At 34.6% G+C, this 60,098-nt stretch overlaps 1 protein-coding gene across 7 annotated transcripts; it reads right to left on the bottom strand.

The window, feature by feature from the left end:
* Nucleotides 1-6,612: 6,612 nt before the first annotated feature.
* Nucleotides 6,613-50,700, bottom strand: LOC127259743 (uncharacterized). Of its 7 annotated transcripts, none has more exons than XM_051287315.1 (24): nucleotides 50,589-50,700; nucleotides 49,599-49,686; nucleotides 48,214-48,332; nucleotides 48,041-48,084; nucleotides 47,889-47,952; nucleotides 44,082-44,196; nucleotides 43,926-43,993; nucleotides 43,721-43,818; nucleotides 37,593-37,764; nucleotides 36,974-37,193; nucleotides 36,476-36,602; nucleotides 35,009-35,112; nucleotides 34,768-34,863; nucleotides 34,255-34,386; nucleotides 34,028-34,161; nucleotides 33,447-33,533; nucleotides 33,303-33,361; nucleotides 19,734-19,809; nucleotides 19,571-19,642; nucleotides 18,849-18,888; nucleotides 8,733-9,013; nucleotides 7,657-7,834; nucleotides 7,359-7,570; nucleotides 6,613-7,120 (listed from the first exon to the last, which is right to left on the bottom strand). In XM_051287315.1, the coding sequence occupies exons 3-24, from the start codon at nucleotides 48,268-48,270 to the stop codon at nucleotides 6,821-6,823; spliced, it is 2,736 nt and encodes a 911-aa protein (XP_051143272.1). In that variant the 5' UTR covers nucleotides 48,271-48,332; nucleotides 49,599-49,686; nucleotides 50,589-50,700; the 3' UTR covers nucleotides 6,613-6,820. The 7 variants fall into 7 exon arrangements, with proteins under 7 accessions (XP_051143272.1, XP_051143274.1, XP_051143275.1 ...); XM_051287317.1 differs by having other exon boundaries at nucleotides 34,768-34,860; XM_051287318.1 differs by having other exon boundaries at nucleotides 43,929-43,993.
* Between the last annotated feature and the right edge of the window lie 9,398 nt (nucleotides 50,701-60,098).

The following is a 60,098-nucleotide window of genomic DNA, read 5'->3' as shown; positions in this document are numbered from 1 at the left end:
TGATGTCATTGCTTACATCATAAGCATTGACTTCATTGCTTACATCACATGTGATGATGTCATTACTTTTTGAGAATATACTACCATTAATTATAATTTTAGAAATATATTCTTTTGGGATTGTGTTGTCATTATTGTGATATTGGTAATATGCTTTTAGAAAAATGTAGCAATTATGTATATTTGAATATGTTCTCTATGAGAATGTGTTGTCAATTTAATTGTACTAAGTGCTTTGTCTCCCTCCCTTTGGCCTATATGTAGGCTCTTGTATCCATTTTCATATCAACTTTTGTCATAATATATATCTATTCTTTCGAAAACTTATGTTTTTCATTGTGTTTACTTTTAAAGTGTGAGTGAGTGATTCATTGCACATTGTTTTCAACTCGGGTCTTTGGAATTATCCATTGGTTCGTGACTTCTAAATTCTTGTAGAGGAATTAAGCCTATCATTTGTTCTTTTTTCATAGTTAGGATTTTGGGTCCAAAATTAAATTATTGAGGTTCATTAATCTACTAAGTTGGATATCAAATTAATGCTTTATCTTATCTATTTTCTTTCCCGAATTTTTTGCATTGATTAAGGTTATTCTTCTTCAACTTGAAAAAAATATACGAATCCACGCGGATTACGTTATTGTGTTCTTTTGTAATTTTTTAAAGATTTTTACTATTCATTTTCTTTTTTTTCTTCAAAACTATAAAATCAAATAATTACTTTTTATTTTTTTATTATACTAAAATCAATTTTACACTGAAAATATCATATCGATATATATTTATATTCATAAGATTTTTACTATTCATTTTTTTTATTCCTTCAAAAACATCAAATCAAACAAGTACTTTTTATTTTTTATATTATACTAAAAACCAGTTTTACACTCAAAGTATCGCATCAATATATATTTATATTCATCAAATAACTATTCAAATTCAAACTTTTACGTTAAAAAAAAAAATCGAATTGAAAAATCAATTTCACAAACAAATACAGCCCATGTGCCCTAAATAATAATACTATATACTCCATCCGTCCCATATCTATCTATCTATTTTCTTTTTGTATGGGATTTTAAAAATATTAGTATTATATTGAGATGTAGTAAAAATAAAGTTAAAAAGACTAAATTAACCTTATTAGTATTATATGATATAAATATAATGGCATTTGTGTAATATATTGTAAATTGGAATGACATTTGTAATGTTATGTAGATAGTACAATTACTAAAAAAGGAAATGGATACTTTGTTATGGGACGGACCAAAATGAAAAAAATCGATAGATTGTTAAAGGACGGAAAGAGTATAATAAAATATAATTTTGGGGACCCATTGGCCCGCTTAACAAATGAGCCCTTGGTGGAGTTCTCTTGTCTTTGCCCAAGGCAATTATGTTCGTACTTACAATATTATGAAAATATATCATATGACTGGAAAAAGACTAGCAAATACTTTCATAAAATAAAAATTTTCTATCAAAACATTGCAAGACAGATCACATACTATATTTGAATGTAATATATATGTTATTTCTTGTTCACATGTACAGTATTTACACGTGATACATTGATAAAGTATACTTAATCCGTCCTACAATAATATACATATGTTGTTATTTTAGTAAGTCTAATCACACTGTACATTATAAATACCGTCAAACTGAGACTTATTTATATCAATATTATTACATTAAATTAAAACATAAGCAAAAAAGCAAATATGTACCTATTTGCGGGATGGAAAAAGAATATTATTTAACCTTTGCATGTATTATATTTTTGAAGTATTAATTTTAAGCTTGAATATGGTTCAATCTTGCGCAAAAAAGAAAATTGGTAATGGCGTCGAAAATAGTGATAAAATAATTTGTTTGCATCGAGTTTTATAATTTGCATATAATAACCATGTGTTGGGTACGAGGAAAGACGTGGGCTGGAACACATACATATAAGAGGCCAACTCCTCCGAGTCTAATGTCAACGGAAATAGGAAACCACAAGGGGTTTGCACTTTGAAAACACGTGGTATTGTTCCGTGGTTATAACTCTTGTGTGTGTCACAGATACTTGCCGATGGCTGTCTAAGATCAAACATAAAACAAACAACACACAAGATTTATTAACCCAGTTAGTGTAACTACCTACATCTGGGGGATTCCAATGCATGAGACGTCTACTAAACCTATCACCATGTATACAAGGGACTTAATGACTCAACAAACACAGACCAAAGCTATCCTCTCCTACAGTCTTCTTTACATTGCAATGTACAAGAAACTAGGGATTAAACCGCAGTTCTAATCCTAGCAGACTACTAGTCTAACTGAGAGTAAGCGGGTACAAGTTGATCTTGTTCTCCTATTGGAAATCAATTTTCTCCTTCTTCAGATGAGCTTCAAATCTCCATGAGAGCTCAGATTCTTTTTTAAATCAAAGAGTAGTGAAAACGAAAAGATGGAGAGAAAATACACTATTTCTCTCACTAGATTTTTCACTCTATTTTCCACTCTCCTCACAAGACTGTTTCACAGTCTATTTATACAAACAAACACACTGTCTTAATGCAGTGTTTGACTAACCAACGTTGGGGTATTAAATACGCCACCATAAACCTGCAACATTGTTTTGTCTTGTTCTAAACATTCTCCTATGTTTGACACTGACAAAACTTGTGCAAAAAGGGAACAAACAGAAAATACAAAAAGTCTTCATCAACAATCTACTGCATTCCATAATTGGGTCGTCTTCGAGCTTCGATACCCTGAAAAGTTAGTAACATATGCCAAAAAACGACAAGGTACTTTTGTAACAATCTCTCCCTTTTTGGTATATGGTACAAGTCTAAACACAAGCATGAAAAATATTATACTCACGCACTATTCAGTCCATCAATCCAGTTATTACAGACCAACATAATAACAAGGCTACAAGCAGCCTTCAAAATGTAATCAGTTTGCGGTTAAAACCGCACAGCAATCCATCACAGTACTTGGCATAATAAAAGATAGTAAATATAGAAAAATCATAACAATATAAATGAAATACCTCCCCCTCTTTTCCAACACCTCTTTCTGGCTGTTGTTTGTCCTCTCCCCCTGACTTACATCATTTTCCAAAAAGGCAGCTATGGGGTCTCAAAAGCTCTTGGAATATATTGTTGAAGACCACATTTGCATCTTTGAGTTTCTTGAGCAAGATTATATCTCACTAAATTCTGATTTATTTTGGGTCTCCATTCCATCTCGAATTTGATACGATGTTTGAGCTCTTCTGAGGGCCAACGAATCTTCTTTCTAGCCATAAGATCCTTACTTAGTTTAAAATATTTTTCTGCTACGTGACCACGAAATCCGCAATACTTTTAGTCATGCAGGTGTTTTGACTCTTGTTTGATCTTCACTGCTTTCTAATTATTTTGTGGTTGTTTCATCTTTCTGGATGTTTCAACTTTCTCAGTCAATTTTGGCTTCTAAATCTCTTCTGGAACCTTCAAATCAGTAAGTAGTCCTCCTCTTACAAATGTAGTAGACTTAATCTCCATTGAATCAAAATATCCCAAGCCTTTGTGATCTCCAAACGGTTTTCCAATTGAGAGAACTTCATCTAGCTTCTCCTTGCCTTTTTTAAATCGATCGTTTTCAATGATCAATCGAGCATTCTCTGCTTTCAATCGCTTGACTTCAACTGCTAAATCTTGAGTTTCTTCTAGCATTTCCTCATTTTCAAATGTCATGCTTACATGTCGAACTTCCAATTTTTTGATCATGTCCATCATCTTTTTGTTCTTCCGGATTGACTGTTTCAGATCAACAACAACAGCTTCATAAGCTTCAATAAGCTCGTCGATATCCATTTCAGTTGTTTCTTCAAGGTTACCATCAATCCCTTTGACATTTGACTTGTTGGATTCACCATTCTTCACAACAAATGCTACAACATCATCATCATCATTCTCATTCTGATCATCTCCATCAACACCATCATCATCACTCTAAGTTACTTGGTGAGCTCGTTTTTCACGTTTCTTCACTGATGGGCATTCAGGTTTCATGTGACCAACACCACCACAACACACCACCACAACCATAGCAAGTTGGTTCCTATGTAACACTGGGTCTAGATGTAACATTGAATCTCTTTCTATGACCTCTTTCAAACGAACTTCTCGGTTTGTTGAAGGTTGAAGGTTTCTGCTCAGAATAATTTCTGTGTTGTCCCGCTGTTTTAACTCCAGACTGATTTCTGTTTATTGACTTGCCGAACTGTTTTGCTGCTCGTTTTTCTCTGATCATCCTCGATAACTTCTTAGATAGAAGGGCCATATCTTCATCAGATTCTATCAACTTTTGGTCTTCAGCAGATAGAGCAATGCTTTTGTTAGTGTCTTCTTCAAGATGATTCATTTCATACGTCAAGAAAATTCCATTCAAGCTTTCCAAAGTCATCGTCTTCACTTTATCCAACTCTTCAAGGGCTGCAAACTTCGGATTGAACTTCTTCGTAACAGATCGAAGCATTTTCCTCACCAGCTTTTGTTCATCATACTCTAGTCCAAGAGAGTATGCTTGATTCACTACACCTTTGAATCGACTGTAGAAATTTCCTACGAATTCATCTTCATTCATCTTCAAGGACTCAAACATACTTTCAACTCTTTGAAGTTTGGTTGCTCGAACATTTTCAGTTCATTCAAAAGCATTTTTCAATGCATCCCATGCATCTTCACCAAGCATCATTAGAAAAGCGACCATTCGCGTTTTCCAATAGCGGTAATCATTTCTATCAAACAATGGTGGACAGCTTGTGGAACCTTCTTCTCTATTCATTTTCAACCACAAACAGATCTACTCAGGGTATTGAGCATGCTGCTCTGATATCAGATGTTGGGTACGAGGAAAGACGTGGGCTGAAACACGTACACGTAAGAGGCCAACTCCCCCGAGTCTAATGGCAGCGGAAATAGGAAACCACAAGGGGTTTGCACTTCCGAAACACGTATTATTCCGTGGTTATAACTCTTATGTGTGTCACAGATACTTGCCTATGGCTGGCTAAGATAAAAAATAAAACAAACAATATACAAGATTTATTAACCCAGTTTGGTGTAACTACCTACATTTGGGGGATTCCAATCCAGGAGATGTCCACTAAACCTATCACCGTGTATACAAGGGACTTAATGACTCAACAAACACGGACCCAAAGCTATCCTCTCCTACCGTCTTCTTTACATCGCAATATACAAGAAACTAGGGATTAAACCGCAGTTCTAATCCTAACATACTACCAGCCTAATCGAGAGTAAGCGGGTACAAGTTGATCTTGTTCTCCTGTTGGAAAATATACGTTTTCTCTCACTAGATTTTTTACTATGTTTTCAACTCTCCTCACAAGACTGTTTCACAGTCTGTTTATACAAACAAACACACTATCTCAATGCAGTGTTTGCTAACCAACATTGAGGTATTAAATGCGTTACGATAAACCTGCAACATTGTTTTGTCTTGTCCTGAACATTCTCCTATGTTGACAGTTCATATACAAACAAAACCTGTGCAAAAGGGGCATAAACAGACAATACAAAAAGTTTTCATCAACAGTCTGCTGCATTCCATATTTGGGTCATCCTCGAGTTTCGATACCTTGAAAAGTTAGTAACATATGTCAAAACAAGAAAGAGTACTTTTGTAACACCATATATCTTATGCAACTATTTTCACATACTATATTTACACCTTACATATATGTTATTTGTTTGTTTTACATACAATATTTACATAATGCGTGCTACATATTTCAAATTTAAGAACTTGAAAATATTTTTAGTTAAGATTAAAAATAGTATTTGGTATGGCATGAGGAATTAATTACAAAAAAATAATAATAATTTATGCATATACTAATTACGTATGGAAATGTTTTTAACCAATTTATAGTTAAAACAAATATCGAATATATTGTTGGTTAAATTGCACAAAATCTACCTGTAGTTTCATGAAATTGCGTAAAATTCATATACTTCTAAAACTGTGTCATACTCTCCCGTGGTTTCATAAACTCTGCGTCTAACCCCCTCGGCGGTTCTTATTTAACGGCATTTGACCTAAATGCGCCCAAAGTACGTATAAATTTTAGAATCTCAATTTCTAAACCCGTATTTATTTTTCTTATATTAAATATACTTAAAAATAATTCTTTCTAAAGTTTTAAGAATTTATTTTTACTGTTTTTTTAAGGCTAAATATAAAAAAATATATATTTGTAATTTAGAAATTAAGATTCTAAAATTTATTCGCAGTTTGGGTACATTTAGATCAAATATCCTTAAATAAAGACCGCCGAGGGGTTAGACGCAAAGTTTATGAAACCATGAAAAAGTTTAACGCAATTTTAAAAGCATTAGGGATTTTGCGCAATTTTGTGAAATCACATGTAAATTTTGTACAATTTAACCTATATTGTTACTTTTATGAAAATTAATAGATTAAATATTTAAAATCAGAAAGAAAAAAAACCCCTTCGAAAACACAGGGAACAAACAACACCCGATAAACACTAGCATGCACACTGGATCCCACAATCCAAGTGAAAACATGGAAGGAATTTAAAAAATGTTCATCATATGTTGTAATTATTTAAAATTCACACACTATCAAATGTGTCTACAAATGATGCAGCTTAAAATGCAATACGCAAATTTAACCAATCCCTTAGGCATATAAACCTCATCAAAGAAATGAAAGGAGCATGAACTATATGATTCCAGCAAATTACAAGAACACTAACCTCTATTCCTATATTGCTTGAGGAAATCTAATCAGATGAGGCTACACTAAGTGACACACGAAGGTCATTAGAGGTTCCACAAACATACATTCTACAAGTTTCAATTTCTTGCTCGTAAACTGTGGGAGAACCTGATGATACATAATAGCTTCCACTCACTTCGTCCAGCTTGGAAAATATTAACTCCCGAGACGCGGGTTCGTGTCCATTGAGGAGATTTCCCATTCTCAAATCTTTTCTCCATGACTCAGCGGTAGTAGCGGGGGTAAACATATCAGCAACAGTGCTTCGGTCTTGAGGCTGTACTTCAAACTTTCTGTCAAATTCCTAGAATGGGAGGAAAAAAAATATAAAAACACTGGAGATGTTAAACTAGAAGTTTTTGATGATTTTTTCTTTTTTCTTTTTAAATCCATACAACACAAGCTGCTTATTAAAAATTGCAAACAAACACATTATTTTGTATTCTGAATTCTATTTACCAAAAATAGTTTCAAATGTTATATCAGGGATGACTATAACACATTTACTACTCAAATTAAAATAGGTACAGTTGAGAGTTCACCTTTTCAGCATCACTCTGTGCCCAATCATTTTTCATTTTCAGGAAATTGTAGTCATAGTAATTATCAAAAATTGCTTCAGCAAGGTGGGATGCTTCTAAGAACTTTCGATGAAGTGATGCAGCTAATATCAGCAATTTTTCAGTGTGTTCAAAAGTAGAACAAATCTGATGGAGGTTTCCAATGACATCAGGATCTTGAGTAGCATTATATGCTGCAATAGAATAAGAATGAGATATTCTTGTGGCACTTCCTGAAATCAATAAACTGCAAAATCAAGAGGTACAGAAAATACATTACATTGCATGAATCTTAGAACAGAGGCAATGTTGATGTACAATTGCTCCATTTTTTCTGTCATCTGTTTAAAGCCACCAAAGGAAGTCTGATTAAGAGTGTCCACTGCTGCGCTGAAAGCCGTACAAACCATTTGTTCCAGCAGTTGATGTGGTCTTAGTGTCTCCAAATAATGAAGTGCCTGATTCAAGATTGTGTAAATGATCATATTATTAAGAACTGACAAAAACAGAAACAATAGAAGAGATAATTACCAAATGTAACAAACTGCAATCTTTTCTAATACATCTGGTCCAATGAACATGCATGAGGTAATATAAAGAAAAGTACTTAATAATCTATTTTTTAGTATAGTGGTTGCTCCAATTGTTGCTTGTATACGGTCACCGCTTGACCATCTTATGCCTCTCTAGGTATGTCCGGTGTAGATGTAAATACACATTTATATGGTATTAATATTATCTTTCCGATAAAAAAAAAAAAAAAAAAGTACTCAATATTTTGCAACACAAAATTTAATTAGAATTCTTCATATACCCACAGCAAAATTTAGTTATTTGATTGGGCAAAACATATCAATTAGATATCCAATTTTGCTCGAAAAGTGCATTGCAAGGCTATTAAAAAATAGCAACATTATTATGTTTATTTTAGCACTTTCCTTTATTTTAATAAAGTAAAATGCGAAATCAGCTTGATGAAGTTAAACTCAAATCAGTTCAGAAAATACTGTTCCTAGCAGATAGCCAACCAAAATAGCTGAAGATGAAATATTAGATTGCCGAAGATTGAACTGCAAACACCACACCCAATGGAAACATCAAATCATGGAATACACAATTTTTTGGAAATGGAACAGCAAACCACAGAAGTGATAACTAGATATTGGAGCTGTAACTAACAGAAATATAAATTTTCTCACATTAGTAGAACCTGATTCCTTAACTCCAATGTTTATTTTTAGAAGTCCAGTGCTCAAACTATTGTGAGACTTTTCTTTTACAACATTATAAAAGTTGATAAATGGTGTAACTGACAAAAGACATAAAAGCAATTCTGCAAGAAGCTATTTTGTATACCTTTTCTCCTTCTCTTATTGGGTCAAATAGTGGCTTTTGTTTAGAAGCAGGCAGAGGGAAAGCCTCATTCCAGATCTTTCTCCATGAGTTCCCATGATCAGACATCCTTTCTGAAAGTCTTCCACAGGGTGGCCATTCAACTTCTGATGTATTCTTTATTAAATTAGTATGAGAGCTTTCACTCAAATCACTATTCTCATTTTCCCAATCTTTTGGTGAATACCAACGGATAAAATCTTCAAAAACAGCTTCTGGATTAGCTGCCTTGAATGCAGACATGTCTGTATAGAGGTTGACATAAAAACACTACCCATTAAAAAAGGTATTTCATTGATTTGAAAGGACCTGCTCTGCTAAAGTATTCAGAGAACAATTATATGGGAAAAGAATAACCACATACAACAGTATTATGTTATTTTTGAACTGTGAAGCAATAATTCATCCACAATAAAATAGTATCTCATGCATTTAGTATATTTTTATTAAAAAAAAAAAAAAAAAAAAAAAAAAGAAGAAGAACCAAATAGATGGATGGGGCTAAATAAACACTTCTCCAAAAATATTAAGTTGATAAAAAAAAAAAATTCTCATTTTATATCTAGTTATAAACTAATTTTTATAACACTCCCCTTTCATGTGAATGCAGAATTCTTCTCGTAAACCCCTACAAGTGGAACATTCTTTATAACATACGGTTATTCAAACATCCTCTATAATACCATGTTAAATAACCACGTCATTATAACATTTCAAATCTGCATATATATCCATACTACCTATATTATAATTCAGTTTATGAAAGCCACAGCCTAAATCATAGACAACATATCAGAGTTCTCATGCTTTTGACATCTTGTTTGAAGAGCTTAATGAAAGAATATTTATGGTTTTACACATTATATTATCTCCAACTTTTATCTAGAATAAATATGCAATTTTAGTTAGAAAATGATTTTCCTTTTAGGTTTACATTTATATTCTTAAGTAAGCATTGATAGGGTTTTTTTTTTAGTGCCATGAAACAATCATTTTTTTTCTCACATGCAATATAAAATGGTAATAACTTAGGTTTTCACCAACATTCTAGTTGATCTTGATCCAAGTATTGAAGATGCTGAATTTGATTAGCATGGTTTGATCCGTAAACAAACAAACCCTTAAAGTAGATGTTAAATATATTGTATATATGTCAATTTTGAATTTAGAATAGTGTAAGGACGTTTTTGTTATTTTAGATAGTTGTTTATATTTTTAGGGTTTATTCTTATAATCCCATTTTCTCAATTGAATGAAATCGAAACGAGCTCTCTCTTTGAGGCATTTTATGCTAAGATTCAAATTAAGTTTGGTGTGTCTATTAAAATACTTCGGACACATAATGCCACCAAACACCAAATAATTTTCTAGTCCTATGACTAAGTTTCTATCGTCTCGGAGTATTTACACCAATCCTCTTGTGCTTACACTCCACATCAAAATGGACTTGCTATCTCAAGAATTTCCATCTCACTAAAAGTTGCTCGTACACTGCTTTGAGCTGATGTTGTTCTTACGTCTTGCTATCTTATAAATTGTATGCCATATTCCATTCTATAAAATAAAATTCCTTGTCCGATAACATTTCCTCAGAATCAGTTATATCATTTACACATCCATGTCTTTGGGTACACTGCATTTGTTTATGATCACTCTTGGGTCATAATAACTTAGCTCATCGTGCATTAAATGTGTTTTTCTTGGTTATTCTAGGATTCAAAATGGTTATAAATGTTATTCACCTGATACTCGTTGGCATTACTTTTCTGCAGATGTTACCTTCTTCGAGTCAACCCCTTATTACTCCCCTTCGTCTACGCTACCATGAGTTAGCCATGTGTTGTCTATTCCTTTCTCATCTCCCCTTCTTTCGCATTCATCTCTTTAGGTTTATAGTCGTTGTCCTCGACTTATAATATCTCCTTCCGATGCTCCTCCTAATCATGCTTCTGCAGCTCCGTCACCCTGTCCTAACTTTTGAAATTTGCCATCTCCTTCTTCTCCTGTTGGTTCCACACTCCAGATCCTGCTCCATTACGCCGAGGCACCCGTTTTTCTTGCAATCCACATCCCCTTTATAATTTTCTTAGCTTTCATCATTTATCTCCCGCTTACTATCCTTTGTGTCAAATTTATCCTTTGTGTCAATAACTAAATCCGTTCGTGAGGCTCTTACCTGCTAATGGTACGTAGTACTTAGTACCTTTGCCTTGGGGCAAGCCTGTGGCTTACGGTTGGGTTTATGCAGTTAAAGTTGGCCTAAATAATCAGGTAGCTCGTCTCAAGGCCCTTCTAATGGCTAAAGGCTTCACGCAGGTCTTTGGTGAAGATAACACTGAAACATTCTCTCTTGCCGCCAAAATGTCCTCAGTTCGTCTCTTCCTTGCTTGGGCTGCTATGCACTCTTGGTCTTTTCATCAACCAGTTATTAAAATTGTCTTTCTTCATGGAGACCTTATAAAAGGAAATTTATATAGGGCAACCTTTCGATTTGTTGTTCGGAGGAGTCAGGTCTTGTTTGCAAACTACATAGCTCTTTATATGGATTGAAGCAATCTCCATGTGCTTGGTTTGGTTGTTTTGGTATTGTTATTGAAGAATATCGCACTTTTCATTGACGTAAAACTGGATATTACAAAGTACAACACAAAACCCTATATAATACAACTACCAAAGTACCTATAATGCCCTTATACTATTATAAATACAAAAATACCCCTAGACATAATATATTTAACAGTTATACAGGACTTTGACATGATTCAGAGTGCATTAGACTATTCTTTTTTTTTATAAGCACACAACAAGTGGTAAGTGTTTATATTTCTTATGTATGTTGATGATATTGTTCTTACTGGAAATGATCAAAAAGGAGTCGGCCAGCTGAAACAGTACCTATTTCAACATTTTCAAACTAAAAATATGGGGTCATTGAAGTATTTTTTTGGTATTGAAATGACTCAATCATGTGATGATATTGCTCTTTCACAACAGAGGTATGCATTGGATATTCTTGAAAAAACTGATTTGCCGGATTGTAAGCCAATAGACTCTCATGTGGATCCAAATTTGAAGTTTCTTTCAAGACAGGGGAGCCACTAGTTGATACAGGAAGATATCGCGGAATGGTTGGTAAGCTTAACTATCTTACATTTATTCGGCCTGATATCTTATTTGTTATGAGTCAATTCCTTCCATCCCTATGTGATGCTCATTGGGGATGCAGCAATTCGATTTTTAAGGTGCATTAAAGGGTCTCCTCGTCAAGGATTATTGTATACTAATTAATGTCATACAAAAGTAATTGGCTACTCGGATGCTGATTGCGCAAGATCCTCGATTGATTGACGTTCTACTTCAGGGTATTGCATATTGTAAGAGGTAATCTTATCTCATGGAAAAGAAAGAAACAAAATGTTATTGCTCAATCAAGTGCAGAAGCAGAATGTACATGTGAACTTATTTGGGTAAAACAACTTCTTCATGAACTCGAAAGTGCATATAATCCAGTATTTCATGAGAGGTCTAAACATATAGAGATTGATTGTTATTTTATTCGGGAGAAGGAACAATCTGGATCTATTGCCACCCACTATGTTGCTTCGAATGACTAACTTGCAGATATTCTTACTAAATCTCTTAACCTTTTACGTGAAAAACTTGGATCATACAAGTGTTAGATATATTTTATAAAGGTCAATTTTGTATTTAAAATAGTGTAGGAAACTTTTTCTTATTTAAGATAGTTGTTTATATTTTTAGGGTTTATTCTTGTAATCTCATTTTCTCAACGGAATGAAATCAAATCAAGCTCTCTCTTTCTAAAATATGCAAAATGCTCAAATGAATCATGAACATGGTGATTCTATTCCACAGTAACATGGTGATTCTATTCCACGAGAACAAGATCTGCTCCAAATTTCTACGAAGTGTTGTTGGAGAGATCATTGCTTATCAAAATTCAGTAAATTGTGTGTTTTAAATGAATATTTCATATACAAGTATTCAACATGTTGCATTACTACCTTCAACATATATAAATGTATTCTGAACATAAATAATTTATTAAACAACAATCTATTGTCATTCTAGAAACAACATATCTGATAAATATAGACAACATATTCAATAACATAAACAATATATGAACAATAATTTAAATAAAACTTCTATGATTGAGCAACAATGTAGCTAAATCATTTGATCATATGCTTACTAGTCTACTACACAAACATCATCTAACTATCCACCTTCAACATATATAGCTGAATAAAACATTATACGAGTATGGTAACAACTGACAATACTAAGCATATTATATGTCTAGCAATATCTCATATGTGAGTATTCAATAAATTTTATGAATATAGTCAACAAATCAAAATACATATGAACAAAAATTATCCGTACGTGTAAGTCAGCATTTCATATATATGTATTCAGCATATTGCATGATTACAATAAACATATTGAACTAAAGAACCCAGCATATAAAGATCAACAAGGTGCTGATAATGACATCATATACATAGTTCCATGCTCTTATTCCATATTTCCAAAACCTCCAACAACGGTTTCTATAATAAAGTTTATATAATTTATATAATATATAAATATAACAAATCTTCAAAATTATTTTTGTTAAGACGAGGATCCGGGGTTCCAACTTAAAACCAATTTATTGTAAGTGGAGCCCTTCACCCCTTACAAGGTGGGGGAGTCCCAAAATCATATCCAATGTGGATACTAACACTCCCCCCTCGAGATGATAATCTTGAAAATTCAAATAGGATTAATACCCATTACAGGCACCATTGCTCTGATATCATGTTAAGATCCGGGGTTAAACTTAAAACCAATTGGTTTTAAGTTGGAAACCCGGATCCCTTCTTAACAATTTTATTAATAAATATAGGTTGTCTTTTGTTGTTTTGTGTGTTTGCGTATTGGGTTTTGATGTTCATGAGGTAAAATAATTGTTAGATGTGATGTTTTGTATAAAAATTTAGAGTTTGATCTAATGTATTAGGAGGAAAATTATGAGATTGCATCGTAAAGAAAAAAAATAGAAAAACACTCGAAGAGAACAAATCCATACTATTTAAAGTTTAAACATATTAATTGAAATGTTACAAATAATATATAAAGAATATTTAATTATATTAAGGCATAAATAGATTGAAACTTTCATATGTTTAAACTTTGTGCATTATTAATGAAGAATATCGCTGTATTTTTTTATTTTTTATTATTTACATCAAAAGGAAGAATAGTTTTACAATATACAAAACCATAATATATTAAAATTATACAAAATACCTAAACTGCCCTTATACTATTATAAATACAAAAATAACCCTATATATAATATATCTAACACTCCCCTTCAAACTAGAGAATACAAATCGTATGATCCAAGTTTGTCACATAAAAATTTAATTCAAGGGCCTCTAAGAGATTTGGTAAGAATGTCTGCAAGTTGCTCATTCGAAGCAACATGGTAAATGGTGATGCATCCATATAATACCTTCTCCCAAATAAAATAACAATCAATCTCTGTATATTTAGTCCTCTCATGAAACACCGAATTAGACGTAATATGCAAGGCAGCTTGATTGTCACAAAAAGTTTCATTTCTGAAACTTCCACTATCTTGAGCTCGTGAAGAAACTGTTTTACCCAAATATGTTCACATGTCGCTAATGCCATGGCTCGATATTCTGCCTCTGAACTTGAGTGAACAACATTGTTTTTTACTTTTCCATGAGATAAGGTTACCTCTCACAAATATGCAATATCCCGAAGTAGAGCGTCTATCAACTGGGGATCCTGTCCAATTAGCATTTGAGTAGCCGATTACTTCAGTGTGACATTGATTGGTGTACAATAATCCTCTACCAGGAGACCCTTTGATGTACTTCAAGATTCGAATGGCAGGATCTAAGTGACTATCGCATAGAGACTGAAGAAATTGACTCACAACACTTACAACAAAAAAGATATCAGGTCGAGTAAGTGTGAGATAGTTAAGCTTACCAACCATTCTACGATATCTTTCTGCGTCAGCTAATGGCTCCCCCTGTCCCGGAAGAAGCTTCAAATTTGGATCCATGGGAGAGTCTACTGGCTTGCAGTCAGACAAACCAATTTCTTCAAGAATATCCAATGCGTACTTACGTTGTGAAAGAACAATACCATCACGTGATTGAGCAATCTCAATACCAAGAAAGTACATCAATGGTCCCATATCCTTAGTTTGAAAATGCTTAAATAGATGTTGCTTTAACTGAGTGGCCTCTTCTTGATCATTTCCGGTGATAACAATATCATCAACGTACACAAGAAAAAGGTATAAACACTTACCACTTGATGTGTGCTTATAAAAGACAGAATGGTCTAATGCGCTTCGGATCATGCCAAACTCCTGTATAACACTGCTAAATCGACCAAACCAAGCACGCGGAAATTGTTTCAATCCATAAAGTGAATGGCATAGTTTGCAAACAAAAGCAGAGTCCCTCTAGTAACAAATCCAGGTGGTTGCTCCATATAAATTTCCTCTTGAAGTTCGCCATATAGAAATGCATTCTTAATATCAAGCTGAGGCCAGGAATGCATAGCAGCCAAAGCAATAAAAAGACGGATCAAAGACATTTTGGCAACAGGTGAGAAGGTTTCAGTATAATCCTCACCAAAGACCTGTGTAAAGCCCTTAGCCACCAAACGGGCCTTGAGACGAGCAACTTGACCATCTACATCAACCTTAACTGCATAAACCCAACGACAAGCCACGGAAGACTTACCTAAAGGCAAAGGTATCAAGTCCCAAGTACCATTAGCATGCAAAGCAGTCATTTCATCTACCATTGCCTGTCGCCAACCTGGGTGAGAAAGAGCTTCACGAAGGGATTTAGGAAGGGAGATGGAAGATAAGTTTGACACAAAGGTATAGTATGTGGGAGACAAATGATGAAAACTAAGAAAATTGTAAATGGGATGAGGATTACGAGAAGAACGAGTACCTCGTCGTAACGGTGCAAGATCCGGTAGGATAGGAGCCACAGGAGAAGAAGACAATGGCAAGTCTTGAGAGCCAGGACACTCGATAGACGCTGGAGGAAGGGAGCACTTGCGAGCGAGGACGATGACTATAAACCTGAAGAGGTGGATGCGAAAGAAGAGGAGAAGTGAAAGGAATAGGTGACACGTGGCTGACAGACGGGATCAAAGATGATGGAGAGAAATAAGATGTGGACTCAAAAAAGGTAACATCAGCTGAAAAGTAATACCTACGAGTATCAGGAGAGAAACACTTATAACCCTTTTGAACCCTAGAATAGCCAAGGAAAAACACACTTCAGCGCACGTGAAGCTAACTTATCCCAACCCAAAGAGTGATCATACACAAATGCAGTACACCCAAAGACACGAAGGGGTAAATGATATAAAGGATCTTGAGGGAACAATATCTGGTGGGGAATTTTATTCTGGAGAACCGAGGACGGTATGCGGTTGATAAGATAGCAGACAGTAAGAACAACATCAGCCCAAAACCGGAAAAGAACATGATGATGCACAAGCAAAGTACGAGCAGTCTCAATTAGGTGGCGATTTTTGCGTTCAGCCAACCCATTTTGCCGAGGAGTATAGGCACAAGAGGACTGATGTAAAATACCATCAGATGACATAAACTGAGTCATAGGAGTAGAGAAGTATTCAGTAGCATTATCCGTCCGAAGTATTTTAAGGAAAACACCAAATTGATTTTGAATTTTAGCATAAAATGTTTCAAAGACAGAAAATAGTTCGGAACGAGCTTTCATCAAATAAAGCCAAGTACATCTTGAGAAATCATCAACAAAGGTAACAAAGTACTGAAACCCAAATACAGAAGTAGTTCGACACGGACCTCATATATCAGAGTGGACTAAAGCAAAAGGCATATCAACCCTATTATTAACCTGCCGGGGAAACAAAATGCGAGTTTGTTTTCCTAGCTGACACGACTCACAGGACAATGAAGATAAACTAGAAAGACTTGGAACAAGCCGACGCAACTTAGAGAGACTCGGATGACCCAGCCGTTGGTGTAGAAGTTAAGGAGAACTGGCAGTGGAACATGCAATTGGGAGTGAAGGTGGTGGAGGGTGGTCAAGGTGGTACAGTCCATGGAGCTCAACCTGCGCAACAACAGCCCGAGGTGGCCGGCCATGCAATTTAAAATATTTATCACGAGTATGGCCCCACCTGTTGCAATAAGTGCAGCGTGGACGAGAGGTCCCACGAAAGCTCCCATGAGAACTAGGATCACCTTGCATATGTGAAGGAGGTGAAGCTAGTAGAGCAGACTTGTCTCCAGAATCAATAATCGGATGTGCCACAGAGGAGACACGTAATAAGCGAGAATAAACATCATCAAGAGTCGGAACTGTTGAGCTGGAAAGGAGTTGATCACAAATCGGACTCAAATCTGGACTAAGACCAACTAGTGCACACACCATATAGAATGTATCACGATGAGCAAGCTCCTTCGCAGCCGTTTTCCCTTGAGGTAAAATTGAATTGAGTTCAGTTTTGATGGATGAAAGTTTACCGAGATACTATGGAATTGTCAATCCGGGTTGACGAAGATTGACCAAATTAGATACCACGCTGTAGAGGCACTAAATATCATTGGTATATAAAGTCTTCGCATGGCTCCAGAGATCATAACAGTTTGTAAAATTAGTAAAAATTGGATGAAGGCTTGGATCAATAGATTGCCAAAGCAAACTGCATAATAAAGCATCAATCTTAACCCATGCAACTTTCTCAGTGTTAGCAATCCAAGCGGACGAAATAACAAGGTGATTTGCCAAACCTTGACTCATACACCGCATTTGGACAGCTTTAGACCAAGAGCCATAGTTAGAACCCCCAACCAATCGTTCTGTAGCAATAGCCGGGGTTGGAGAAAGAACACCCATAAAAGAAGCAGACATGGTTGGGCAATATTTGAATTGAAGAGAAATCTAAGCCACAACTTAATAATAATCCAACCTAGGAGGAGAAATCAGAATAGCCTTGACAGACAGCAGACTGAAGGAAAGAAGAGAGGACAGCGCAGCGGGCGGTCGGCGGTCAGCGCGGCAGGGTAGGGTGGATTACGGGATCACGGTGACTCTGATACCATGAAGAATATTGCTGTATTTTTATTATTACGTCAAAAAAAAGAATAATTTTATAATATATAAAACCCTAATATATTAAAACTATACAAAATACCTAAACGGCCCTCGTACTATTATAAATACTATACATAATATATCTAACAATTAAATATAAAAAAAATAAATATTAGTATGTACTTGCATATCCTTTATGTTCATTTACAATACTAAAGAACACTTCTCATTTTCTCCATTCATAATATTTTTTTTCACCCACTAGTTGAAAGAGTTTTCTACTTCTAATTTTCGTTTCAAATTCTATTTTTACTAAATTTGGTTTTTATTTTTGAAATCAATCTAAATGATAATGGTCTAATGTAATGCTTTCCTATTATATTCATTCAGGGTAGCTGGCTCATAGTGCCTTTATGGAGACGAAGATGAAGCCACACAAGATTACTCAAAGTCAAGTTCCTTGATATAAATCCGCCATGCTAGCCAAACGTTTGCTCCATTTAGCAGTAAATCTTTCAAGCAAAGGAAAGTACAAAAGAATATACAACATATATTAACTTATATTCTAGAGTCTAGGCAATTCGATAATTCTAGTAAAATTATGATTATTTCCATATCTACATTATATTTTTAAATTATTGATTTAGTTCAAGAGGAAAGCATAGCTTATTTCTCACAGGAACCTTGACTTAGAATGCAGTTATTTTTCATATATAAGAATCGTGCATGATCATTTCACTTGAAATGGTAGGATTTGGCCATTGAATCATACTGAAAGCAGGAAAGAAGGTAAAAGGTAATCATAGCTAGGTCAGACTTCTTGATGATACAAAGGATGCTATATACAGCATTATGACTTACAGACCTTAAATTTCTTATATACAAAAGCTCCAGCCCAAAGAAATGAAGTTAATACCTGAAGCCAAAATATCCTTTTCAAGCTGACCTGAGTACATCTGTGATATAATCCAAAAACTACTCATTAACAAATAATGCATGAAGTTCTTTTCATGTATTAAATTTTTCACATTCTACTATGAAATAGATAATCACACTGATAGGTTGGAAGTGGCTAGACTCAGAATCCATGACTCAACATTTATGTTCCTTAACTTAAAAAATGGCAAACACACAAAAACGTTTCCTTAGGTTGTATGTGTACAGAAGGGTTTTGATTTCATGAACACACAATTAGGAATTCGAGATGACTAAGAAATTTACTGAATCTTCGAATTTCTCAAAATACTTCCAAAATTAACTAAAACATTGAATCACAATCTATTACAATTCACGCTTCCCTAACAAAATTCACGAAACAATTATTATGACTCAATATCCTAGGCAAAACCTTTCAATCCAACCAAAATTTTAGGTAAACAAATTGCAAACCTAAATAATTGTAATAAAAGACGTTCTTAACCGAGACGCTAAGAATAAAAAGTGCTCCAGTACATGACTTTTCCCTATCACATTCATTTTTAACAGGAAACAATTTTCAGCATGCAAAGCATTTTCTGTTAACGAGATGACCAAAAGATGTTAGAAATTAACAAAATCTTCTGCAGGGTATTTTAAGGAAATAATTATTTTTATTTATTTATTTAATATATAATACAAGTTACAACAGTTTAATCTTACAAATGAATCACCCAAGGCTTGAGCAGCTTGAAGACGTTCTTCATGCATGTCTTCTGTCATAGGAGGGGGGCCCTACAATAAGATTATGAGATAAGGTACAATTAATTCACCAAGGTGTTGTTCCCACATACATATTTTAGAAAGGACAAATATAGATATTCACCTGGATTACTGGAGCATACATTATCTTGCATGATTTTAAAAGCATCATAGATGTTGAAGCCAAGGACAGTTCTTCCCTATGACATTTAAAAAGGCCAAACAGATAAAATAAATGCAAGCACATTGTAGGCTTAACAAGATTAAAGACAGGTAATTACGGAAAATAAAGTGCACAAGCATCTAGCACTTTTTATCATGCATGACAGAGCTTTGCAAAAGGTACAAAGACACACATGATAGCATGGAAAAGGTTGCATGTTTTGTGGAGTAATTTTGACATATTTTTGTTCTTTTGGACATTTGATTGTGCATAGAGTATATCAATAGATTATTTCTCCAAGCAAGGTGAGGTGATAAAGGAAGCATAGAGTTATCTGCCTAGTTGTAATACCTGTTGTGTTTCCAGATTCTATGCCAAATTGTATCTCTCTTTCCATTAATAAAAAATGATACCACTCACCAAATAAACAAACAAACAAATAAATAAGGTATAGAATACAAGAGTAGTGAATGTATATACATGGAAACATAGTTGTGTGTAATTAACAGAAACAATGATAGGGTAATGGCTGGAGTTCTTAATACTTGTGTCTCCAATATAAAGAATTAGAAATAGAGTGAGAAAGTCATATATATGGACCAGAATGAAACGAAATATCCCTGATGTGAACATGTTGTGACGAAGTTCAAAGTAGACTAACATGTAAGCCAAGGCATTTGTCAGAAACATTATAGTTTCATGTTGTAACATAAGTAGCACATCTTAACGAACTTTTGCAGATATTTGACAGAGGGATCAGATAAAATTATTGGGCCCTACTTAGATTAGAGAGCTCTTTATCCCTAGAATCTTAGGGCGTGTTTTTTTTGGTGTTTTAAAGTTTTGGTTTTTATTATTCTTTAGGTAATATAGATGTTGGATATGATGTTCTGTATCAAATTGGGTGTGTTATTATTGGGAAAAGTGAGATGCACAGTAAAAAAATTATTTAGAAAAACTCAAAAAGAACATAACCTTACAATCTTTAGATCTAATAGATTCATTCTGTGCTAATGATGCAGAGTGCTTCAGCATTTGGTTTTAAAATGTACGTAGCTTTGATTTGCACTCCTACTAATAAAATCTCTTTACTTTCGGAATATATATAGTAAAATTTTAAACAAATATTTAAAAGATCCGTCTAATTCAATACACCTCGTCAGGCCATATACCTTGTAACTATGAACGTCAGATTTGAATTTAGTACGTTTGATCTTACTTCCAACATATTGTGACGAAGTAGGAACTGGACAGAGTGTCTAGCCAAAACAATTCGGCTGGACAAGCCTGAACTGGCTGAGCCTGATGGACACTACGTGATTGTCTACACCTGGTGCAAGAACAAGGATTAGGGTATTTTGGTTCAGTCATCATGTTTGATTAGACTTCTGTTTTCCTTTTCCGCTTATATATATATATATATAGAACAAAATATTAGTAAGTTAAAATAAAAAATCCCGAGGGGATACACAGGGAACAAGGATATGAACTAAAAGTGAACACAACAGTCTGACTCCACACTTAGCAAGCAAATCTGCTAGATTATTTCCACTTCTTGGGATGTTGTGGAAAACAATATCAGGATGCTCTGAGATGAGATTTCTTGAGTTTTTTATTAACTTCAGATTTCTGCTGCTATTAGGTTTTACTTATTGAGAGTTTTTAGATATTTAGATTAATATTTAATAAATTTAAATTTAAATTTTAGTCTATCGAGTATGTACTTGATATAATATTTTTCTCCTATACTTGATATAATAGAATAATCCGTATTTCTTCAGGTACATTCAACCTAAAATGTATCCGGAGGTCTCCAATTTTGATATTTTTTTTATGATTTCATGGCGTCAACGGAAGTCTTCCGATTTTGAAATTCGTCTACAATTAGTCGTCCGTCAAGTTTATTTCTCAATTTCGTGTCCGAATTCGGCCTTTGATCGTTTGTCATGGTTCACTACAAAGCGTTGTATTCAACTGCGTTGAAAGTCCCGTTGTTTTTCATGTTCCGGTGATAGATCCGTGTCTCTCGCCTTCGGTGAGAGTTCCGTATTTCTGACTTCGACGAGAGTCTCATTGTTTTCCGGACTCCGGTGAGAGTTCCGTGCTTTTCGGCTTCAGTGAGAATTCCGTGTTTCCGACTCCGGTGAGAGTCCTATTGTTTTTCGGACTCCGGTGAGAGTTCCGTATTTTTCGACTCCGGTGACAATTCCGTATTTCCGACTCCATAGAGAGTCTCATTTTCGACTCTGTTGAGAGTTCGGTTTTTACTCTAGTTAAATTGAAGACACTGTTTCTGATTCTGGCACGATGGAGGATTATGGCTTTTTCATCTTTGATCTCTCTTTATAAATTCAAATTGATTTCTGTTATACCACTTAGTTTAATGGGGGATGTTGACATTTTTAAATATTTAATTTTAGATTTAATAAACTTAGATTTAGATTTGAGTCTATTTGAGTCTATTATGTGCTTATATATTGGCCGTTAATTTTATTATGAAAAAATAGCTTCTACATTACCAACTTGAGTTTGAGGCAGGGTAGTGAAATATATTTTAGATAGATATTTTCGTTAATATTAATTAAATTTGTTAGTTATCATATAATCATATCTACTAGATTAGGTTATTATTATCTAGATATGTTACTAGATTTGGTTGTTATTATTTAGTTTTTTATTCTTTTGTATAAGTTCTATAAATAGATCTTAATTTCATTATCAATATATCTCATAAACTTCTCTTAGAATTTTTACATGGTATCAGAACATATTTTTTTCATAAAATAAAGTCTACTAATTCACGTTTTCTGCGTGTGCATCTTGTAATTACCCGGAGAGCTTTCTTTCAAATTTGAGATCCACTTCCACTATCATCGTATTTCTAATTTTGGAAACACTTGCCACCAAATATCATCATCATCAACAACAGTGCATATGAGTTACCAGTATCAGTCAACGTTTGATCAATTCCATCGGTGATAGCGAGCAGGATGAGGGGGACCAGCCCGTGGTCGAGGCTGCTACTGAGCCACGACCCCTGTTGGTCTATCGTCGGCAGAGTCGGGCTTGAGTCCACTTTCGTGGGCCAGTTGATTTAATTGTTATGTTTAATTAAGTGGGCTATAGTGTTTTGTTAATTTCTATTTTTGGTAGTTAGTTTAGCATTTATATAGTTAGGATTAGGGTTATTGTTTATCATCACATCATTGAGTAAATTAGGAGCCTGGTGGCTTGGCAGACGTCCGCTGCGTTTGATTGTTGTTGTTCATTATAATTGTTTCTAACAATTATTCCGACCTGCCGGATCCCGACCCACCGTAATGTCGACTACTCGTTCCGCCGCTGAGAGATTGGAGAAACTGGAATCTGATCAGGCTAATATGTTGCGTAGGATCACTGAAAATTACGAACAAATATCGGAATTTACATCAGGGTTGGTGGAGAATACCACCAAATTGCAAGAGATGTCGACCACCGTGATCGCGCTGTCCCGCGAGATTTTGGGCCCTGGTGGTGCGCCGGATCAGGTCGCTAACTCGCAGGAGGGGTCCGCATCACACGCCGCCCCGCCCCCAGCTTCTCCTGTGCGGCCGGCTGCCCGGGCAGAACCTGCCCTACCCGCTGTTGTGGTGCCGCACATTCCCCCTGCACCAGTACAGTTACCCACGTTTGACGACGTGGACCCAATCGCCTGGTTGGCCCATACCAATCAGCAGTTTGAGTTGCACGGGACGTTTGAGAAGTCTAAGATCTCGGCTGTTGTGGTGGCTATGGATGGTGCTGCGCTGCATTGGGTCACCTAGTTGCGCGCCCGGAAGCCCAACGTGACTTGGAACGAATTCTCGCAATCCCTAGTAGCGAGGTTCGACTCCCGATTCAAGGGAAGCTCATTCGAAAGGTTAGCGAGAGTCCGTCAGACAGGGACAGTTGAGGATTATGTGAATGTGTTCATACAGCTCGCCGGACAGGTTCCGGGGCTGTCGAATGCCCATTATCTCGGCTATTTTATGTCCAGGTTGAAAACTGCTATCAACAACTCTCTACGTCTGCTCCGACCAGCAGACTTGGAGACCGCGATGGAATTTTCATGAGATATCGAGGAAAATCTGAATTGGCCAGGGGGTGATAGGCAGTTCAGAGGTTCGAATAATTCCGGGCAGCGGCCCTTTAATTCCTCGCATCCGCTCAGCGCCGGACAGACCAGCACAGAACCCGGACCGTTTGGGGGTAATTCTACTAGTCATCTGTCTCGACCGTCGGAAAAATCGACAGCAGCCACCCCGACAGTCTCTGAACGATCGACTGCGCGTTCGCGATTTACCCGCGTAACATCGAACAAGATGGCAGACTTAAGAGCAAAGGGGCTGTGTTTCAAGTGCCGCAAGACATACATGCCGGGTCATGCAAGAGTTTGTACACTCAGGGAGTTACTGGTTTTATTTGTGGAGCCGGATGAGGAAGTAGATTTGCAGAATCATGAATATTATGAACCTACCGGTCAAAAGGAGCTTGCGGAGGAGATAGAAGAAAGCGCAGAGGAGGAGGGTGCCTTACCTGTCTTTTCCATGGCTAGATTTTTTAGTCTAGGCACTATGCGCATGCACGGGATACTCCACGGATGTACGATAACAATGTTAATTAATAGTGGTGCTAGTCATAATTTCATATCTTCGTCGCTGGTTCCATTATTGCAGCTTAAGCCAGATGAATCAGTCAAATTTGGGGTGCACTTAGGTGACAGACACCAGCAAAAGTCGGCGGGTTTATGTTGTGGGGTGTCAATGACTTTGGCGGGGTGCGAGCTAACTGCGGATTACTTTGTGTTCACATTGGGTGGTGTCGATGTTATACTAGGAGTGGCGTGGTTGGCGACTCTTGGAGATGTGAGTGTTAATTGGGAACGAATGTCTATGTCGTTCCTCCAAGGGGATCAACGAGTCGTTTTACGGGGTGACCCCACCCTTAGTTGTAGTTCCGTTGGGCTGCGCACTTTGGTTCGCACTAGCAATATGGAGCTTTGGGCAGTAGTAGTTGATGCCGACACAGTGAGGTTTTCGGAGGCGGAGCAGGGGCGAGTGAAAAGAGGTGTTGAAAGTGTATTCCGAGATTTTTGTGCAACCGTCCGGTTTACCGCCACAGCGCTCCACTGACCACAGAATTGAGCCTATCCCAGGCTCACAACCGGTATCTATGCGGCTGTACCGTTACAGCCATCTCCAGAAATATGAAATAAAGAAACTGGTCAACGATATGCTTACAGCTGGAGTTATTCGACCGAGTTCCAGTCCTTTCTCTAGGCCAGTACTGCTGGTGAAAAAGAAGGACGGCAGTTGGCGATTTTGCGTTGATTATCGGGAGTTGAACAAAGTGACGGTACCTGATAAGTACCCAATCCCTGTGATTCAGGAATTGCTAGATGAGTTTTCCGCTGCAATAGTCTTCTCAAAGATTGATCTTCGCTCAGGTTATGATCAGATCAGAGTAATAGGACCGGATATTCACAAAACTGCCTTCCAGACCCATAGTGGTCATTATGAGTTCTTGGTGATGCCGTTCGGCCTCACCAGCGCCCCAGCTACCTTTCAGTCCGCGATGAATGAGTTATTTCGCCCATTTCTACGGCGGTTTATCTTGGTTTTCTTTGATGACATTCTGGTGTACAGCAGAACTTGGGAGGATCATCGGGCACATTTATCACAAACCTTGCAATTACTGCAAAGTCACCAGTTCAAGGCCAATTTCAAGAAGTGTAGCTTTGGGTGTCTGAAAGTGGAATATTTGGGACACATTATCTCGCCAGCAAGGGTAGCAATGAATCCTAGCAAGGTGAGTTCAGTACTTGAATGGCCGCGACCCAAATCGGTCCGAGACATCAGGGGTTTTTTTGGGTCTCACGGGGTATTACCGGAGGTTTGTGCGGGGTATGGATTGATAGCGAGACCATTGACGGCACTACTGAAGAAGGCAGCCCCCGCAGTGTTTGAATGGCCCCCGGAAGCCGAAGCTGCTTTTGTTCGCCTAAAAAAAACATTGACCGAGGCTCCAGTTCTTGCCATGCCTCGATTTGACCAACCCTTCGTGGTGGAATACGCGCGCCCAGGACGGGTGTGGGAGCTGTCCTAATGCAGGAGCATCGTCCCGTGGCGTATTTCAGCAAGACCATGGCTGATCGGACTCTCACTAAGTCTGCCTATGAGTGAGAGATGATGGGACTGGCCCTCGCAGCCCAGCATTGGAGACCGTATTTGATTGACCGGAAATTCGTGGTGAGGACGGATCATCGGAGCCTGAAACACCTACTGACTCAAAAGATTGTCACACCTTCACAACAGTTGTGGGTGGCAAAGCTTCTCAGGTATGACTTTACTATAGAATATAAGACGGGAGCTTCGAATGCAGCTGCGGATGCTTTGTCTCGCAGGAGGAGGAGCTAGAGTTGACGGCGGTGAGTGTACCGGGATGGTTGGGGTTGGACGAGGTGCAGTCCGAGCAGTGGCAGGATGCCTCTCTTAGCCGCATCATCACCGCGATTGAAACAGGTCCGGACAGTAGTCCAGGTTATGAGGTCATTGGAGGGTGTTTATATTACAAGGGACGGTTGGTGTTGTCGGTGGGGTCGAGATGGATTCCACAACTGCTGAGGGAGTTTCATGATACTCCAGTGGGCAGCCATGCAGGTGTTTGGCGGAAAATGTTTATTGGAAGGGGATGTTTCGAGAAGTGCAGAGTTATGTGGCACAATGCTTGGTTTGCCAAAAAGCTAAGTATCAGACATTCACGCCAGCGGGATGGTTGCAGCCCCTGCCGATTCCTATGTTTGTTTGGGAGGATATATCTATTGATCTCATTACTTGCCTGCCAAAGTCGAGGGGATATTCTTCTATTCTGGTGGTGGTGGATCGGCTCTCGAAGTATGGGCATATCATTGCCTTGAAGCCGCCTAATACAGCTCATTCGGTGGCGGAGATGTTTATGAGAGAGATAGTTCGATTGCACGGGATACCTCGGTCGATTGTGAGTGATCGAGACTCCATTTTTATGAGCTCCTTTTGGAGGGAGTTGTTTGCCAGATCGGGAACATCTCTGAAGTTCAGTTCGGCTTATCACCCAGAGACTGACGGCAAAACGGAGGTGCTAAATAGGGTGGTGGAAACCTATCTGCGTTGTTTTACTTGTGAACAACCTAAATAGTGGATGAGGTGGTTAGCTTGGGCGGAGTACTGGTATAATACATCCTTCCAGACCGCCGCCAAGATGATACCCTTTGAAGTGGTTTATAGGAGAGAGCCGCCTTCAATCCAAAGGTTCTTCCCGGGATAGTGTAAAGTAGCGGCAGTAGGTGAATTGTTGGGAAGCCGGGATAATTTGTTACGGCGCTTGCACCGTAATCTAGAGGTAGCTCAGCAGAAAATGGTGAGCAGACGAATAAACATCGGCGGGAGTTGGAATTTCAGGTGGGGGATAAAGTGTTCTTGAAGGTTCATCCGTTTCGACAGTCTACTTTGCAGAAACAGCTGCATCATAAGCTCGCTGCAAAGTTTTATGGGCCGTTTTTGCTGGAGAATCGAGTTGGTCCTGCTGCTTATCGCCTTGTGCTTCCATTAGCAGCCGCATACATCTAGTCTTTCATGTGTCGCGGCTGCGACGTGTGGTGAGGGACCATCCGGTGGAGCAGGAATTGCTGACTACCTTAGAGATTCCAGTAGGACCGGTATTTGAGCCTGAAGAGGTGTTGGCAGAGGATGGGAGTGAGAAGGATCAAGTGTTGGTGAGATTGGTTGGCCAAACAGAGGATGATGCGACATGGGTTGATTTGAGTGAGTTTCGGCGTCAGTTTCTAGATCTCAACCTTGGGAACAAGGTTTTTCTTTAAGAGGGATGGAGTTAATAGCGAACAGGATGAGGGGGACCAGCCCGTGGTCGAGGCTGCTACTGAGCCATGACCCCTGTTGGTCTATCGTCGGCGGAGTCGGGCTTGAGTCCACTTTCGTGGGACAGTTGATTTGATTGTTATGTTTAATTAAGTGGGCTATAGTGTTTTGTTAATTTCTATTTTTGGTAGTTAGTCTAACATTTATATTGTTAGGATTAGGGTTATTGTTTATCATAACATCATTGAATAAATTAGGAGCCTGGTGGCTTGGCAGACGTCCGCTGCGTTTGATTGTTGTTGTTCATTATAATTGTTTATAACAATCGGCAATGCAGTCAACAATTTTATTGCCGCCGACTTTAGCTACATGTGTGTAAAATAATATTTTCCACTTTCTTATTTTTCATCTGGGCAAATCACAAATATATATATATATATATTAGATTTGATAGATCCATATCCATATCCATCATATCATACCATATCATATCTATGATTTAGTTTGTTAAGATAATTTCTAAATACCTCGATATATGTATTCTTCCCTTCTCTTTTTTTTTATGGAATGAAATAATATTTTCTCTCTATTTCTCCACTCTAATTTCCTACATGGTATATCAGAGCCAATAAGAGTTTAGATAGGCCTCCATATTTTCCAGCCACCGCGTGTCGCCGTAGCTACCAACGCCAAATTTTCTGCTAAGCTCTCTTATTTCTCTCTTCTTTTACTTTTTATGGCCGACTCTTTTAAGTCAATTGGTACTAGATGTCTACGCTTGAGGTGTACCTATTGTCATAAGAATGGTCATACTAAAGGATGTTGTTATAGTCTTCATGGACGCCCGTCTCGTACGACAAAATACATTTGTTGCTAATTTCATTGAATGTTCATCCCTTAACTCCATTACTATAAGTCGTGCCGATTATGATAGTGACAATCGACTTCAATGTGTTTGGTCCACTCATGGAAAACTGAAGTAGAGGGGATGGTGTGAAAGGGGTGACCTCGTGGAACGTGACATCTACAGACATAATATATTTTCCAAGGCTTGGACAAAAACACATGCATCCTTTCTTAACGCAAGAGTAACCTAGGAAGATACATTTTTAATGATTTTGGGTCAAGTTTAGTAACATGTTGACGTGTATCTCTAACAAACATGTACAACCAAATATTTTTGGAGGCAATGGATAATCAGGTTTATTAGGAAAGAGAATATGAGAGGGTGACTGACCATTAAGAACAGAGGACGGCATCCGATTAATGAGGAAGCAAGCGGTGGAGACGGCATCAGCCCAAAAATGTTTAGAGACACTCATGTGAAATAGAAAAACTTTGGTCGTTCAAGTAAGTGTATTTTTTCTTTCGGCAACACCATTCTAGGCTGGAGTGTCAACACACGACGAAGTCTGGTGAATAATACAATTCATAAAGAACTTGAATGAATCAGACAAATATTATTTAGCATTGTCACTCTCTAGGATTTTAACTTGGAGACCAAAGTGGGTGTGAATTTCAGCACAAAAAATTTGAAAATGTGAAAACAACTCTGACCGATGACGCATGAAGAAAATCCAAGTCATTAAAGAGTAATCGTCAACAAATGTAACACAATATTTAAACCCTTGTTTAAAAGACACGGGACATGGACCCCAAACATCCAAATGAAGACAATCGAAAGGGGCTGGGACACATTGTTCTCTTTAAGACTCAAACTGACACGATGATGTTTAGCAAACTGACATGATTCACAATTGAACTAAGATAAATTTCTAAAACTGGGACACATTACTTTCATCTTCTTAAGGGAAGGGTGACCTAACCGACAATGAGCTTCAAAGGAGGTTCACCTACATATGTAGATGATGGGCTTACGGATTAAAGTGTCAAGGTTATACAATCTGCCTGACTCATAACCCTTGCCAATCATCCTCTTCGTCTCCAAATCCTAGAAAACACAATAACCAGGAAATAAATGTCACACTACAAGTTAAGGCACGAGTGATCTTACTAACAAAGCTTAAATTAAACAAAAAGTGAGGTAGGTTCAAAACAGTGGATAACGAATTAGTTGGTGTAATATCCACAGTTCCTGACCTAACCACTTGGGTAGTGGATATCAAATTAGTAGGTGTAATAATTTTCATTCAATGGTTCAAAATCAATTTGAGGTCAAAATAAAAAGCTTTAGGACAAACAATGCTAGAGATTATTTCAATAAGATTCTATCAACTTACTTTCAATCATAGAGGATTATCCATGATTCATTATGTGTGGACACACGCCAACAAAATGGGGTAGCTGAAAGAAAAAATGGGGTAGATGAAAGAAAAAATGGGCATTTACTCAACACCACCCGAGCCTTACTGTTTCAAAGAAATGTTCCTTAGTCCTATTGGGGAGAAGTCGTTCTAACTGCCAAATATATGATAAATAGACTCCTCTCCTATGTGTTAGGAAACAAAAGCCCTGTAGAGGTCTTTCATAGCTTCTACCCTCACTTCAAAACCTCAAATGGCCTCACTCCTATGGTATTAGGGTGTACTGCCTTTGTTTATGTCCACAAACAACATAGAGGGAAGCTAGACCCTAGAGCTATCAAATGTGTATTTCTCGGTTACTCATCCACTCAAAAGGGATACAAGTGTTACAATCCCTTGACCAAAAATTTTACATCTCTGAATATGTCACTTTCACATAAATAAACCTTTTCTTTTCCCAAGTCCTCTCTTCATGGGCAGATTCCGATGATGGAAGATAGTACTTGAGTACTTGTGAGTCCTTCGAACCACTTAGAACCCTTGACCTTCCGCATGTGCCAGCCCGTGTTGTTGAACCTGAATCCTCAAGATCCTTAGAGCCAACTTTCCTCATGTTCTCTCTAAACCCGAGTCCTCTGAACCAGACACATCTGAGTCACCTGACCCTGTCGCTAAACCCATATCATCTCCTTCTCCAACCAGCATCACTTACAATTTCCCAAAATTTCCTCAGGTGTATTCATTCAAGCTGAAAGATTGTTCCTCAACTGACACAAGTCCAAGAATCCAATCCAAATCCTGATAATAAAATCAAGGTAAAATCAGGCCCACCTTTACACACAATCTATTGAACAATCCACTAATTCAACAACTGTTCTGGATGTTCCCATTGTTGTTACAAAAGAACCAGAAAATGCACTAAACGACCACTATATCGACTATCTCACTATGGATCTTCTGAACGCCTATCGCCAGCCCAAAAGGGATTCATTGTGAGTTTGAACACTATTGCCATTCCTAACAATGTGTCTGAGGCATTGTCAAAAAAAGAATGGAGAAATGCTACGAGAGAAGATGAATGCATTAGAAATGAATAAAACATGGAGATCGTTGATAAAACGAAGGAAAAAAACATTGTTGATTGCAAGTGGATTTTTACATTAAAATACAAGGCTGATGAATCCCTTGAAAGATATAAAGCAAGGGTAGTAGCCAAATGATACACTCAAACTTATGGGGTGGATTATGAGGAAACATTTGCTCGAGTTGCAAAAATAAACATGGTGAGAATTATGTTATCATTGGCTGCTCACTTTAATTGGAAACTGCTATAGCGTGATGTTAAAAATGCATTCCTCCATGGTGACTTAAATTAGAAAAAAATCTACACAAACATCCTAGAGCATGGTTTGGCAGATTTGCAGAAGTCATGAAGGAATCTGAGTACAAACAAAGCCAAGGTGACCACACTCTTTTCATTAAGCATTCAACTATAGTGGGAGTGACTGCTCTTTTAGTCTATGTGAACGACACCATAGTAGCTGGAAATGATAAGAATCTAGTAACTTAGGGGAGCAAGAAGCAGAATGTAGTGCCAAGGTCATCTGCAGAATCAGAATTTAGGACAACTACGCAAGAATTATGCAAATTACTTTGGCTGAGGATCATTTTGGATGATTTGAAAGTCAAATGGGAAGGTCCTATGAAGCTCTACTGTGACAATAAGTCAGTTATTAATATAGCTCATAATCCTATACAACATGATATGTCAAAGCATATTGAAATTGATAGACGTCTCATCAAAGAAAAACTGGAGCAAAGGTTAGCATGTATGTCCTATATTCCATCAGAGAGACAATTAGCCGTTGTTCTAACAAAGAGGCTGTTCGAGTTTCCATGATATTGTATCCAAGCTGGAATGGAAGACATCTATTCCTCCACATGAGGGGGAGTGTCAAAGAGTAGTTGAGCTGTAAATAGCTCTGTAAATATGTTAGAAGGATCAATTTGTAATTCCTTACATTGAAAGAATTAGTCAATCCCGTAATTGAGGAAATTAGTTAGATTTTTTCTTGTTTTTTCTCCTTGTAATCTTTTATTTAAGACCGTGTATTATCAATTCAAATCAATGTGGAAATACATAATCTTTTTTTTTTCTCATCTCTAATTTTCCACATAATGCAAATATTTTTTTAGTGAAGAAGACGGGAGTATATTTTGCTTAGGGTTAGGACACGGACCCGCTCTAATGCCAGGTCAAAAAGAAGGAACAAAAAAAAAAAGGCATCTTCTATATCAATTTACAATTAATAGAGTAGGACACTTATAACTATTATTAACACATCTAAAATGACGGAAAAAATAAAGAACCTAGTCTAGGTACAATAAATCAAATATTTTATTTTAATATACATATATTCTATGTACTACTATAGTATATCTGACAGCCTCAAACCTGGAGTTTCATAAATGAACCGAACATATTGAAGTACATTGTCATTTCATAAAAGAGAAGATGTTATTTGGATGTATAGGCACCGAATATGTGTCTTCAAATGATCAACTTACAGACAAATTAACAGCAGCCCTTAGAGGTTTCAGATTCGAGCTCATATGCAACAAGCTCGGATAGTATAACCTACACTGTAGCTTGAAGTGTTAGATTAGTCCCCCTTTGATTGACTCTAGTTAGGATTATTAAGGTTGGATAGTTAGATTTTGTTTGTTAGATACACTCCTAACTATTCATATATGCATATACTAACCTTTATTTTTGCGTGAAAAAATATACCATTTTCTAAATTTCTACAAGGGTAAACAATTTATACAAGTAAACACAAACAACAACAAATATCAGCTCAAAATCATATCAAATTCAAGAATGTCACGATTATAAAATTCAGATCTGATAATTTTATACGAGATAATCAAATCATTCATTCTAAATTTAAGATTCATATCCTGGTTGTAAGCTATGCCAACCAAGTTTCATACTTTGTTGACCTTATTTTTTACTCTTTTAGTACTTTCATTTTTGCCTGCTAATTAAATTATTCATCCTTGGGATAATAGATGATCATCAGTTCTATAACAAGGTTTTGAAAAAGCTTTCAAAGATTTAGAAGATGCTAAATGTCTTATGAGAACAAGGCAATGCAAACAAAATAGAGGAGAAGAAATGTAATGTATGACCAAGCGGTGGAAGCCTAAATTCAGCATGTGATTGCGCAAGACAAGCTAACAAAGGAATTTGGTTTAAAGTGTGCCATATTATCTTAATTTCAGCATGGAAATCACTAAAAGAAGGAAAAAAAATATTATTCCAACGAAAATTTTTAGAACTTCCATAGTTAGCTTTTTAGTGATTAAAATTTAAAGCGACTTCTGCTTTTGACCTGTCATTGTTGTTTCCAAAACCTTCAACCTCATGAGAAGCAGATAACTCTCCAGGAACCTGTAGATTTCCTTGCATCAAAATGAAACCATCCTGTCATTTAATAGAGCCACCACACCACACAAAAAAAATGAAAATGAATTACCTGTACACACATACTGGAAAAATCATCTTGTTCACTGGTTTCATATTCTTCACTCTGAAGACGCTTCTTGTAGATGCATATAGCAAGCTGATAAGAAAAAAAGAAGAAAAAAAAGTCATAAATGGTCCAATTAGATTGAACCCAAGTAAATTACATAATTATGAAATAAATATATATAGATCGATTGATAGATAGCTAGAGAGATAGAGACAGACAGAGAAAAGAGGGATCTTTAAATCAGCATCTACTATGCCAAAAACACAAACCTAAACCTTCTTTCTCCAAAAGATTTCGTCAGTGGAATAGAGCTCATCTATTTATGTTGTACAAATTAATGCCTATGGAGATCGGTGAATATATATGTAGGTTAAATTCAATTTGCAGATACATTATCAACCATACCAAGTTTGTTAGATTATCAAGATTATGAAGTGGGAAAACGGACAGACAGCAAGCACTAATATTTTCCAGATGACAATCAGGAAAGTATAATTTTACACAATAATGAGATGCAAGAAGAAACTGAAGCTGGGACAGGGTGTGAAAAGTACAGCAATTGATAGATCAAAAAGAAAGACAACCATCTGAAGTTTCTGATTGATCAAACAGGTAGATAGGTCGATTCTGCCAGTGGCCGGCATTCGTGGTAAAGGTTGAGATTCTTCCCAACACCAACAAACCTCACGCACAAACTCTATCCAGAGTACAGCAATAGCTATTCCAGAAAACAAGAAAATAACAAAAGTATAAGATACAAATTTAGCAGAGGCAAGTATGTGTGAAATCAGTCACATCCTCGGGAGAATACCCCGTATATTGCAATTTCCAAACCAAAGAGCGTGTAAGCAGCATTGTGCAAAGAGTGAGTCAAGTGGAGCTCCTTTGATAGCTCTAGAACTTTTATGCTCATGCGGAGAGGAACCCATTTGAGTTCCATTACCTAAATAAAATTTAAGAAGATTTTAGATTTCTCTACAACAAGGCATTAAATGTCCTAGCTAATGACAACATTTCATAATCCTCAATAATTACCTACAATTATAAAATAAATAAATAAATTATGCCTAAGCTTCCTGTCCTTCAAACTATTCTCAATCCACATATGCAGGATAAATATAAATTTATTAAACACAATGATTTGGAATGTCAAAAAAACAAGGATGCATCATATTTGAGGAACAAATTCAGTTATCCTTCAGATTATTTTTACCATAACACAGATGAATACTGGCATAAGCATGAGATGAGATGATCAAGGACCATCCTTATCTATAAAATTAATTTACTCTGCAAATAAAAGGCAGAAAATGGGATTATGTACCTTCACGAAAAAGATCTTTCAACACACGGTCTAGAACTATTGGGGGAGGTATGACTCCAGGAGGGCTCAGATTTGTGAAATCATACTTGTCTACTGCTAAGTTATGAATGATCACAATCAAACCACTCAGAATATACGTGCAATATTATATAGAAACTTTAAATTGAATTGTAGCAGTATAAACAACTGAAACACAATTAAAAACCATACATACATACATATATATATATTGTTTATAGACCTGACACAAAATCTTCCATGAATTGAGCCAGTAATGAAATCTCTAAGGCCTCAACCAAAAGTCGCAATTGTGATGCAAATCCGATAGTGTTTCCATCAGTACCACTGTTTCCAAGCATGGATTAACAGACATCACTTTATCAATTCTCAGTATAGAAAGTCATTAAAATTACCAGAAATCTAAGAAAATATTAATTATGCAACTGCTTCGATAAAAACTTTAATTTATTAAATAATTCTGGCCAGATATTGTCCCATAAAGCACCATTCTTACTGGAGATTCATGGTGTGCATATGTGGCAAGAATTCAGGTTGAATTGTAAAATGAAAGTTAGTCTAAATTCAAGAGTATTATACAAAAATTGAGCATACAATCTATATATATACATATACATAAGCCCAATAAGCTTTTCCCTACTTTTAACACTGCATACTCATATCAACAATGTGCACAATCCTCTTTGGAAGCTCTACTGAAAGAACTTTAGAGCTAAGTTTACTTGCTCTAGAGTTGAGCATGAGTGAAGACAAAAGCCTACTGGAAGAACTTGTGTTAACCTGTGGGGTCAGTCTACTATTCCGACACGACCAGCTTGTGTGGCTTGTAAGCCGGAGTGTTACAGTTGGTATTAGAACCGACCAATGACAGCCTATAGTTGTTGACCGGACTATTGAGACCTAGCAGTTGACGGATCTTTGGAGTATAACGTGGACGTTGTATTCTTAAGTCGGGAAATATGCGATACCCCGGAGTTGAATAGAGATGAGTCAGGGATAATGTAAAGTTGAATAGAGATGAGTAGGGGATAATGTGAAGTTGAATAGAGATGAGTCGGGGATGATATGATACCCCAGGAGTCGAATAAAGATGAAGTGTTTAAATGGATTGATTAGAATACACAAATCAATAATGGATTGATATGTTTGCTTTAGAGTAATTTCAAGATGGATCGCGTGAGTGATGCGCTAAAAGGACTTGTGGGGCCAGTCTATGATCCCGACACGCACGGCTTGCGTGGCTTGTGAGCCAGTGCGTTATACAGTTCGAGACCAAATAACTTCCCATAGCAACCAAATTTAATAAGATTAGAGTGTCCATCAAAAGAGTCAGCAATAGAATTAACAATTGGCTGGGTTCCATACAATTCTCTTGAGTCTCAGTTAGATTATCTGAGAAGAGATGCCTCATTGAAGCTATTCCAAACCTCGATCTCCTAATAAAAAAAGCCTCCACTAGGGTGTCATTTTCCATTTCCAGATCCTGTTGATCCGGTTTCTAAAATCTTGAACAATCCTAGTTGTAAAATATATTAACAAGTTAGTTTCTATAAATATATCATGCCCTAAAATAAGTAGGATACAGCACTGCTAGAAGCAGATACATGCTGATGTCAGATACGAAGCATCCACAATGCACATGAAGAATCAAGAGTCAAGACATTCCATCACACAAGAGCAGTATTCTTACCGATTATGGCAAAGATTAGGATATAAAAACCACTTATTGGCTTCTAGAGGAGATGCGCTTTCTAACTCAGCCATATCCAGAGAACTTTCAGCTGTTGATTCAGGCCATATAGCAATCAATGTAAATTCTGCATAAGACAAGTAAACAAAAATTAATATGGTAAGCATCCGCACTGTGAATTTTGTATGGTAAAAATGTAGATATACTCCCAAAATAAAATGTCATTCCTAGTTACAGTATTGAGTGAATATATCCAGACAAGACCATGTCCATTAGAACATAATCATAAGATCAATTCATATCTTGTGAAAGTCTGTATGATTAATTACAACTCTTAAGAGAACAACTTTCCATGGTCATTGATGAAACAAAAACATGAAATCAAGTGAGCTTATCTTTCCCAGTGCAATTCCTAACCAGCCCAAGTGGAAAAATGCAGCAAAAATGTAATAAAAATAAGACCATAGTAATGCCATAAGCGAAAGCATATGTAAAAACCTTTGATTGGATCTTCAGCAGTATACCATTCGCTCCAAGGACAGTCATTGTCCCAGAGCATTTTGCCATTGGAGTAATTCTCAAAAGTTTCACCAGATGAAACATCGATATCACTTTCTTGGAGATCATGTTCATCATCTAATCTTGGGGTTATGTAGGTTATCTTCATCTTGAAGTGAACTTTGTAATGATGCATTGATACGTCCATAGCAGCATATCCCTTTAGAAGATGCAATTACAAAATCAGGTTGAAGACAATCATCATCACATAAAATGCTAAAGAAAAATCCATATAAAGTTAAATTAATATTGTAACAGAATTAATGTTAAAACACACCCACCTTAGTGTCTAGTGTATATCTGGAACACAAAAATGCACAAGCAGAAACTACTACCAGAAAAATTCATCAGTATGCTATAACAGAAAATTTTATGAAAATAAAATTTCCATAGAGAATAGTCGTGTAAAATAAGTTTCTAATTAAACTTAATGCCTCGGAAGAAAATAAAGATATTTGACAATCAACAAAAAACTACAAGTCCATAGAGGTGGCATCAATAATGGAAGAGGAAGCACATTTTAAAATCACTAGAAAATGAATAGGAGTATATGACATACAAATTTAGAGACAAACAACTCATACAATCCTGCCAAATGCATAAGCTTTTCGGGGATCTGGCTATGAATCCAGTCAGCTTCAAATCTTCTAGTAAAAATTGTCCCCATATTCTGAATTCCAATATATGCTTGGCGTGAAGAATCATGAACGGGAACAAATGCCGGCCACAAACTGCACAAAACCATCAGAAAAAAATAATAACTGCTGTGGTCTTTTTCACATCTGGTGAAGAGAGGAACAATTATTTACTCATACCCTCCATTGATTGTCATAATCCAAATTAAGGAAAACTACTTGTAGTCCAAGAAAGATGTTAAATTTGGAGACACCATGTAATACAAGAAGTGTTTCGAATTCTCGGAATTTTTTGTTTTGTTTTTGAAAGAAAATGTTATATATATAAGAGTTGAGTTAGATTGGAATCTGAGGGGAAGGAGCTCCTGACAAATACAAACAAAAGGAGACATGTAGAGGAGTTATTCAGAAATATATATTTATATGTATATAATTAGTTTTCTCTGTATTTATTTTTCTCTTTAGGTAACCATATTCCTACCCCCTATATAAATGGAGTCTCTATTCTTGTAAATAGAATATATATATACAATTGTCCTCCATCACATCTCTTTTTCTATTCTCTCTTCATGGTATCAGAGTGCACCAATACGTTTCTTCATTGTTGCTGCTGTTACAATTTGTTTCCATGTTGCTCCTGCCTTCATTGTTGACAATATTTTATGCGCCACTACCACAACCGATCTGTTTTGCACTATTGCTGCCAATCTGATAGGGTTTTATTTTCTGATCTTGATTCATCATGTCAAACTCTAAACCTACATTACGAACCACCATTTCATGGAATGGTTCTAATTATTTGCTATGGCCTCATTCTTTTCTTCAATTTTTGGGATCTAAAAAGAAAAATCCAATCATGCTCTATATGTGTCATCTCCTAATACGAATGCTAAATATGATACATGATGACATGGTGTGCCGATGATTGTTCTATGGTGACTTGACTTCACACTGGTATAGAAGAGTCTGTGAGTAAGAACATCATGCTGCTGGAAAATTTGAAAGCCATGTGAGATGCTTTACATAAGATGAATTTAACGATAAGAATGTCACTTGTATATCGAGTTACTCGAAAAACCTTTTTTCTCATACCTAGGATGGTCGATGATAATACAACCATAGATGATTGTTGTTAGAAATTTTGGGGGGAAATAGTGAGATTATCTTATTGATCGTCAAAATAAAAGACCTATATATAGGCAATACAAAACAGACTCGATAGACTCAAATCTAAGTAATCTAATCTATTAATAAGACCAAATCTAAATATAAATCTACTAAATCTAAACTGAATATCTAAAATATCTCAACATCCTCTCTCAAACTCAACTGGTATAGCAGAAATCAGCTTGAGTTTGATAAAAAATTTGAATACAGATGCAAAAAGATGCAAATAAAAATAACAGTGGCTTGTCTGCCGTTGCCGTTGCCGTTGCCGCCGCCGCTCTACTGTATCAAAGCTAGAAACAATGCTCCCAACCGAATTAGAGTCGAAATAACATAACTCACAACGGAGTCGAAAACGACATTACTCTCTACTTGAGCCGAAAACGATATAACTCTTTACTGGAGCTGAAAACATATGACTCTCTACCGGAGCTGAACTCTCTACTAGAGCAAAAAAGGGCAGGAGTACTCTCCACAAAAAGAGGAAATAACGGGACTCTCATTGCAATCACAAAACATGACTTTGAAGAAACGCAGCAGACGGATCGTAGAATCGCAGACATATGCGCAGACATGACTTTAATCGTAGATAAAATCAGGACTCAAAACAAAATTAAAATCAGAAATAAAAAGACAAAAAACCATAGACAAAATCTCAAAATTGGAAGACCATCGGGTACATCCCAGGTTAAATGTACCCGGAGAAACGTGAATTGATAGGCTATATCTACGGCATGAGAAAAGTAGGCTATATCTACGGCATGAGAAAAGTAGGCTATATATAAGTAATATAAAACAGACTCGATAGACTCAAATCTAAGTAATTCAATCTATTAATAAAACCAAATCGATATAAATCTACTAAATCTAAACTGAATATCTAAAATATCTCAACAATTGTCATTGTGCACATTGTGACCAACCAAATCATGTCCCTGGAAAGTATTGGAAAAGGCTTGGCAAACCTAATTAGGTCAACATCGTTTTTGGTGAGACAAGTTCTGCATCGCTTCCTGTCATGGTTTCAGTTGCATGTATGAATATGGCAATTCTATATATGCTTCTAGCAAACTTGTTAGAGAGCCGAAACAAGTACTCGAGCAAGAACAAGTATTCGAGGACAAAGAAGGGACTAGGCCCCTACTCGTGTATAGGAGACATCAACGGACTTAGGCTTGCTTTCGCAAGCTTGGGTTTCTTAGTCTTTAAATAATTTTTTCATATATCTATATTTGGACTTTTATGGGGTGTCAATTGAACTGGAGTTGGTGAGCTTGGCTAACTCAACCAAATCTTGTATGTACTTATGTTGGATCAAGAAAATTCCTCGAGATTGTCCATGCACCTCTAAAACCAAGAAGTGAGTTGGCCAAGGTCTTTTATGTTAAAAGCAAAACTCAACAGTTGTTTAATACGAGCGACGCCTCGCAAATCAGACCCAGTAACCACTATATTGGCTTTGAGTGTACGAAAAACCGAACAACGTGGAGCAGAATTTACCAAACTCTTGGTGCCTGCTTTAGACCATATAAAACCGCTTTAATTTGCAAACATCATTGGTGAAGAAGTCAACATACCAGATAGGAGTTTCATGTAAACATCTTCTTAGAGTTCCCCATGTAAATAGGCGTTCTTAACATCCATCTTAAACAAAGGCAGAGAAGCAGCCAGAGCTAATATGATTCACCATGTGGTCATTTTAGTTACTGGTGCAAAGGTTTCTTCGTAGTCGATGCCATACTCTTGCTTGTTCACAAGTACCACAAGCCGAGCTTTATAGCGTTCAAGAGAACCATGAGAGCGTAACTTGAAAGTGAATACAAACTTGCTACCAAGCGGTCGCACTGATGGTGGACATTGCACAACATCCTATGTTTGGTTTTCTTCGAGCGCAAGAAGCTCTGCTTCGATAGCTCTTCTCCAACACTTACATTCCATTGCCTGCTTATAAGATAAGGGAATAGGAATAGAGGATAAGGTCTCCGTTAAAGACACATGGATAGGGAAACAATACCGATCAGGAGGACGAGTAACCCGAGAACTACGCTGAGATTGGTAATTTCGGACGTAGTTGCTAGAACAGGATCTGAAGTTGAAGGTTCTGGTGCTGAAAGTGGGACATTCTGATATGGTGTTGGAAGTGAGATTTGGACAGTCTGATCTAATTCTGGTGCCGAAGGTGGGATTTTAGATCAGTGGTGGGTAGATTACGTCTCTGGCACACCAAGAGGAGCTTTGGGGCTGGACTCGTAGGTGCAAGGTCAAGGGAGGCGGAAGGAGTGATGCATCACTGAGAGAGAGAAAAAAACAAAATGGTGAAGAAAGAAAAGATCCATCCTCATGAGTAGTAAAAATTGGTTTATTTTCCACAAATACCACAGTCTGAGAAACCTTAATACAACGTAAATCAAGATCATAACAATCAAAACCTTTTGGTTTACTTAATATCCTAGAAAAGCACATCTAACTAATTAAGCTGCGGATTTTGTAAGTTCATGTTTAGGGAAATGAACATAGCACACACATCCAAACGTACGTAAATGATAATAGTTTGGAAGATGACCAAATAACCGAGTGAAATGAAAAGTATTGGCCAACAAAGTTGAGGGCAACCTATTGATTAGGTACACCGCTGTAGAGAGTGCTTCACACCAGAATTTAGCGGGGACAAACGATTCTAATAAGAAAGTGCGGACGACATCAAGAAGGTGACGTTTTTTCCGTTCATCCACCCCATTTTTTTTTGAGGTGTTGAAGGACAAGATCTTTGAGAAACTATACCATTGACTCACAAAAGTTCTTGACATGGACCAGACATATATTCCCCCCCCCCCCCCCCCCCCCCCCCCCCCGCCCTCATTATCCGATCGGAGTGTTTTGATGTTTGTAGAAAATTGGGTTTGGACATACAAATGAAAAAACTTGAAAATAGTAAACACTTTGTCCTTCAAATGTAGGAAATAAATCCATGTGAATCTGCTAAAGTCATCGATGAAGGTGACAATATTTATAATAGGCATGGAAAGGAAAGGGTGCTATACCCCACACATCACTCTATATCAAATAAAAAGGTTTAACCCCATTTGGTGTATCTATGGAAAAGGGTAGTTTTGCTTTTTCCAAGTCTACAAGAATAGGGTCTCGGTTCATATGCTAGACCTGGTGGCTTCAAATTCAAGTCTCAATTTGATAAGAAATTGATCTCGTTTAGTTGTCTCATGAACAATTTGAACAAAATTGAGACCTTTCAGAAGTAGGCTAGCATAGACAATATCAATGTATTCAGCCCACAAATTCATGAAACATAAGTAAAATTCGAAGAGGGAAAGGCTATCCTAATGAACTTTCCCTATCTCGTGTTCCAGTTGGAATCGACTAGCAATATTATGCTGACTGTAAATCCTCTTAAGATAAGCCCACACATTTCGGCTGCAGTCTTGAAAGGTCGCAAATTCAAGATGATTTTGGGCTCAACGGATGCAAGGATCAAACTCATGATCTGGACATCCTTAACCTCCCTCACGGAAAACCCAGGCTTATCTTTCTCTAGGTCTGGAGCAGAAGTTGTGCCATCAACATGGCCCATAAATCCTTACTCTTGAGGAAAATCTGGAAATTGAATGACATGATTTCAAGGAATTGGACAAGAGAATACAAAAACAAGAAAAGATTGACTTGGAACAAGTATCTAGATCAGAGGTAGCTCTAATACCATGATAAACTTTGAGGGTGATTTCTGAATGATCGGGAAAATTATATGTATTCATCGCCTAATAATTACACTATATGGCCATTATAAGCTGATTTTCAACATCCAATTAAACTAATTACATATATGAATCATCTAACTCTACCCTAATATTGGTAAGTAAATATCTAATTACAGATATGAACCATCTAATTCTACCCTAATCTTGTAAATATCTACAATTATAGCAGGTAAATTAGAATAAAATCCACAAGTGTAAATTACAGCTTGACATTTGTGATTTCTAATTTCATTTTTGTGAGAAGATCAAACTGCTCAACATGATCCTTGAACCAAAGTCATATAGATACAACATATGATCTATAATTGGATGTACCCCTTACCTTCATTAGTAGTGGGTGGTTTAGGTGAGTCAACAATGGAGATAGCAACTGAGAAATTTCGCAATAAAAAGCCCAGTGGATAGATGGCAATGCAGATTGCACACGTCAGGTGGCACAGAAGAGAAGAAGTGAACTGATTGACACACAATGACATAAAAAACAAGCCAGTATGGGGTCCAACTTAAGATGACGCCAGAACAAGCCTGAAATCGGCTGATTGCAGCAACCGTAGATAGCAATGCCCGTGGATGGAGAGCATGCATTTGGCGTTGGCTGGGTGAAAATACAGCCCAAATAGGCGCTGAAGAATAATTAGGATTTCTGCCAAAATTAAGATTTTTGAGGCGACACTACAACAGTGATTGTGACTTAAACCCTAATGCACTTTGATACCATGTAAACGTGTATTCTTTATTCTTGAAACTAATATAAAAAAACAGATAGCGCAAGTATATACACATAACACAAATGGGCTTAAATTAGTCATAAATAATAGGCCTAATCTAACACTAGACTATTCTCTGAAAAGTTGTACTAGTTATTATCCATCCAATTGTGTGAACAGACAAAGTCAATAAGTTCCACAAATATTGAGCTACATAACATTTAAAGGCACATAAAGTTGACCATCTAGTTAGCATCATTAACTAAAAAGTGAGCCTTAATTTGTAATACTAATACCAAACATTACCTAAAAGATATACAAAAATAACGATGAGATAATTATTTCTTCAGAGTAATGTAAATAGTAAGAAGAGACATCAATGAGGAAGTAATGCAATAACAATCAAACCATGAACAGTTGGATAAAGCAATGGCAACCGCACTTAAAAGTTTGGTAGCCTCTGGTGCATCAAGAACCATGCCACTTTTGCTTTCCGGGGCAAGCACCTGAATGTTTTCAAAGAGTAATGAGAAAAATATATGTATATATATATATGTCTAACAAGCATGACCAAGAGTGGATTTGTGTGTCTATGTGTGAGAAAGAGAGAAACCACGAATTCCTTCACTCCAAATGACAGCTGCATACAATTCATTGCTTTGTTCCAGCTATCAACTTCACCTTAGTCAAGGAAAATTGAAACTAAATTACAAATCAAGAAGACTTACACCCCTTTATGAAGTTATTTATTGTAGACCGTTTACAATACCATCATTATTTGTTTCAAAATAGTATTCCATGCAATAGTACTTCATAGCATACTTGAATCCAGATTTAACCTTGTACAAACCCATGTTAAGATCTGTTTGAATAGCACCATTCACCTATGACAAAATAGAATAGAATAGAAGTCTTGAGTTATACATCTAAGTCCCAAAATAACTCAATAGGATTATATAACGAATCAACTAATTTGCATGCAGTATACTGTTTTCCATGCAATCGTGAAAGACAGATGTTAGGTTTCAAATTCAATGTGGTAATGATGGTAAAAGTTCGTAGAAAACTACCAACCTTCTATGTCTAAATGAACTATGTACAAAGAGAAAATCTAATTGTTTGTGTTTTCAAATAATTTATATGATAAACTTTGAGGGTGATTTTTGAATGATCAGGAAAATTATGTCCATTCACCGCCTAATAGATACACAATATATAGCTATTACAAGCTGATTTTCAGCATCTAATTAAACTAATTACATATATGAATCCTCTTATTCTACCCTAATCTTGGTAAGTAAATATCTAATTACAATATGAATCATCTAATTCTACTTTAACCTTGGTAAGTAAATATTTACAATGATAGCAAGTAAATAAGAATAAAATCAACAGCTGTAAATTACAGCTTGACATCCCTCCTCAAATTTATGCGGGTAAATCAAGAAGCATCAATTTGCCAACAAGAAAGTGATGGGGCTGACGTGTAACAGACTTAGTGAGGATATCAGCAATTTGTTGAGTAGTAGAAACATGAGGGAGAGTGATGACAAGGTTGTCGTGGGCCTCACGAATATTGTGGCAATCAACTTCTATGTGCTATGTGCACTTGTGGTAGACTGGATTCGATGCAATTTGGATGGAACTTGTGTTGTGAGCGTGTAAAGGGGTTGGTTGGGTTTGAGGAAAACCAAGTTCCTCAAGAAGACCAAGTAACCAAACAATCTCAGAGCAAGCAGCAGACATGGCACGATATTCGGCCTCCATAGATGACTTTGAAACATAACATTTCCATGAGATAAGGGCATCACTGAGGAACACACAACATCCAGTTGTAGATTTCCTTGTGTCGGAGCATCCAGCCCAATCAGAATCACTGTAGGCGAGAAGTTGGAGCCATGAACTAATGGGAAAAAAAAAAGTCACGATTAGGTGCACCCATGAGGTACCGGATGATGCGCTTTTAACAACTGATAAATGAGGATGCCGAGGAGACTACATGAATTTGCTCATAGTATGGACTGCATAAGCAATATCAGGTCGAGTCTTTTTTTGTATTAGTTAGTTTGTCAGGTCAGTTTCACAGTTCCTGACGCTGACAAAGTGGCCGAAGATAATCGATTTTTCTGTCTTTTTCGATCACCAAGTACAGACCTTGGAAGCTTTCCATTCAAGCTAGAACAGAGGAAATCAAAAGAATCTCAATCGGAAAGTATTCAACTTGAATTCAATCATTCATCCATTTCCTGGGTTTAGGGTTGACCCCGCCCTCCACACTAAGACTCCAGCATCGATGAATTTATCACGAGATAAAGAAAGCCAGAAGAAAAGACTAGAGGTGAATCAGAATTGTGTACTAACCTCTTCATCTAAGTCAGTAATGCAATAAATAAGACTCCAACCAGTTGTCGATACAAGGTCGGATCCTCCAAAAGCTCCCCTTCATCCTTACGATATTTCACATCAACTTCCATTGGATGTCAACTGAACTGGAGTTGGTAAGCTTGGCTAACTCAACCAAATCTTGTATGTACTTGTGTTGGATCAAGAAAATTCCTCGAGGTTGTCCATGTACCTCTAAACCCAAGAAGTAAGTGAGTTGGCCAAGGTCTTTTATGTTAAAAGCAGGACTCAACAGTTGTTTAATGCGAGCGACGCCTTACAAATCAGACCCAGTAACCACTATATCATCCGCATAGACAAGAACAACAACAATACCATTGGACATCTTCTGAAGAAAAAGAGATGAGTCATATTGGCTTTGAGTGTACAAAAAACCGAGCAACGTGAAGCGGAATTTCTAGAACCAAACTGTTGGTGCCTGTTTTAGACCGTATAAAGAACGCTTTAATTTGCAAACATCATTTGGTGAAGAAGTCAACATACCAAATGGGAATTTTCATGTAAACATCTTCTTTGAGCTCCCTATGTAAAAAAAGCGTTCTCAACATCCATCTGAAACAAAGGCCATGTCAGAGAAGCAGCTAGAGCTAATATGGTTCGCACTGTGGTCATTTTAACTACTGGTGCAAAGGTTTATAACGTTCGAGAGAACCATCACAGCGTAACTTGACAATGAATACAAACTTGCTGCCAAGAGGTCACACTGATGGTGGACATTGGACAACATCTCATGTTTGGTTTTCTTCTAGCGCAACAAGTTCTGCTTCGATAGCTCTTCTCCAACACTCATGTTCCATTGTCTGCTTATAAGATAGGGGAATAGGAATAGAGGATAAAGTAGCCATTAAAGACATATGGGTAGGGAAACCATACAGATCAGGAGGATGAGTAACCCGAGAACTACGCCTGAGATCGGTAATTTTGGACGTAGTTGCTATAACAGGATCAGCAGTAGAGGAATCAGCAGCAAAGAGTTCTGAAGTTGGAAGTTCTAGAGCTGAAAGTGGGACATTATGATCTGGTGCTGGAGGTGAGATTTGGACGATCTGATGTGGTTCTGGTGCCGAAGGTGGGATATTTAGATCGGTGGTAATGGGATGTCAAGCTGAGTAATTTTTGCCATTAAGGCGAACAAAAAGGGTATCAAACTTTTCTGAAGACATGATTTCAAGTAAGATAATATGAAAACAATAAAAGATTGACTCGGAACAAATATCTAGATCAGAATTGGCTCTGATACCACGACAAACTTTGAGGGTGATTTCTGAACGATCGGGAAAATTATGTCCATTCACCGCCTAATAGATACACAATATATAGCTATTACAAGTTGATTTTCAACATCTAATTAAACTAATTATATATATGAATCCTCTTATTCTACCCTTATCTTGGTAAGTAAATATCTAATTACAGATATGAATCATCTAATTCTACCTTAATCTTGGTAACTAAATATCTAATTACAGATATGAATCATCTAATTCTACCTTAATCTTGGTAAGTAAATATTTACAATTATAGCAAGTAAATAAGAATAAAATCAACAGTTGTATTTTACAGCTTGATATTATATTCAAAACATCATATCCCATAACATGTAATTATTAATTACTTAGAGATTTTACAATGGGTAACACGAATGTATCAAAAGTAGTGGGAAATTAAGGGTGTGGTTGGATGTAGGTTTTGTTAGATTTCGCATTATCCATCACTTTTTTCTTCTAAAAATATCAAATCAAATACTTATTTTTAATTAAAATATTACATTAAATTTAAAATTTAATTTTTTTTTCATTCAAAACAACTAATTATATCACATCAAACCCTATTTCAATTCAATTTTTTACTATTCTCTCAACTCCCATACGTACATCCAAGCACACCCTAAAGTTTTATGCCTTGAAAGTTTTAGATCCTATGCCTTAGCAAGTACAACATCCACATAAAGATTAGAGCATAAGAAATGTTGTATAGAACTTAGAACGTTGAGTAGATGGCATATCCTTCATGCAGGCTAATGACAATAGTAAAAATGCCTGAAAACCCAAACAAGGTACTAGAATATAAGGTGGAAGTTGTAAAAAAGAAGTAACATTACAGCAGTTAAGGTATCAGATAATAATGAAAGGTAGTTAGTTACTCTACAAGGTTAAATCAGTTGAATTGTTACCAAAAGATTCTTTGGACCATCAGCCTGCCACTGCCGACACACGGCCTCTATTTCAGAAATGAACCTTAAATACAAAATATATTACAAGTGAGTGTCCTCATTTTTCAATTTTACATATATAACCTATAAAATTTAGAGTGAAAGGCTCTCACCTCTCCCATGAAGAGGCAAGAGTAAAATCATCAAAATGCTCAAACTGCAGCATGTAGACAAAGATATCAAGAAAGAACAAAAAGAAAATTAGGCAGTATAAAATTAATTATCTGCAATAACAGAATAAATACATACATATATATATAATAATAATAAAATCTAGGCAGCATACCTCTTCTTCTTCACTAATATTACTTGATACTCTTTTTGGACTACTAACGAGTGCCATATCAATAAATTAATGCAACACTTAACCAGCAAGGCAGCAAGTGAGAACTCTAAAGTTTCCAACTGCCAAAGAGAAAGCAATTATTAAATCCTAAGAGCAGTAACTTTTGTATATTGCTATACAGACATTTTAAATTCGAAAAAAACAAAAAAGAAAAGACTCAAGTATAAGATGCATTCTTTTGTGTTTTTCTCCTCAATTTGTACTATTCAATTTATTATATTCCCCCCAAAACATCACATCGGCGCATCCTATACCAATCTAGCATATAAAACATCACATTCAACAACTATTTACACCTTAAAAACATCAAAACCAAAAACATAAAACAAAAACAAAAATACAAAGTACACACTGTGGATAATACTCATAAGAATAAGTTTTAAATGATTGATCAAAACAACCTTTATAATTTCAACTTATACTTACTTTAAAAGAAGATGAGAAAAAAAAAAGAAAGAAAATTACTTGTAGCACATATATCAAAAATCCATAGTATAAGAATGGTAGTATAATGACACTCCATACAACTAGACTAGTGAAATTTTTCGTGGCATACCATAGTGAGTTACCATAGAAAATGTGTTCTCATTAAATGCTTTCTCATGAATACGCATACTAGACTACTATTCATTCATTCCACCATCAGTGCGAGCACATTCAATCTATAAGTTAACTAGCCACAGTCTCATACATGCTACAGATTAAATAGTTACAATATCAATGTCCACTGCCCAACAACCATTAGCAGATATTGGTTGGTGAGAGGATACTTAAACATTGATAATTTGGGGTTTGTTTAGTTGAGATGTTTGAGGTGAAATAGTGGTTGGATGTGATGTTTTCAATGAAAATGTTGGATCTGATGTTTTGGAGGGAAATGGGATATTGAATGGTAAAATATTGGAAAATAAACCTTAAGTAAACAAATCCTTGGTATCCTTGATTAGTTTATGTCTTTTGTTATTATAATATCAAACAAACATTATAAGCTATTGTTTTAGATGAACTAAGACTATCCAATATTAGGGGATCATAGCTCTATCACTGAGAAAATAAAGCACTCTATTGAAACCATATCTTGAAAGCATGATTTCAACAATATTAAATGATTCCTTCAATTTTTATTCTTGGTTGGTTGACTACCTAAGGGTTTGAAATCACATATAATCTTTCATGTTTGTGGCCTCCTTGTGATGTGAGACGAGATAAGACTCTTTGAAGAACTCAAACTAGAGCTAGTCAATAAAGTAGTAGGTCAAAGAAATATGTATCCCACAAAAATCCCCTTTAACAATGATGTGGATTCAAAGCCACATGCCATATACCTTCAAATTAAGACCGCATAATGCTGCCTACACAGCTCCAGCATTTCTGTAGACTAGCATTGCAGCAGTTCATGCCCTCAAGGGAACACTGTAATGTTGGTACCAATAACTGCATTAGACTAGTTTTTGTACATAAAAAGACCTTTATACAATATTCTCTACCATTATGCGCGAAAATGAGAGGAAGTTGAGGAACAACAGAATCAACAGATGGTTCTATCTATTAAAGTTAGCTTATGAAGTAAGAAAGCAAATAATTATCGGAAACAGATATAAGTGCCCCAAGATACTATCTGCAAGATTGTAGCTAGAAGGACCAACAGATGACACTCTAAGTCTGAAAGCTAGCTTATGAGGTAAGAAAGCATAAAACTATATAAAACCTGCATACATGTCCTTAAATCAATATCAGCATTCAAGTGGAAGAAGTGCTACAGAGGAAACAGCACTGATTGATAGAATCTAGTGAACCTTATGCCAAAAACAATTTAATAAAGAACTAGATTCTTCAATTGCAACAATCCATGTAGACGACTACAAATATTCCTTTTAACCCATTTCAAATAAATAAATAAATTGAGGGTCATGAAGATAATTTAAAAGCGTTCTAATTATTCAAAATTGGGAAGCATATTGGATTTCCCAAATTCAATCAGGAGCCTTTCCGCTTTTTAAAATGCTTCTTTTGCACTCAATCACGGATGAATAAGCACACAAACCAAATCCAAAACTTCAACACAAATTATCCCTGAAAAACTGGTTAATTAACTTGATGTCTATCAAATCACTCATCTCAATGCAATTTCACTACCAATTAAATAATCATTAAATCTCAATTGCCGACTACATTGCAATCCCAGAAAGAACGAATCAGTAACAAGGAGACCAAGTAGAATGCTAGTATATAGATAGCTCGCCGGTAAAGATCGGAAAAAGAATATATATCAGTGTTCCACCAAACTGAACCAAGAATTATAGACAGAAATTAACCTTGATGTCGAGGGAAGATGGAATCGGAGAGTCCGTGGATCTCCCCTACATAATTTCAGGTTGCGATTGTATTTAATGAGTGAATTATTATGGAAAAACTTTTGGCTCCGGCTGTACAATTCTTAATTTTTTTATTTTTTTTATTTTCAAAATAATAAAAATATATACATATATAAAGAAATAGGAAAAAAATATTTTTATCTATTGTAAATTACAATAAACAATTTTGATTCTACTAAAAAAAAATTGATCAATTTTGATTTTATTTAAAACAGAAAAATTTATCTTTACGCTCTTTCCTACACCATCGGGTCATTTATTAAGAAACATATTTTTTCAAATATAAATTTTGAAACAAAATAATATGTTATGCCTTTTTACTTAACTCAAGAAATATTATATAATTTATCTTGTGTTTTATGTAACTATGTTCTAAGCCTATTATGTTCTAGTCCTAACACGTTGCATGTCCGACTACTTCTTTATTGATATATATATATAAATATAAAGAAAAATTGTACAAAATTTATCTGTAATTTTATCAAATTTGGTCAAATTTCTCATATTTTCAAAATTAGGTGAGACTTTATGATATTTTTATAAACTTTGTGTTCAACCGTTTCAATTGTCCTTATTTAACTGTATTTCAGAATCTATTTTCTAACCACTAAAATTACAAATATATTAATTGTTCAGATAATTAGTCTCAAGAAATAATAAATATACTTAGAAATAGTTGTTTACCACTTATTCTATAATTTTTTTAGTGTTCCTCAAACGCTAAAATATAAGGGCATCCACAACGGGAGACGCTTGTTGAGAAGCGCCTCCCACGTCATCATTTATTAAATAAAAAAAAATTAAAACACCAATTAACATAAGGAACGGTACATTGCGAGTGTACCGTTTCTTCTAATTTTTGTGGGCCATGGTCCACTTTTTTATTCAATAAATATTAAAAATAATATTTATAATATATACTTTTTTATTTATATTTATAATAATTTGTTTTATTAAAATATTAGATTTAAATTTTATTATATGAGTTTTATTTAATATTTATTTTTTTATTAAAATAATATTGTTAATAACTATAATTTTTAATATAATATTTTTATATTTTATGTAACTTTTTAATGCATATTTTTGTAAAATATTTAATTAAATATCTATTAATTCAATTATAACATCTCAATTATGTGCATTATTACGATACATCTCAATATGATCAAGTGGAGACAAATGATAACTCGAATTGGTCATACAACAATACGAGACATGCAACTATGGATCAATACCTACGGAACAGAATGCGACTCCGAGCTAGAGAAACACACCACCAGCTCAAAGCGGATTTAGTTGAACACATTTGGGAGAAATTTGGTCAATCGACTAATTAATTTATTTGAAAAATATATTGTAATATTATGTATTTTTTATTAAATTTAAGTTTGAATTTTTAATTAGTATGTGGGTGTGGAATTATTATTTTTATTTATTTTATTTATTTATGCTAAATAATTATTTTATTTTAATTAAATATTATAAGAATAAAATATAATGAAAAAATATAAGTTTATTTTATAAATAGATAAAATATTTAATGAGGTGGAAAAAGTAAAGATTTTAAAGGGTTCTTTGATGTGAATGTAAAATATAGTTGGAGTTCTTCGTGACGTGGCGGAGAGAGAAACTGACGTGGCACAGGAGAGAGAATGGGAAGAAACCCTGGATGGGTTTCTGTGTTGTGGATGGCCTAAGAGAAATTAATATATTTCTAATTCCAAATGTTTAAAAATAGATATTTTGAAACTTATTTGCAGTTTGGATACGTATAGATTAAACATAGTTAAATAAAGAGGGCCGAAGGGTTACGTACAGAGTTTATGAAATATGAAGAGTTTAATACAGTTTCAAAAGTATGGAGATTTGACCTAATTTCGTAAAACCGAAAGTGAATCTTGTATCATTTTACCTAAATATAATTAGAATAATTTTTATAATTATTTTAAAATATAAAAAAATCATCAAATTTTAATATTTTAAAAAATAATTGCAAAATAGCAATAACAATAAAAATATTTATTATATACATTTAAAATTTTTAATAAAGTAATTTTAATTCATAATTCATAATTTAAAAATATAAAATATAAAAATAGTTAAATATATATATATAGCATTTTAACTAGAAAATTTATAGTTATTCGTTCAAATATAAATTATTCATCTTGTTTCAATGTATAATTTTTTAAATATATATATATATATATTTCAAACAATATCAATAATTTATATTTTTAGTTTGTTTGGTTGTGAATTTTAGTAATTTGAAATTGATTTAAAATAAAAGATGTTTGGTCACTCAACTTATTTTTTAATAGCACAATTTTCTGTAAATGTTACAAAAAATGTAATGTCTACATTTTAACATAATAGTATATAATATATATATATATACTCTATTCATTCATAAAACCTCTATAATTCAATACAAAATATTATTTTTTATATTACTGACACGATTTATCGTAGCTAACACAAAAAATACATTCATATAAAAATACAAAGTACCCCCAATTGATTTGAGTATTTATTTAAATAGTATTTTGATTTGATATTTTGTAGAAAAACAGCAATATTGAATCCAACACGGCTGTTTGTAAAACTTAGTCGGTTTTATAAAATATTCAAACACTCTTGTGTGATGAGTCTGTATCACCTATTATGGGACTAAAATTGATATTGATAAAAAAATTCAATGAAATCAAAGTTGATTATTTTGGTTTATAATAGGATGAAAATTAATTTTGTCCAAATAAATATTTGACTTAATATTTTTATAGAATTGTATTATTAATAAATAATATAAAAATATAAAAAATATATGGGTGTATTTGTTTTATTATATTAAATTTGAGATGTTCTTTTCTTTTTATGTTAAGTATACGTAATATAAAAAAATATATATATTTTCTATATTAAAATTATTAATTATTTTGGTGTAAAGTGTATGTATTATATATTATATATTTTTTTAATATTAATCGAAAAATATTTCAAAAAAATTTTGTTGAAGAAACACACATTATATGTAAACAATCATATGAATTTTATTTTAGACTATTCTTTATTTCCTATTTACAATTATATCACATGAAGTTTTATATCATTTCTCTTAATCAAAGCTCAATTCTTCCCAGCTTATCATTTTTAATTTTACTTTTAATAATGCACCACTCTACAAGGGTATCATTTTATAATCTAGAAATTGTATGCGTAACATAATAAATATTCTTACAATTTATAATATATTACACAAATATTATTATTTTATCTTACACAATACTAATATAAGTATTTTTATTTTTTCACTACAAATTAATATAATACTAATATTAAAAAAAATTACGTAAAAAAACAAATGTTATTGTTCTTATGGGACGGACTGAGTCTTATTGTCAATGTGCAACAATTTATGGAGATTATAATTTAATAGCCATTTCATTTAATAACTTAGCATAACAACTGACTTGTGCCTATTTATTCATATTTTTTTTATGGGATTGTACATTTATCTTAAAGAATTTATACCTTAAAGTTCAATACATTTTACTTGTCTAGCAGTGACTTGTACCTTAAATTTGAATGGCTTGTATCTAAGTCCTCAACAAATATGTACTTACACATTCAAGGAGCTTCGAAGTTGCTTACTTTTATATACCTTGTTACTATAAGTATTCTTTATGTTGTAGTAATTAATATTATTACTTCAAGTCTCGAATCTAAGAAAAATAATTCAACAAACCAAAATTTTATCATTTAGAAATTATAGCCAACACGAACCGAACATGAATTGAAAAATTTTATTATTTAGTATGCAAAATTTTTTTGGAATTATGGTGACTTATGAAAATATAAGCATATCGCTTAGTTGACGGTGCGATGAAAAAAATAAATAAAAAATGAGACCTAAGAATTTTGTTTTTTTGAAAGAATATTAATTTTTTTTGTTGCCTCAATTCATGAAAATAGCCATGTTTTTTGGAGAAAGAAAAAAAAAAAAGGGTTCATATATAACTTGCTTCTCTTATAAACATGACTATTTTCGTGAGGTAGCAAAAACAACTAGTATTTTCGTGGTAAACAGAAGTATAATGCCATTTTTTTTCGTCACACTATAGTATAAGCAATGCAAAATAAGAATTTATGACAAAAATATAAGAATAAAACACATATGTCCTAAAAATGGATCAAACAATATATATCATTGAGAACAATTCATATTCACAACAAATAATCAACTACAATCCCTGTATTATAAATTTGTATTTTAACAATTTCACAAAAAACTTTTACAGACAATGGATGAAGGTTTGCGAATTTCCTTGTAACAATTTTTTTTTTAGCTACGTGAACTTTAGGGACGGAATTCCGTTACAAATATACTATTTTTTTTGTAGTGTTCATAGTTCTTTTTTTTTTTTTGATAACGTGGAAACCCGTAAATCCATGATCGAATCTATGGTGACTTATGAAAATATAAGCATATCGCTTAGTTGACGGTTCAATGAAAAAAATAAATAAAAAATGAGACCTAAATTTTTTTTTTTTTCTGAAAAAATATTAATTGTTTTTGTTGCTTCAATTCATGAAAATAGCCATGTTTTTTGGAGAAAGAAAAAAAAAAGGGTTTATAACTTGCTTCTCTTATAAACATGACTATTTTCGTGAGGTAGCAAAAAACAATTAGTATTTTCGTGATAAACAGAAGTATAATGCCATTTTTTTTTTTGTCACACTATAGAATAAGCAATGCAAAATAAGAATTTGTGACTTGAGGCATTGGGGTTTGAACCCATGACCTTGGGGTCACAAGTTCACTCCCCATACCACCAAGTAATCCCTTACAGGACTTTGATAGTATCTTCTTAACAATACACACAATGTTGAGAAGAGATATAAACCTCTAGGTATTGTTCCAACATAGGTTACACTTCTTTCTTTAGTTATTTGGAGGAAGATTTCTCTTTGAATCATGGTCTTTCTTACTTTTAAAATCGTGGAGATATTGACAAAGAGATATATTTTTAATTCTTAATCTTTGAATATATCTCACCATGTAACTTTTTGAACCTGGATGAAATTTGCAATATTAAAAGTTTAATTAAATTATTGAAGTAGAATTGTAAAATATAAAAATTAACAAATACAATAATATGTACGACACCTTATTTGGTAGTGCAATAAAGAGTAAAAAATTACCTTTCACGTTTTATAGGGAGAAACTCCATTACATCCATATAAAAAACTTTTGTCAATAGCTTATTCCCTTCTCCTATACATTTTAGCCCTTTGGATTTTACCCATTAGGCGCATCGATCTATAGTCAATAGCTCCATATATAGAGTTAAAAAGGGCACTTACTCATGGAGCCATGCCTGCGAATTATGAATACAAATACAATTATTCTACATAAAATTATAAAATATTCAACTACATGTAAATTTTAATAAACCTATCAACAATCCAACAATACATCCGTCCAAGTATTTCTTCCTACTGCTTACAAGGTCATTCGAAGAACTTGTAAAGATGTTGGAAACATTTTTTTTCCCTAAGTGCACTCACATATCAATCTAAGTTATCCATATGATTTAATACAAAATGTGGCATGATGTGAATAGAAATTTATAATAAAATACTAAGAAACACTAAATAGACATAAAACCACACAAAATCTTCAATATCGTTTTTTTTTTTTTGCGACTTATAGTTCTCCTTATTAGTTCGACAAAATTTTTCCTTGAACATTCAAGTCATTTTTCCTAAAAGAAAAAATCATTCGCAAACTCATTTGGATTCAAATATTTCGGGAACATGTTGACTTTACAATGTAATTCCATAAAATAGAAACTTCATTCCCACAAAAAAAGAATAAAAACATTATATATCACTACAAAAAAAATAGTATATTAGTAACGGAATTTCGTTCCTAAAGTGTGTGTAGTTAACACAATTCTCTCTAATTCCGTCTCTAATGTCTTTAGTAACAAAAAAAGGGGATTTAAAGACAAAAATACTTTGTTACAAAATTAATATATTTTTGTAGTGTATGATGTTAAATCCTCTCATCTCAATATTACGGGCTACTATTATCTGAACTTGTTCCCACTTGATAAAACAATAAAGCATTTACAGAAAGTGTGCAAATGGAGTGTATTCAATTGCAACTCAATGATCGGATGTCATTATTGCCTCCAACGATAACATTACGAATGTGGAATATATAATGGAGTATTTAGACAACACTATGTTGTTATTTTTTATTTTTTACTGATGACCTAAAAACACAATATAAATGATGTTTTCAATAGGTTTAATATTATAAACCTAATCAAAGTAGATATTAGGAACAATATATTTAAACTAAAAATATTCAAAGAATAGTAAATAAACAATATAGAAGAAAAATCACAAAAACATTCAAAATAGATCTTTACAAGGATAAATCATAAACAATAATAAGAAAAAAAAAAGAAAAACACATCAATATTACATTTCGTTGGGAGCCATCACAAAAGAGAACTAAGGAGGATGAGAAACTGAGCAATAAATGTGGCATGAGAAGGCGACAATGACCACAAGAAAAAATAATGGTGATGGCGACTAAATTCGACAAGGACGTCTGTGTATAGTTATCGAGGACAATGAGGTATAGTTAGGGCTAGAGTTGTTAACGAACCGAATTTTAAGTGTTTGTTAACGTTCGCAAATAAGGTTCGTGTTTGTTCGTTAAGCTTTTGAGCTCGGCTCGTTAAAATTTTTGTTGTTTGAGCTCGTGTTCGTATTTGGTTCGTTTAGGCTTGATTAAGCTCGGTCGAGCTCATTTGTCTCATTTTTTTAATTTATATATAATTAAAAAAATTAAAATTATTTTATTTATATATTTTAAGTAAATATTATATTTATTTATAAATTATAATTTTATATGTATATATAATATTTATAATAAATATATTATTTAAACGAACGTTCGCGAACAAAGCTCAGGCTCGTTGGTTAACCAAATAAGCCTATTTACATTGTTTGGCTCGACTCGTTAACGTTCGCGAACGAGCTTTAATGAGCCGAATTGAGCCGAGTTCACAAATAGCTCGATTCATTTAACAGCTCTAGATAGGGCAAGGGCAAAGGTCAACAACATCTTAGAGTAGGGATGAGTGAAGTGAATTGCGGTTGGAACGAGGGTATTTGTTTGTGTGGGCAAATGTGTGATTTGGGAATTCAAAAATGCTAAACAAGTATGTAAATAGTTAAAAGGAATTTTAATTAAGAATGAAGAAGTGAAATGAAAGAAAAGATTTTATGTGGTAGTATTTGGATATTGAATTACAATAATTTACTATTATACTTCTTTTGCTCGAATCGAATGTATTCATTTAACTTTTGTATGCGAATTTATGTATATTAGTATTTTATAAATACGTAATGTAAAGTCGTTTTTATCATTGACATTAGAGTATTGAAAGAATAATGACAAAAAATAAAGGTATTTTAGTATTTAATTGGAAGATATTTTTATTAAAAAATGAAATGAAATATTTTTTACTTGGAGATATGAAAATGATAAAATGGATGTCTTTTGACTCGGATGGAGAAATTATTATTCTTGCTCTTAACTATAGTTGATCAAAATATCCTTGAAAATATGTATTTACTATATTTTATATTATCTTATTTATCTATTTTACTAATCAATGATATCGATTTTTTTTGTCAACATTTTTCTATTTTCTACAATATGGTTTTATGGATTGAAAATAATTATAGCAACATTGCTATTTTCAAAATCTCATTATCACTTTCAAGAGGTTTACTACTATTTCCAAACATTGCCAACTTATCATGATTTTTTATTTTTTTTTTCTATTCTTTTGTGTGTGTTTAAAATTGAACAAAATTTGTACATAATTTAAAATTGAACAAAATTGAAGAGATTGACCGTTGCCCACCATTTTATATTTAAAATATTATATCAGTATTTATTCATATTTTATCAAATAACCTTTCAAATTTATATTTTTATTATTCAAAACATAACTTCACATCTAATTTTCCAATTAATGAATATTCTCTATATAGTTTTTTTTAGCAATTTTTTTATTTATTCTAATTATTTTTGTATACTATATATATTTATAATTATAATAGAGTAAATTGCATTATTCATCTTTATATTTTAGTAAAAATACACAATACCTCGTATTTTAGTTATTATGTAAAATATCGGTGTGTTAAATTAAACTATGCACAAAACACTATTTTCGTTCAAAGCTGATATATAGTTGTAAGTACATAACTACTGATATAAATTTTATACAAATAAAAATTGTCCAATAACTTAAATAGTGTTACTTGAATAAAAATAATAATTGACCAATTATTTATTTTTAATTTTTTTATAAAAATTAGGTAACACTTTAAATGGATGGTTGATAAATTATTTATTTATTTAAAAAAAATACTATTTAAGATTTTTTACATTTTTATTTGTATAAAAATAGCATACTTAGGTCCGCATTTACAATCAAACAACACATTTGGACAAAAATGATATTTTATGTCAACTTTAATTGAACACAAGAAAATAATAAAAATGAAATATTTCGTACTCCCTCCGTCCTAGATATTGCGTTAGTATTACTGTAAATACATAAATTTATGAGGAGTGTGATTAGTAAATAATTAAAAATGTATTAGTAAAATTAATTATAATATAGTACAAATAATTATAGATTAAAATTAAAATAATTAATTAGTCTAATAAAAATTAAAAAAATTATAAATTATATAATTTAAAGTATGATTAAAAGGTAAAATACTTTTTCAAAAATGAGAAAATTGATATAATATGTGAGACGGACAAAAATAAAAAGTATGACATGATATGTGAGACTGAAGGTGTACTATTTTATTAAAAGACAAAGAAATACTCCCCCCGTTCGTCTCTAAGGGTCACATTTACATTTTGTGTCATTGTACTTAACATTAAAAATATCCTTATATTTATATAATTTTTTTTACAAATATCATTCTATTAGTATTATATAACACTAATGGAAGTAGTTTTGCAATTTTTTTTTAAAAAAACTTGTAATGTGTTTTGATATAATAATTAATATTCAAATATCAACATGTAAGTAAATGAGACCCTTAGAGCCGGACGGACAGAGGTAGTATAAACTTTGTTCTTTTAATTAAAATTCTTCAACACATTTTTCAAAAATAATTAATATATTATACACATTTTAATTATTTTTATATTATCTACACAATTGTCTATACCTCGCATAAAAAAATTCTTTCAAACCAAAACACACACACTAAAAAGAAAACACACTAGTTATATACTTTAAACATATTAATATTAAAGGCAAAGGGATGAAGAAGGGGGTTTCAGTCCCCTCTCGCCCGCGTATATCCCTCACACCTACATATATAATTGAG

Source organism: Andrographis paniculata, unplaced genomic scaffold, assembly GCF_009805555.1.
Source record: "Andrographis paniculata isolate CXL003 unplaced genomic scaffold, ASM980555v1 Contig60END, whole genome shotgun sequence".
In the NCBI taxonomy this organism is placed as follows: domain Eukaryota; kingdom Viridiplantae; phylum Streptophyta; class Magnoliopsida; order Lamiales; family Acanthaceae; genus Andrographis; species Andrographis paniculata.
Note: the sequence above shows the minus strand (reverse complement) of the source record. Positions and strands in the feature narration are given on the sequence as shown.

Coding starts and splice junctions, on each gene's coding strand:
- LOC127259743 (XM_051287315.1), bottom strand. CDS start 48,270: ATGGCACTCGTTAGTAGTCCAAAAAGAGTATCAAGTAATATTAGTGAA. Junction 35,113..36,475: donor CCTAATCTTTGCCATAATCG/GTAAGAATACTG, acceptor GCTTGGAAACAG/TGGTACTGATGGAAACACTA. Junction 18,889..19,570: donor AAGCCTTGGGTGATTCATTT/GTAAGATTAAAC, acceptor ATTATATCACAG/ATGTACTCAGGTCAGCTTGA.